Source organism: Diadema setosum, chromosome 8 (genome assembly GCF_964275005.1).
Source record: "Diadema setosum chromosome 8, eeDiaSeto1, whole genome shotgun sequence".
In the NCBI taxonomy this organism is placed as follows: domain Eukaryota; kingdom Metazoa; phylum Echinodermata; class Echinoidea; order Diadematoida; family Diadematidae; genus Diadema; species Diadema setosum.
The window spans coordinates 14,257,129-14,329,217 of NC_092692.1; the positions used below are offsets into that span (position 1 = coordinate 14,257,129).

Below are 72,089 nucleotides of genomic sequence, written 5' to 3' on the forward strand. Positions count from 1 at the left end.
ATGAAAAAATATGAATAAAATACAGAATAAAAATAAAATAAAATTTCGTGCGCGCGTTTTTATGCGCACGCAGCACTTACGGACGGTAGAAATTCTGTTTCTTTGAGTGATTTTGATTCCTGATACATCAAGGATCAATATCCATTGATTTTTAGTCAATTTTGACAAATAACAAGGTCGTGCCGCCGCGTGAAAGTTAGAAATCCGTGCGCGCGTCTATGGGCAAATACACGCAAAAATAATGATATTGTTTATTAAGCCCAAGTTCCTTAGAATGCCTTTCTAGCTAGATCAGTAAGGTGTTTATCTCGCAAACTGAAGCTCCCTGGTTCGACACAACGTCAGGGCATTTTCTTTTTTTTTTTCTTCCTTTTTCTTGCTTTTGCCTTTATAAATTGTTCAAAAGACAAACTACTTGTTTTTCTAAATGAAATAAAATAACATAGATTGAAATTACATTACCTTCAAGTGTTTTTAAGCTCATTTGCTTTTCCTCCATTTGGTCTTCTCTCATTTAGTCTACTGGATTTGGTGTAGATATGATGTGTTCGAGCCCCGGTTACGTCATATTTGGGTGTGTGTTTTTTCCCCTTTTTCTCGCCCTTGTCTTCACACTCTATGTTCTCATCAGGCTTGGTGGTGTCTACCTCTCTCCAAAGAATATCAGAGCTCGTAATCAATTATTCTACGTCTGTGCCGAACCGCTGATGGCGTATCATCTACCTTGTCCCAGTGACAAGTTCAGTTCTAGTTTCTTCTTATTATTTCTTTTCTTTTCAGAAATAAATGAGGAATGACGGATGGCGGAATTGCGTCAAAAGCCGCCAGAACCCACTATCAAACAGTTTGTATTTTGTTAATCAGAGTTTCTGCAATTTACAAGCATTGCTTCTCAGCAGGTCTCCTTTATTTTCACTTAATGTATAAATATGTTAAGTCTCTTATCAGCTATCTGTCATAATTGTCAAATCATTGATTTTTGTCTTTTTGCCCAATATTACAATTCTGTAATATGTTATTCTTGATGGAATTGAACAAATAAATTGAAATTGAATTTAAAAAAATATTCCATCTCGGAATGGAATGATTCCCAGCATCCCAATTGCATATCAGTGAGAAGATATATACGAGGCGGTGAAGGACGGTCAATTTCGAAGACACCGGCAACCCCTTTTGTAAATTTTGAGAAATATTCTGTCCCCTTTTACCCAATTATAAAAACGGTCAGGCATGCAAACCCTAATCAAGTGGGGGTACTTTGATTCCTACAACCCAAACAAATCTTTCAAAATAAATAAATAAATACATAAATAAATAAATAAATAACCGATCAATCAATATAAATAAATTTGTAAATTGTATGAGTTTAGCTGTCATACTTTAAAGAGCATGCTAGGAGTTTCAAAAAGGAGAAGGCAATTATATGTTTAACATGATGGATGACAATGAAGTTAAAACCCGCCCCTATCTTGCAATATAGGTTTTCTGTCATGTATACACGATTTGAAATTTCACAGCATCTATACAATTCAACTTCAAAAGCACATCATTTAGCAACCAAGGAAAGTAAATTTTGTCTTTTCGTAAAGTTACATAGAATAATGAGAAATTGTGATTTGTTGAACATCAAAATGATTGTTATGAAAGTAAAAGTCACTGTGATAATTCTGTCGAAAAAATTACTGGATATGAAAAAGGCTATTGATGGTAAAGATTCAGGTAATGTTTCTTGCTCAGTATGTAACGTAAGTTATTCAGTATTTCCCCTGCCACATGAGGCCCGAGAAAAAATAAAGTAACATACAGGATTGTTTGCAATGTTGTTATTTGTCTTAACAATCAATTCATAATTACATGAAAATATTAATTATTCTAGGATATTCTAGAATAATATTTTGAAATGTTGTGTTATTATAGCAGGATGCTGTTGAGACTCATGTGAGTGGCCGTAAAAAAGGAGATTGACCTTCTCTGATGGGCAAGATTCAGTGCGAGTAAGACTTTGGGGAGAGCAAGCTGAAACAGTACCAGAGAAGGACCAATATGTGGTTATGAAATCGGTTGAGAAGTGGTCAGCAGGACAATGGAGCTCAACACCTTCAACATCATTCGAGGTATGTGATTATGGAGTGAATTATGCATTTATGACTGTCATACATGTATTTGAAGTTTACACAAGAAATTACTGTGAATCTTTACAAAAGTTTTAAAATGTGACCGTCCAGGTGAACATCCACAAAAACTTGGCACAAATCATTTTTCAGTTTTTAGTGCATTTGAACAATTGAGATTCTAAGATTTAAAATGATATCTTACTAATTCACAACACTAAATCCTAAGCTATTCAAATCACTATTCAAAGTCAGCAGAAGTAAGGAGAGCAATACACAGTGAAAAAATAAAATTAGAAGATAAAGAGTCTTCATAGGCTACAATGCAAAGAGGCTATTGTTTTGAGTGATTAGAATCTAAACAAAACATCAATGGCAACTTAAAATTTCAAAAAAAAATATAGACAAAACACTTTTCTTTCAGATGGGGTAAACTTTGAGAAATGTAAAATATTTTGCCAAGGTGATTATTTTTTTCCTCAAATAAGCATACCTTTAGGTATGCTTATATATTTATTTTATTCTTAGCTTGAATTTTAAAATGCATTAGAGTAAATCTCAAAACAATTTGAGTCTTAAAATGGAAGTGTTATGCAAACGTGTATTAAATGTATAATTTTCAATTGTGTATTAACTATAAATTGATATACAACTAACTTCCAAAACACTTTCTTCAGCTTATAAAAAACAAATCATATTCATAAACCAAATAGCTACATGTACAAATTGCTAAAGATAATCTAATACTATGATATTTACTTGTGTTTGCCTCTCTAGAATTGTAGTGATATATCATTAATAGTAAGAAGAGTGATATTTCTGTTTTGACTGTTATGTTTGTTTTGCATCTTGCTACTGTTAAACAAAACTTGTTTTCATAATGTCTTCCCATTGTTGATACATTGTTGTTTTACCTATTATTTAAAAGTTCAGCTTGGTTGTCTGAAAAATAGTGATGTATTTTTTTCTTTTTACTTACAGCAAAATATCAACTGTTTTGCATGTTAAAGAGCAATATATCAATTGTTTTGAATGTTACCAAATTGTTTATGGAAAAATACACGTCCAAATTATTTGATGAATAAAATTATTAAGAACACAGTTTAAAAATGGGAGCAACCGATTTAAGAAAAAAAAAAATCTCAATGCCAGCAACCTGACCTGTATGATTATGCTGATATGACTAGCATCATATATAACATGGATGATTCATTTTAAAGGTTGACAAACTACTTGTTTTTCTAAATAAAATAAAATAACATAGATTGAAATTACATTACCTTCAAGTATTTTTAAGCTCATTTGCTTTTCCTCCATTTGGTCTTCTCTCATTTAGTCTACTGGATTTGGTGTAGAGATGATGTGTTCCAGCCCCGGTTACGTCATATTTGGGTGTGTGTTTTTTTCCCTTTTTCTCGCCCTTGTCTTCACACTCTATGTTCTTATCAGAGCTCGTAATCAATTATTCTACGTCTGTGCCGAACCACTGATGGCGTATCACCTAACTTGTCCCAGTGACAAGTTCAGTTCTAGTTCTGACCTAGATTTGTAATAGTTTATCTTCTCTACATGAATGTCTTGCACATGAATGGGAGTCTCTGAAGAGGGCATCTATCATAGTGACAGTCTATTCTACTTTACGGATGAAAGCCAGAGTTACTTCAGCATTAGTAGCTTACATTCCACAATAAGATCAGACTACATGTATATACAGGTGAATACAGATGCACTTAAATGTCTATGAATGACAACATGTCTAGAATCTTAGCTACCTCCACAATCCATATGAAACCAATTGCTTCCAAACGGAACCAAAACCAATATCCCCTCTTTAAAAAAAAATGAATAAATCTGCACAAATGGATGAAAAGCTGAATATATGATTTCTTCAGTATCAGTAACTTACATTCCACTGCAGTCTGATCAGACTATACATACATGTGTGAAAACAGATGCACCTAGCTGTGTTTATGAATTACATGTACAACCTGTCCAGGTTCTTGGTCATCCACATATTCTGTATGAAACCATTTGCTTCCAAACGGAATCAAAACCAGCATCCCTTTATTCAGAAATAAATACATCTGCACAAATGGACGAAAAGCTGGATACATGATTTCTTCTGCATCGGTGACGTACAATCTACTGCAAGAAGATTGATGCAGTTACACGACACATTACCCTGATACTGAAGTTATAGGAACTGTAGCCACATTCAATGAATCTGTATGTACTGTTAATCAAGTGCAACATCAGCTCATAAAATCTAATCAACACGGTTGATTATCGATTTTAGAAATCACATCATGTTCTTTACACAGCAGATAAGATGGGGCTTCCCGAGTTTGATAGGGGCCATAAGAATCACTTCCTACAACCTCATCACTTATCCTTGTGCTTTTTGGCCTTCTCCCCTTTCTCGTCAGTGCCCTTCCTCTTTGGGGCTGCTCCATTGGGTTGACCAAGAATGGATGGGTCCAGCTTGTTGGCCATGTAGTGTGTCCACAGGGCCAGCTCCACCTGGTGTGGTGTCCACTTAGCAGAGGAATCTGAAAACAACAGACTTTAGCATCATTCAATTGTCCAGAACACCTTCACACTTATCCTACTCAACATACCCTGCATGTAGGGATGATGCATATAGCATACAGCCATGAGCACAATGGACATGACTTCAAGCTGGCATTTAGCATGCACATGGTCAGCTTCATATGTTGCATGTCCTTCCTTCTTTCTTAACAAAAGAATTTCAATAGGGTAATACAATACAATCTGGTCTTGCCATGTTCATGCAACAACAAAAGCAAACGTTGTCAGGGAATATTCATTGCAAGGTTACCCTGAATAAGTTCTTGGTTCATTCATGAAGACAGAAAATGCTGAACAATTTGAAATTTTGATATTACTCTCTGGATGAATGAATAATAGAAAGAAACAATGAGAGAGCAATGCCTGAATATATGTATCTATAAACGAGCAAAGGATAAATCAAGAAGATGGGGATAGCAGACAGGCAGCGTACCTTTATTCAGTCTGGCAACACACTTCTGTACTGCCTCGCAGTATCTCTTGTAAGCCGAGTCGGTGTAGGCTAGAGGAGTGCAGCCTGGTACAGCCAGCATGCTCTCATCTGCCATGAATGGGGCACACTCTGGGGCACCAGCAGCCAAGACAGCTGTGTGAGTAAGAGGATTTTAATACCATAGCAGGTTCAAAGGAGATGAATATTGTACATGCAATGTTTTGCACTTTCTTGAGCAAAATATCAGTGACCGCAGCATACAATCTACATGAACATGTTTGCAAGTTTTCATAAGGAAAATAGAACTGAAAAACTTCTATTTTGTGTCTCATGATTACTTGTACTTGTATATTTTCACTGAATTCCTGTGGTCATCACTGAATAAATGTTCTTTCCATTCAAGATGTCCTCATCCACAAAAAGAGAAGATTATAGTCTATTACATCAATGGACCAAATTTACCATTCATGACAAGAGGAGAAGCCTGTGACATTATGTAAATTAATGAAGACTACTGGGGCTTTTTCTTCCCAACAACTTAATTGACCTAGTTCAAAAGCTTTGTGCTTGCACAAATACATTGTACATGTATGTAAATAAAAAAATGTGAATAAGCAACATGTTGCCCTTTTTCCTTATAGGGTCAGAGTGCTTACATCACACCTGTCAAATCACAGAGCAACCTATGGATCCTAGACCAAAAGTCAAGTCTAGTTTATAGACATCTTTACCACAATCATGGAAATTGAGAATCACAGATCCATGTACCGGTACTTAAACAGTTATATATTTGTGAACCTGCCTCAGACAATTCAATCAATGCAGGAAAAAAAAAAAAAAAAAAAAGAGTTGGAAATGTGTATCGGTACCTGAAGCAGTGGCCGGTCCCACTGCTTTGAGGACAGTGAGCTCCTTGATGGCACTGCCTACGTTGGGCAACTTCTTGAAGGCTTTCTTACTGGCACCCTCCACCAACTCTGGGCTGTTGGTCTTCACCATCTCCTTCAGTCTGGGGCGAAACTTGCCCCTCTGTTTGACAATCAATTTGATTATTCACTAATTTGCAGTAAATACTGACACCACTTGTTCAAACGGAGAAAACCTTGCATAATGAATATAGTAATTGTGTGTTAAACTGATACTAAAAAGTCATTTATTCATCAACAGAAGAGAGGGTTATAAAATGGTAAGTAAAAGTAAAATTATATCAATACTGAAAGTGGGAATACAATTTTTGCTTTGCTCTTCTGATAAGGGGGCAATCATCTGCTTAGTAACATGTGTAGTGTACATTAAGATTCATTTCATTTCTGACTGTATCATCATCTTTAAGTTTTGGTACTGATTACATGGAGCTGAAATCAGGGGCAACATTCAGTTAGTAGAAGTATCTGTATCAGCTCTCACAGAATATTTGTAAAATGATGAAGGTTTTCCAAATCTTTCCTTTCACTTTCTGCCGTGTTCTTGAGAAATCACTTTTCTCATGTCTACAACAGGACGACACAACTTACAGTTAGCTTCCATTCCATGAGTTTAGCCAGCTCTTCATGGGTGATGTACTTTTCATCTCTTTGCTGAATTGCTTTGGGAAGCTCTTTTTGGAACCTTGACAGAGAATGAAACAATGTAGCCTTAAGAATCAATGTATGTCAAATGAATCTACTTTCACTTATTTCCTGATAAAAAATCTGCATGTTATGCAGCACAGAGATCATTTACTATACTCACAGATGAAGTATGGGAGGAATCATTTTATAATTTGTGATTATAACGTTGCTCAACTTTAAGTGTAACTGGGGAATATGCATGATAATGTTCACTAAGCTTAGAGTTATCTAGACATACAGTACTAAGGCTGCCTTAAGTCTTAACCTGTTGAGGACGGGCTGATTTTGCTACAACACTTTTAAAGCATTACATAACAACCTTGTCAAAAAACTGAATCGCTGCTGCTACACTGTATAAATGGTGTCTCATCTACTTAAACATCTCATGCATGATAACATTTAAAGTAAGAAATGTGGTCCACACCTTTTTTTTTTCCTTCTTTTTTTACACACTCCAAAATTAATGAAAGATGCCTCACGCATCCATGTAATCATCTAACAATAATTTCAGGAATAATCCCTTTTTTTGCTCTCTCTCTCTCTTTCTCTTATACTTGTGCCTGTAAAAAGCATAGTGAATGTTACTGTCCTGAAAAAAAGATGTCAATTTGGAGGGCTTGACAGAGAAAACTTGTATCGTCAGAGACTCCTTCTGCACAGTGCCTGAATGTCCAAACTCGCATGTCTCCATAGCAACTTACTATATCTATCGACTGAACTACTGTACGATCACTTGCACATTACCATGCATCCAATGTGAGCAGAGATTTGCCACTGGCTTGCTTCATCTTGGATGCCTTGAGTCGCAGGACTTGCTCATAGAGGTCCAGGACCCTACTCCACTCTTCCCCATTCGAGGATGACACAAAGCTGTTAGTCGATGTCATAGCGATCTGAAAGAAAGCACAGGGCCACTGGAAATAAAACTTTTTCATTATGATACCTATGTTACAAACTGCAACATAGCAGAAAACATAGCCTTTAGGAAATTTGAAAAGGCTTACAAGTCCTTCTGAGTTGGTGTCGAGTGTTGTTACAGTATGTGCAAGGATCCTTTAGGATTACCTCACAAATATGAAGTCCAAATATAGTCCATTAAGTGTATGAATGCAGAAGTCAAATATAAAATCCAGACACAATGCCAATGCTATAATTTTTTTTTTTTTAATTTGACTGATAAAGATCGAAAAGATACTGATAGATCACTAATCCCAGTAATGAGCTCTAGTGTCAACAAACAAATTTGATTGTACACGTTGTTAAAGAACCACGCCATACCCTGGGGTACCCCGGGTTAAAGCATTTTGTAGCACAATCATTTGGTAGCACCATCATCGTCAGAGACTCCAACCCCAAGCACCTTCTGATCTGGAGATTCTCCCGCCTGAAACCCCTAGCAAACGGGAGACTCCAATTTTATGTGCGCAAAGCGCACATCATGAGCATGAAATGTGAAGTTCCTTTGCGGCCAGGGTCCAGGGCCCGCTTAAGGGCCCTGGAAGCTTTAGGGTTCCAGATGCTCTCTCGGGCTATCTCACGCTTATTTTTCGACATACCTGGTACGATGACACTAAGTAAGAGATCATTTCAAGCGGGAGAACGGGAGTTTTTGCAAAAATGGGCTTTTGGCGGGAGATCTCCCGTTGAAAGCGCGAGAGTTGGAGTCTCTGCATCGTGTTTGAAAGATGTAGGCCTACAGATCCCGGGCACAGATACACACCGTAACCGTGGCAACTAACTAAACACAGCCCCGTTGCTGTACCCAACGCGACAGTGTGTTTACCAGTCAAATGTAGACCCTATATTTTTGACAAAAATTTCTTTTTGTTTTTCATGTATGGGTAATATTGTAGCTGTTCGTGCATGCAACAGAAGTTCTAGTTGGGTCATATGATGAAGATGCATTGATTACGTACCACTCTACCAGTGGCAGCATTGAATTGGTGATGTATGAAGTGACTAGTAATTTAATACACCAGCTATATAGGGTCTATACAGGTAAACAGTTAACAGTTGCTGTAGTTGCATTTTTATATTGCCATGTTGCATTTAGACCTAGGCCTACTCCAAGCTCCAATCATGACCAGCATACAAGTCATATTCTATCAATAATCATGCCTGTGGAGCAAGTTATGACAGGTGTTTCATCAGTCACATAGTGCCTTGGTCTGTCTGCATAACTACACACGCTTTCAATTTCTCACCACAACAAGCCCTCCAGAAACTTAGGTTTGTGTGTAGCACTGGGTCATTCTTTGCTAGGTGTATATTTTTGGCCTTACAAATTATTGAAAGAAAAGTGTCTCAAAAATGGAAAATTTTTCATAAAGTGGGAAAATCATGATGAATGTTGACTTCATTTAATACGGGCGCAATCTTTATGGGGCGTTTCCTCATTTAAAATAACTTTCAATTTTCAGTGCTGCAGTAATAAATATATGCAAAATGCGACGTGACGTAGATGACGTGACAGAGATTACATTTTATAATCTAGATGGTATAAACAAAGTTAAGAATAGTCTATATTTAATGCAACCACCTGAACAAAAAACAAAAAAATAGCAGTAGTTACTTAAAGGACTTCGAATATGATTAAACACTAGATGCATTTTTAATATAACTTTATTGTTATAATTTGTACTAAAGAAAGAGATCCATCAACATCATCTCCGTCACTTTTTATGATGGAGATGACGTGATGAAGAGATGCCGGTATGGAGCTTTTTCAATTTTTAGCTCTTAATGGTGCGATCTGGTGCATACTTAAGTGACCAGTTTTTACTTATTTTGAAAGACAAAAGGGAAATATACCATCAATTGCAACTATCACTTTAATCCTTTGAGCTATGCTCCTTATCATAGGCCAAAGTTGCAGACTTCGCCCGATGCGTGAGAAAAATGGGTGCCATGCACGAGATCGTGAGACGAACCCTAAATGTGTGTGTCTCACGTAGAATGCGTGAGACTTGGTAGCTCTGGTGATGGAGATGACAGGTCGAACAATTAATGGCCTCCTATCATCTTCCTAATCCATTCACCTGCGGTAGAAGAACCGTGTGTACTAGTAGAGGGTATGATCTTCTCTCCTGTGATGCTACCAAAATTATAAATCAATTTGATTTGATATGTAAAGCGTTCGGAGATGACGCTGTACCCCCAAGTATTAATAGTCATTCTCTTTTGTTTATCCTTACTTTTGGTCTTTAATTGTACCCGTGCTCCTCATCCTGTTCCCCACACTAGGCTTTCGTTGGGACCTACACTCAACAAGCTTTGCTTTTTAGTAGGTTCCATCGTATTTCTCTTTGCATCCTTTACTTTGATTGAAAATGACACATCGACCGCTATGTATTATGTTTGTAATTTAGTATTCCTATTTCTTTATGTATGTATCCAAGCTGGACATTCTGTATTATTATATTGATATTAAATTGATATTAAAGGGTATATTTCTACCCAACATTTTTCTTTAATGGCGCCCTAAATGTTTGTGACGGAGATGACGCAAAATGGTAGGACACACAATTTTGAATTATTGAACTTCATTCTTTTTTTTAATTGGGATATCAATATGCTATAATTTAATAGTATGCTCTGAAGAAAGTGAAATGAAATAAAAAAGCATTTAAAAAAGTTTCAACGTGCTTCCACCTTGAAATGCGACATGAGGATATTTATTTGTAGTATGGCACTGGGACATGGGGTTTTCAGTGGTACGGACATGGTAAACCGGGTCTATAGGCCTAGGTCAAGATAAACAATTCATTCCTTCAGATGCAAGCATCTTCACTTTGCCTCCCTCTACAAATTAAATTTAAGATCGCAACTGCTGATCTGTAAATTAACAAACATGTCGGAAAAAAGGAACCAGTGGGACTCGAACCTGTCATCTACTGCTTTCCGGGCAGTGACACTACCACCAGGCTGTCCCTGGTTGCTTTCATTTAATATGCCTTGTCCGCCTGGGACTACTTAACATAACAATGTCGGAATTTCGAAGCTTGGGTATTTGTTCCATGTTCATCGTGTCACTGCCGGCAACCAAGGACAGCCTGGTGGTAGTGTCGCTGCCCGGAAAGCAGCAGATGACAGGTTCGAGTCCCACTGATGGTTCCTTTTTTCCGACATGTTTGTTAATTTACAGATCAGCAATTGCGACCCTAACAAATTTAATTTGTAGAGGGAGACAAAGTGAAGAAGCTTGCATCTGAACCTTCACCCCTCTGAATAATATCTTTCTTTCAATTCATTCCTTCTTTTTTTTTTTTTTTTTTGGTATAGAGTCTATGTTATCTTGTTAATTGATACATGAATTTTAAGCCATTTTAAACATAGGTAGGTACGCCGACACTTTTTCAAAACACAATCTTTTTACAGAAATGATACCTTACCTGTGTACACAACAGCGTTCCAACTGCCGAAATTCGTCTTTTTCACGGTAAAATTTCCCCAAAAGCGTTAATTTCCGAGTTAAACTGACACCAGTTTGGCACCAAATGATTGGAATATTAATTAGATTTCGCGCGTGCTACGTGCTCGAGATCGGTGTTCAGATTTGGCCAATTCACGTGACTTATGGGCGGAGCTATGTCAGGTATTGATCTTGATCGAAGTCGTTTGTTTACTTTTCTGCAATACTAATGAAGATTAGTTGACATAGTTCGGTACCTACAGTTCACTCCTCATTGTAACCAAGTATTCCAGATCGGCAATTTTCTTCTTTTATACCGACCTTTCTCGTAAACTCATAGCCCATACCGGTGGATGTGAAAATTAATCTTCATTTCGTAGTAGTAACCCAACTGCGAGTCGAACGTGAAGGCATAGGTGAGAAAGTATTAAATTAGGGGCCTAAATGACCTTTGCTTTATTTTTGTACATAATACCTTTAAACTAGAGGGACACAGAAATATACACTTAGCGAAGAATAACCCCTTTAATGTTACACACTTGAGCTCACAGTCCTATATAGTAGCTCCATACATGGTTTGACCATGGAGATACCGAGTAGTGGAGCCAGTCAGTAGCTCCATCCATACATCGCATGGTGTGACTACATACACGTGGTTTACTCACTCGTCAATTCCCATTTACGATTCACAGTTCGCGCCATTCATCTCCCAGGCCCTCTCTATCTCGGCAATAGGGCGCCTAAACCAATCGTGCAAATAATGTGGGACCCCAAAATATGACTAGGCCAAAGTATACTTACAGGTTGTAAAACAGGCGTAATAGTTCAAGAACAATCCTCGCGAAATAGGATACCGTTGCGTTGCTAGTCAGTGCTTGGATGTTCAGTGCGGAGGGGTCTCTAGCTACTCATTTGCTCAGGCCTAGGCGCAGACATCACAAGGGCAATTTAGTCTGATCACCTGATATGGTCACCTGATACAACTGCATCTCTGCACAGGAACGCAATGTCATGACAAGGAGCAAAATGAAGGAACAGGCGCGTCTCAACACCCCCACCCACTACAAAATAAAAACTGGGAATGTAGTCATGAATACTAGGCCTATGGTATGGCTTCCCGATCCCGCTCGGTCGCCCCACCCCTGTCTTGCACGTATTAGCCTTGGCCTTCTCCTGGGCTACTTTTGAGATACAAGTTTTCTTTTTAACTCCTTTCCAGGTCCCAGCATGCAGATCCGGAAAGAAATAGGCCCTATAGATAAAATAAGAATAGACACACATATAGAGAGACATGGTTCTCTATTATGCCTATACAATTAATGGATCGGGTTAGATTTTGTTGTTTGTTGTAGGCCTGTATTTATCATTATATCAAGAGAATGACAGGAAACACATGCGATGTAAGGAAAAAAAAAAGAAGATAAAAAGTCGAAATCTGGTGCTGGAGTCGTATTTTGATTCAAATGCATCTCAGTCTCTTGGCATGACTGCCATATATAGTACCTATATGTGTGTGCGTGTGTGTGTGTGTATTTTTATCTATAATATACCTTATTTGTGTACATTTGTCTTTCAGAATAAAACTCCAGAACAAAGTAACGGGCTTTAAATAATGATATAAGGTCTCTACTCAGTAGAGCCTATACAGTTGTGTTTTAGTATCAAAAAGCTGTGTTTTGCTGTTGTTGTTTCTGTGCGCATGATTCGTTTCGTTTTCCAAATCATACCGCCTCGCATGGTCATCCGGCGGCTCCACACTGGCAGATGAGCTTCCACATGTTGTGATCACGATTGTCATGCAACGTATTGCTATCAAGTTGTAGTTTACTGGCCAAGCACAATTAAGTGAAGGAGGGTCAAGGAGCACAAGTCTAGCAGTAACCGTGTCATTTTGATGTGTGTAAATAACAGCAAGTTTAAAGGGATGTACCGGGTACAGTTGTGGAGATGAGAATTGGACTTTTAACTTTTTGCGAGATACCAAGAAAGCACTTATGATAATATAGTACAGAGGAATTCAAAGTTTATTTGATGAAAATCAGGTTTGCAATGACTGAAACATCCAAAAACAAAGTAAAACAAAGAGAACATAATAAATTGTGGGTCCCACACTTTATTAGAATCGCTCTTTTTTGATATCTCAGCCATTTCAAAACCAATTTTCGTCAAAAAAAAAAAAACACCGTTGAATTCCTCATACATTTACATGCTCTTTCATATTTCATAGGAGGTTTTACATTATCTCACCAAAAAATGTTAGAAACCTGAAACTAGGTCTCAACTAAAACTGTACGATCCCTTTAACTCTTTCTGGTTATGCGCAAAGTTCGGTCAATCACCCATTTACACTTGATGGTACAGATCGAATGATCTGCATGTAGGCCTACTATTGATAGTAGTATTTGAATATCACAGCAATATAACTTAATCTGAATGCCATCAGCTGAACCCTGTTTTATCGTCCGCCTATTGTGTGTGTGTGTATGTGTTTTTGTTTTTTGTTTTGTTTTTGTTTTTGTTTTTGTTTGTTTGTTTGTTTGTTGTTGTTGTTTTGTGTTTTTGTGGTTTTTTTTTTTTTTTTGGGGGGGGGGGGGTACCCTAAAGGTGCCAGATCCAAATCTGGATGATGCAACTCTTGCATCCAAGAGGGTTTGAGATATTCAATCAAGATGGTCGCTAAAATGGTCTCCACAATCTAAAATGCCTTTTAAAGGTTTGGAAAAAAATGAAGGTTTTGCCCTTTTTTTCCAAGTGGTGAATCCGAATCTGGATGATGCAACTTTTGCGACCTTGAGGAGTTTGAGATATTTAAGAAAGCCACCAAAAATGAATCTGTATAATAGCGTAATCATTTCCCTTCGAATGGTAAAAAAAAAAGGTGAAAACAATCTCGGAAAACAAGGTTAGGCCCAATATCTGAATTTAGCACCCAGACTAAGATGAAAAACACCCGAGTAGCCTGGGTCTAATTAGCTAATACATGCACGGAGTGAGTGCGTCGTGCATTCTTTCTGCTTCCGCTACATTCACACCTTCCCTCCTCCCCTCCTCTCTCTCCCCCTCTCTCTCCCCTATCTCTCTCCCCTTTTCTCTGGTAGAAATGAAGGAGTTATTATTATTATTTTTTTTTTTTTTACATAATCATCAGTTGGTTTGACTTCTATCCATGTAATTAAAAGACTCATGAACATAATAATTATGTAATGTATATCATAGTGGACAGGTTGCCTACATTACGCCTATCATCAAACATGACGATCCTCAATCGGTGATATACCTCATTCAACCTCAAGAAATTATCATTTTTATTTTGTACGTTGGTGCTGTTGATATTAATTACATGTACTAAAATATACGGCCGGAGGTATTTGAAAGGATATAGGTCAATATCATCCGACATAATAGTATCTTAATTCTTTATTGGACGTCGTACAGATGATAGAATGTCCCTTTGTCTTAAAGAAAGAAACATGTATCGATTAATTCCTTTCCTAAATCATTAATTTGAGTTTGGTGCCTAATTTGTTACAATGCACGGTAGCATGCCACTAAGACCCCGTTTACAGTGCGAGGCTCGGCCGCGGCTCGGCCGCGGCCGAGCCCAGCCCCGCTTCAGTGTAAACGTGCAAAAGGCCAAATGCGAGGCCAAAATTGGCCTCGCATTTGGCCTCGCTCTGGAGGTGGTCTCGGCCGCGGCCGAGCCGCGGCCGAGCCCTGCCTCTTCTTGGTGTAAACGCAAACTGGGCCAAATGCGCGGCCAATTAGTCTGGCTTCCAAACCCTCTGCCTGTATCTTTCGCTATTCAGGATATTAACCCCCTCAACGTCGAAAACTAGTATAGTTTAAGGTGGTTTTGTCCTGCAAAGGATTCTTTCCTTCGGCAAAGGCCTTTGCCCGAACGGCGACTTCGTCGCCACGGAATTCATTTGGCAAAGGGTCTGAAAACCAGACAATACCAAATTGCATTTGTTTACAAGCAGAGCGCCACTACGACAAAATATTGAAAGGTTCGAATCAAAAGCGCGGCCGAGCCCAGCAGTGTAAACGGACAAAATTGCGAGGCTCGGCCGCGCAATTGAGGCCGGTCTCGGCCACGGCCGAGCCGCGGCCGAGCCCGGCCTCGCACTGTAAACGGGGTCTAAGTACATGTAAAGAATACCAAATCCACGCTTAATGCAAAACAACTGTCTCCATGAGACTCGAACCATAATGGACGTGATCGATGGCTCATAGCTCTCTAGTTTGTCATCTTTATCTGATATAAACCATACAAATAAAAGTTCCTCCAATTTTAGCGCACCCCTCAGCCTATGACCAAACGTTTAATGTTCACAAACTCGGACACGACGTGGAGCTTGCATTGCGGGCTAGGTCCATCGTAATCGGCGATCTCCAGAATCCCTTGCTCGCTGCTCTTCTTCGTCCAGTACATCGTCCCTTCAGACACCGCCACGTCTTCCAGCCGGGCCACTTCGGGGTGTCGATGGCTGCTGGCCACCTCTTTGCTCTCGGCGGTCGACAAGTCGCTAACATCCTTGTAAAACACGGTGTTGTTGGCGAAAGGACTGTACAGTATGCGAGGACTGGTGACTATGTACAAAAACACAGAACATAATCAAATTATTATTATCTATTTCAATATACAGATTTAAGTGTGATAGTGAAGCAGTGCATCTGTATTTATACTACCGTAATGTCGAGCTTATATTTCGCAGTGTCCATTTGTGGTGTTTTGAAGAGTAGGGTAGGCCAACTAGTAACCAAAACACCTCTTCCCAATTTTTTATTGTCGACTGCAAGACCTCGATCATTGGGGGTTACTCATAATAGCAACCGGCATTATATCGCTAACATTTTAATCATGCCTAAGCTAAAGATATTATTTACCATGTGGGCGAAAACTCTTCCTTTATCTGTGTTTATGCACATTGTCTCGCTGATTTGTCAAGGAATGTACCATCAATGGTTTTGCAGATAGATAGTCCAAATTAGTGTTGAAACCAATTTACCAACTCGGATTAATTGAACTGATCAGCAAGGCTCTAAGCACTGTAAAAATGTAAGCAACACTGTAAACATCTATAAAAATGAGGCAACTTTACAACATGAGCGAGAGCTGAAAAAAGAAAAAAAAAATAAGCACGCCAGGCGAACCTACATAAAGTCTACTATAATAACACCCAATCAACAAGCCTTACACGTACGAGTTATCTCATAAATGCACGCCGAAACAGATTTCAAAATTCCCTCTAACTTTTAGAGAAATGTTTATTGTGCCACAGCGGCCTCTTTATGTACAGTGTATATTAGAGACGAACCCCCCCCCCCCATCAACTACCCTTAATATTAGTTCTTCAAGGGCAAGACTGCATTCTTTGTTCTATTAACTTGCTCCCGATGAAATATCTTTGGTACGATAAAGTGACCAGGCTCGAGCTGATACATTTCGTTCACAGATGTGAGACTATCATAACCGTCATCTATAACGTACCTCTCCTGTCGACGAATATTCCGCGAAAGTGGAACACGCTGCTCTGGTGGACTGTTTCTACAGTTGCTGACCCGTCCAGGGGTTTCCGGTCAATGCCATAATCCCTTGTCCAGTAAAGGTACCTATACACATAAGCCAAACAATAGACGACACTCGCATTCATCGAAACTGTGCTATCCTAATTTAGGTACATTCAAACAATCGATATAAGCAGGAGATGATTAGTATTTATGAAATTTGTTTAGCAGGGCAAAAACATTGCTTTGAGAGCAAACTTTAGCTCTCTGGTATGATACAAGATATTTTGGATGAAAATTATTGTAATAGATTTTACGAGGGTTGTCATTAAGGACCACGTACAGAGGACTTATATGTTATTTTCTATCTACATCCTCCGGCAATGTTTCGCAAATGATGCAAAAAGAAGTCACTGAGCAACGAACCCGCCGTCCTCGTCTACAGTGATGCCGGCTGGTGAGGCGAGCCCCGACTCGAGCACGACTGCATCATCGACACCGTCGATATCAAAAGCAAGAATGTCACCTTCCGCCTTTCGTACGCAGTATAGAACTCTTGCCTTCTGGGCCACAACTATCTCTTTCCGATCTGGAAAGGAGAAAGATGGAGATAGATAGATTAGATAGATGAATAGATAGATAGATAGATAGATAGAGATAAATAGATAGATACATAGATAAAAAGATAGATAGATAGATAGATAGATAGATAGATAGATAGATAGATTGATGGATAGATAGATAGATATAGATAGATAGACAGATAGAAAGATAGATAGGTAGATAGATATAGATAGAAAGATAGATAGATAGATAGAGATACAGAAAGAGAAAGACTGGAAGGGAAGAGATTAAGCTCTGCTCAGACTCTGAGCAGAAACCTTTTGCTGTTATTCATCTATACATACATGCATATATATCACTTAAACAAATGTCACCTGTCAGATGTGAGTTTATATGCTTATGAAGACAATAAAGATACATGATAGATAATTATTATGAATAGCTTTCGAAGGACTGACAATACCTACAAAACGAGAGTATTGTTGATAGAATCACTGTCATTACCATCGTCGTAATTACATGCGAACAATGAAACACCCACCAATGATCATAACGATGACTATGGAGAATATAAATCAAAATTAGTGTGGGTGATGATGATAAAGGAAGAGAGGAGATAAGAAAAGTTACCCGTCCCCAAGTTCTGGAAGACCTCCACCTGTCTATCGACTTTCTGAGCCCTGTAAATCCCAGTCTTGTCCGTCCAATAGACCCTCTGCTCGACGGCATCCAGGGCGATCCCCCAGAGGTTACCAGCTGCCAACGGCAGCACGAGAAACTGAGAAAACTGTAGACTGTCCAAATCTGCCATCCATATGGTGCTCGATCCTCGGTCGATCACGTAAATAGTTGGTTGTTCTGCACAGAGAGTCGAGACAAGAGCAGAAAGAGAGAGAGAGAGGGGGGGGGGGGAGGAGGAGGGCAAAGTTGGAAATGGAAACAGATGAAAGAAACAAGGCCGATATAGACATTTTCTTTTTAAAATCCCACAATCGTCACATCAGTCAAGCCTCATCGATCGATGGATCATCTGACATCAGACAATTACAGTGTTGCGCAATGTGAAATAATCTGGTCGTCATTGATTGACTACAACAGTCATAATATCTGAAAATACCAACGTTTCGTAATAACTGGTCTCGACAGAAAAAAAAAAAGAGAGCACTAAGTATGAGATTGCAGTTGCGCTCAAATTTTGGGTCTGGGTTTTCACTGACGACTTCCATAAAGAGTTGCCTCCATCTCATCATTAGAGTGAACATCTCATCATTAGAGTGAACATCATGAATTACAGCTTTCATAAACATGAACCATCAGCGTCAAATGCACTCTTGTTTTCAGGACAAAATTCAAGCTATTACCCTTCTGTCAGTTGCAAGCCAATTGTGCAAACCTGATGAAAGAGGAGGACTTGATGTCGTTGCCATGTCTGTAGTTGCCATGGCTGCGGTTGCCATGGCTTCGCTTGATCCCACTTCCACAGACGATGTCGATGCGACAGGGGTTGTGTCGGTTACTTGAGAAGACGTTGACATCATCACGAACTGTTGAAGAGTCCTGTTCGTTGCAGTTACCATTTTCGTTAATCGTGGTGATGAGGAGGGAATTGAAGCAAAAACAACAGTCGGATTCTCTGTGCATATATGACGAAGAAAAAAGCACGCAACAGGAATGATAATGATGAGATCTGTATGGAAAAATATTGTAATGGTGATGATAATGATGATAATAAAGGTGATGATGATGGTGACGATAATACTGATGAGCTTGATGATAACAATGGAAATGAATGATACACATGAAGTAAGATATGAAACAGAGGAAAATCATAATCAACATTCATGATGATGACATTTTGATTTGACGTTTAAGCCACTTAGTCATCTATCATTTCTATATGTACCGTAACTGGACACCTATCCTAACTTGCTTTTGATTCTAGGTCATGAATGCTTACCTTCATGGCAGTTAGTACCAGAAAATTGGGGAGGACAGTGGCACGCGTAACCAACCGTTGTTTCTTCACACCAGCCGTTCGTGCATGGATTACTGTCGCAATCTGAAGAAAAATGGAAAAAATTTGGTAAAGTGAATTATTGGATTCATGAGAATTTTCACGTTTGAATCCAGGAGCTATACCATCTCTATGACCTTTTGAACAGGGTACAGTCGGTAGAATCCTATATTTGATTCAAACACATTACTTGAAAGAGCTCACATCTTAGTTATAAAAAGGGGTTCAATTTGAACTGAAATTTGGGTACTTGACGCGTCACAGTTAAACTCATCAGGCAATTTCGTTCTTCACGCAATTTTCGTTCAAGGACGCACCCCTTTGAGGAATAATATCATTATTCATATCTGTCTGAATTTTGAAATAAGCTTAAATGCATCTTCTGAAGAGAACTCCTCACTGAACTTATGACATTTTGTATATCAGTAACTGCCAGCATAAGACACGTTTTCGCGAAGATGAAGAAGAAGTGTTCAGTGCGTGTAAATGCTCCAATTCCCATAAATTACATCCTCCAGATCTTTTCTCTCTTTATTGCTTCTTATGCGCATGAAGTTGAAGCCCACCCGGTACTCTGCATATTCGCCATCCGGTCAGTGCACTAATTCCAGTTCGGCCACAGCTCAAGAGTTTTGGTAGGACCGCAATCGGGATCAGCTTGGGAATCAATTCGACCCTGTTCCCGTCCTTGTCGAGTCGGACTTCACACTCGTCGAACATCGGTAAGGTGTAGTTTAGGAAGATGCCGTTGATACTACAAGAAGTCTCACGAACTTGACTGGAGCGCTTCATCAGAGCTTTTGCGAAAGTAAGTGGTGAAAAGTTGTTACTAGAAGGGTAGCTTATATGAGAGCTATTTTAGATTTTTTTTAAAATCGATATGGGATTTTATAGTAGATTCAAATCACATTTCCTCTTTCACAGTAGAACTTGGAAGCTCTAAACAGGCAAACAAACAAACCAAAGCACGACATAAACAGTCGTGATTAGTGAATTTGGAACAATTTTATCATATAATAAAGCTTTTTGCTCATTGAACGTGATGAATATCGGTACATAAACTATTTTAGTAGTATTCTATGCTAGAAATGGGAATTAGAAAATATCAGAAAAGTGCTATTGTTATGATAACATCACATCAACTAAGCATACACACATACACACACGAACCTTCACATATTCATTTGAGTGATATATCCTGATCAGATATAGATATCGTCAAAAGAAGAAGAAGAGAAAAATATGTAGTCTCAGAAACCGAAATCCCAAATCTTCATCAGTCATCAAACATCTTGGTAAGCACTTACCCAGCATGATCAGAAGCAAGACCATACTGCGAGGTGACGAGATCGGTTTCCTCTGCGCCGCCATCCTTTACAAAATAAACATCAGAACATGTAGTCGGGTTAACAAAAGTGAAGGGTTCTCACTCAATTTCATAGTCACATTGATCACAAGTGTTACCTTCAAACTTTAGTAAACAAAATGATTCGGCATTGTATGCATCATTGTTGTGTAAAACTGTTTTCACCATGACACGTTCTAGAAAAAAAGCAAAAGAAAAGAAAACAAAAACAAACGTAACGAGGGCAAAATGTTCCTCGGTGATTGTGAACATCAACTTTACGAGAAAGAAATATAATTCAGATGTTACCACAGTAGGCCCTATAGTTACAATAAATCTGATAAATCTCCAGATGCATAATATCAATCATCGAAATGAATTAGAAATAATTGCAGCACATGTAGGGTAATGGGTCATAAGAATTGATAACAGCGAGACAATCAAATTAGACATATTTACATTTGTAACAAAAGAAAAAATGTTACTAATGGGCGGTACATCTTTTTATAAGAGCCGTGAACATAGTCAAAAAATGTTATTAATGTTACTAAAATTAAATGAACGAAGGTATACATGTTTCCACTGAATAGAAAACTTACATTAAACATCAAGATGCCTGGTGTACACTTTCGCAAAAAATGAAAAATGTGGTCGCTTGCACAGGTCCTAATCATCTACGGTAGATGTTGACACATGGGCGTGTCAATGAGAGAGTAATGCCTTTTGGCCTATATTATGTGTCTATTAGCCACAGAAGAGAAAGCAAAGCCAAAACACATGCCTCCAGATTTTTTTTTCTCACTGGCTATACACTTGATGTTTCTCCTGTATCATAACACCGTTTTCAAGCAAAAAAAAAAAACAAAAAAAAAAACAAAAAAAAAAAAAAAAAACAAACAATGCAGCGAAATCATAAGAATCTGTCAAGCTCTATATATTTCTATCTCTCTCTCTCCCTCTCTCTCTCTCCAAGTCTCTTTCTCACTTTCGCACACACATGCAATCTTTTTCTCCCTCTCATTTTTACTTTTACATGTTCATGTTTCTTTTTCTCTCTCACATGCATAGCAATTCTTATAATGAACAAAAGCATGAAAAGGACAATTGCGAGTTCATAATCGAAATTCCCTACTCATAACTGCTTTAGGGCCTAGCGCGAGAAAACATTGCCTCAGTAATACCATATTCAATATTCAATATTACATCCGTTATGATGGGATACAGCCATAATTTCGAGGAATTTAACGCAGTTGATAACTTAGACACATTAACTTTTTGGAACAATATTAAATCTAGTTTCACTGTTACTAGTATCGCTCAATTAGCACCAGTGCTGTAATTCTCAATTCGAGTGAAGTCAATTTTATTTCTACGAAAGAAGAAGAAAAAAAAAAAATAACATGCATTCCTCAAGAGTCCCTGCCTTCTCTAGCTATGAAGCAACATTTACTATATAAATGACCTTAATCATCCACTAATCACAGAAAACAGTATTCATTAAATAGAAAATATCAATAAAAGTTATATTTCGGGCAGCGCAAAACAAGAAGTATAACATTCCAACTTACATTGCCTGTAAATCTTGGTGAGACTTCAATGGCTGCAGTCCTCTGTATATAACCATGCTTTTCTCAAAGTTCCTCCTTCAATTCTGGCCTGATCACAGAACTGCATTGCTTGAAAAACAATCAACTCTGCTGATTTATGAATCAGCAGTTTCGTATCTCCCACTGACACATGGCAAGAAATCAGCAACCAGTCGCATATCAAGGCTACGCAGCAACGCCCGATCATGTAAGCAATAATAATAACTCCCATACACCTCACTTATTTTTTTTTTCGATCGCACCCAAAAATAACATTATTACAATTATATATATATATATATATATATATATATATATATATATATATATTTATCTATTTATTTATAAGTCAACAAAAACTGTGCTGGTGTGGGAAAACAGCATCAGAAGCAGCCACACTTCTTTTAATACCAAGTGAGCCTAAAGACTAATTGTGTCACTGGCAAGTTATGAATTGCGTGGTTACAAAATCAAATGCAGTGACAGTCTGTCACAGACGTCAACAGAGCAGGAGTATTCGAGTATTCTGAGCGTGTTAATAAAGTTTGAAGCGAGTGAATAATGCATGCAAATCAGAATCCTGTCATTTTCATATTTTCATTTAACAGCATCGAGCATGTGGTATCTAAAATATTATGCAAGCACGAAAAAACACAGACAGTCAGACCCGTGTCGTCTAGGATATCGGATCTGTCGTGTCACATTGACGTGGTAGTGTTGCCATGGAAATGGCTTCATTGTTACTGTCTGGTGGCTATCACAACACGAGAAATCGGTGGTGTGGTATACGAGAGTTGGAGATAAAGATTTCTTTTCTAAACACCCACATTCTTCCTTTCATACACATTACGTCAGCACACACACACACACACAAACGCACGTATACACGCACACACACATATACACACACAAAAAACCATCACACACACACACAACGACTTACTCTCTTGGGCAGTGCTCTTGGGAGGAAAATAAAAATTATGGAAATGCTAAGAAATCCTTACACAAGCATAAAGCATGCCACTGGTACACAGATCTACATAGACCTATTATTTATGTTCTATAGCCATCAATCGCGATTCTGTACGAGTCTTTTAGCTCAAGTAGCAGTCCTGACGAAAACAATATCTCCCCTTCTTTCAATCCAGAAATAGATAGGGTTACTGTAGGCAAGTTGTAGTTTTGGGAGCACAAAATTTTAAACCTAAATGTAGAACTAGACAACTTGGTTGACTTGCCATTAACAGGGGTGGATCCAGGAATTCCGTAAAGGGAGGCGCATTTACAAAATTAAAGGGGGCGCAAGAGCTAGTCCCTCCCCCATTTTTTATTTCTTTTGTTTTAACAAAAAAGAAAGATGGGGTGCGCGCCCGGTGCGTCCCCCATCCCTCTCTGGATCCGCCCCTGATTAATACTTTAAGTTTTATATCCCGGGTTTGACACTTTATATAAGCAGCGCCATTATTGATATCATACGGAGACAGTACTATAGATCCTGAAGTTCGCGGATATAACCAATCAGATGGAGATAATAATATTATCTGCCTTCTTTTTTTTTCGCTGGTTTGGTCACTTATGAGGATTTTATAGTTCGTTGGGATGATTGAGTAACGAAAAGGAGAGATATTTCTTTTCCAGTCAAAAAGAATAGTAACAAGAGCTCTTCTCTGTAAACTCCACCTTTGCTTTAATCGGGTTTAGTTTATGTGAACTGTTTCATCAATATACCTGTGCACAGTCCGCAGTAAATGACATTTCGTCACGCGACAGCCTGCTGGTCATTTCGAGCACTAAAGGCCAATTTTACCTTCATATACACGTGGATCAAGTGAATGTAGCAAAATTAGTGGAACACATTATTGGACGTTTGGGGAAAATTGGACAAGCTGTTCAAAAGTTATGAATTTTTGAAGGTTCTGCACCATTTGATCACTGCTGGATGAGAAGACTACTACAGTGTATGATGCCTAATTAATGTGTAGAGCGATTATAAGGAAAATAAGAGATTTTCACAAAATTTCAAATTTTGAAAAAAGTACACATTCCCTCGACTCGCTACTGACATTTGTTTAGGGTAATATCATTCTCCCGCCTTCTGAAAGAGGCGAATCGAATGTTCTTTTATCATGCGAGAAAAGTGAAAATATGTTGAATTCTGAAATGAAATCACGCGACGCATTGAGAGTTAGTTGCCCCGAGAGAAATAGCATCATCATGCTCGTGACAGTATGTATAAAAAGCGCTCTCTCCACTATTTGCCTATTATACTTTTTCAAAGTCTTACACCCTGCAAATGTCACTCAGTGGTTTGGCAAACGATGCAATATTGCAGACATCAAAGCAACATTAATTTAAACGCTTTGAATATAGGGGAATGTCTTCAAATACCGGATATTACGAATCGATAACCTTTCCTCGAATGTAAGGTCGATGAATAGGCAGACAGGCATGGCGATATTTAAATCAAATAGAGCGAAAAGAAGTAAAGATAATGGAGAAAAAAGGAGAGAGATCATCAGCCAAATAAAATAGCGAACAATAATCGCGGAGAACATGGAGATAATAAGAACGAGAGTGGGGCGGGGGTTGAGATGATTTGACGTGGGTGTATGTGTATATTTGAAGAGAGTGTGTGTGTGTGTGTGTGTGTGTGTGTGTGTGTGTGTGTGTGTGTATGTGTGTGTTAAAGGTAGAGAGTAATATGAAAACAGAAAGAGTCGATATAGACATGGTAGAAGGGAATTTAGGATGACAGAGACAACAATAAGGGAGCGGAAAGTCGCAGTGTATACAAATATTACCGGAAGAAGTGGATATGAAGCAGTATTCGGTATTCGGTATAGTCTAGGAGCCCTTGACACGAGCAACTGTCATTACTACGTCAAGGGCGAACTCCTTCTTGATGCCAACAATTAAATATCAATAAGAACGACATGAACAAAACAAAACAAAACCACGCAAATCAAGGCAGGCTTGGAAGGAACTACTAGAGCTCTTTGTTGGAAGGACAAGGTCTTTTGAACGTTCTCCCCCCCCCCCCCCCCTCCAACTCGTCGGGGGTAAATAGGAACGTCGAAAAGACATTGTCCTTTCGACAATGGGCTCTGGCAAATTTTTGTATTCCCTCCCATCGTACCATTATTTTCATCTGAAAAGAGAAAATTCGATCGGCATGAGATGATTTTTCTTTATTTTTCAGACTACCTTCAGAAATAGAAACGCAAAGATAGAGATGATTGATATGAAAGACATTTATCACTCTTGTCTATGCTCCCTCTGTGCAAACGTACAAGTACGTTTGTACAGAGGGAGACAATGTGTGGGAAAAAAAATCGTTCATATAATCATATCTGACTTCACCCCTCTGATTTAATAATCTCTTGATTAAAAAAAAAAATTCTCTCATAAAAATATAGCTCAGAAAAGATTTGTACATGATATTAATTATTTTTAACACACCGGGTCGCATGAAGCTTGAAGGGGGAGGGTGGATTCTGTCTGAGTGCTCCCGAGGAAAGGGCACCCATCCATACTGGAGAAGAACGTACTGATACAGCAAATTAATTTTCAACTGCAATAACGCAACGCACATATGCCCGAATTTACTTTTAATAGGGCCGACTTAATCAAAATTTTGGGTTTTGTTGTGTGAAGTGTGAATTTGTGAACCATGTACGGTTTTCCTTAACAAACATTGGATTAAATAATCCTTGGACTAAATCTTATTAATCTCTCTGAAATATCCAAATTAGAGTGACCCAAAGTTGAGGATTTAAACCACGGTTTAACCCTAACTTAGGCCGGGCTATTTAGGTAGATGATAGAGCCGGGGGGGGGGGGGGGGGGGGGGGGGCCTCCCAGGCCCCCCCCCCCCCAGTGGCCCGTTGCATAAAACTTACCGTTGAATTTCAATGGTAACTACTGTCAAAATTAGGCGTCACAGCCAATCAGCACCAAGGATTATAAAATTTACCACTAATTTGAAGACTTACCGCTAGAAAGGAGCGGTAAGTCCAGCGGTAAGGGTTTTATGCAACAGGGCACAGATCTCGGCCATCGACCGCGCGATCGCGACAAAAATCGGCACACACATTGCATATGATGTAATCTAAAGTACCGTGAAGTTAATTTAAAAAAAAAAAAAATTATCATTTACGCTAATTTATGCTAATTTATGCATAATGATGTATGAAATCAGACAATTTGATATAAATCACTAAATAAAGCTCAAAACAGGCACATTTTTGTGTAAATATTCTTTTCAGTGTCCTTATCAAATGTAAGAAAAAAAAAATGTGCCGTCAGAAGAAATTTCTTAAGTACTGTATTTTATTTTTTTGAATTTCTTATGTATTTCTTTGTTTTTTCGACTTTGTTTTTCTTTTTTTTTCATGAAATTTGTCTGCGACATTGTTCCGAACAAGAAAATATGTTATTGATTGATTTTAATCAATAAAACCCCAAAATAAGCATGCTTTTATGAAATTTGCCTGTAAGCACAGTTTGCATTGAAATTGCACACGAATTCACGTTTTATAGCAATTTTTGGTCTGACATGCACATACATATTTATGCGCAACTTCGGAACCGCGCGCCCGGGCATCGCAAATTTGGTGTCAAAAGATGTGGGAGACTGGAAAGAAAAAAGTCATGAAACGTCGCGGCGATAGCTTTTCGCGATAGTGATACATCGCACGGAACGTCGGGGGGGGGGGGGGGGGGGGGGGGCTCGGAGGCCCCCCCCCCCCCCCCGGCCTAGTTAGGGTTAAGGAGAAAGAAACCTAGATATACACGTGAATACATTAATATTAGTCTACAACACATGCACATAAACTAAGTTTGAGGAAAGTCAGACAATCCGTTCAACAGTTATGTTTTTAAAGGGTGTGTACAGTTCTGGTCGAGGTGAAGATTTAGCTTTTAACGTTTTGTGAGATATTCAGAAAACACTCTATGAGATGTCAAAGAGCATGCGGTTCTAAGGGGTATCAAAAGTTTATTCGATGAAAATCGGCTTTGAAATGGCTGAGATATCCAAAAACAAGGTGAAACAAAGAGATACTAATAAAGTTGGGGCATGTCGCCTTTTATTATTAGCACTTTTTTGGATATCTCAGCCATTTGAAAACCAATTTTCATCAAATAAACGTTGAATCCTTTTTAAAATTACATGCTCTTTCATATTTCACAAGAGGCTTTTCATTATCTCACTTAGGAATGTTCAAAACATGAATCCCCATCTCAACCAGTACTGTACAGTCCCTTTAAAGTTTTGGTGCCGCCATTGCTGTATGAGATTTCGTGACGACAAACATTGATGATATAAAGAAAATGTAGAGAAATTCAACATACTTGACATACGTGTACATGTATTTTAAATTTTATAGCATAATGAAAAAACAATTAACTACCCTCTTTCAGAAACAATGGGAAATTATATTACCACTTTAACATATGTCAATATTGAGCAGGAGATGTGTACTTTCCATGAAAAAAAAAGGGAAAATTTGTGGAATTCTTTATATTTTCTTTACATCGTCAATGTTTGTCATCATGAAATTCTATCGTAACAAACGCAAACAGAAGGAAACTGGCCAGAAATTAATATACAATTTATTGGTGGAAAAATGAGCAAAGAAAATGGGATTCCATCAGGATTCGAACCCGAGACCTCTGGATTGCTAGCCTGGTGCTCTACCGACTGATCCCATTTTCTTTGCTCATTTTTCCACCAATAAATTACATTCATTTCTGGTCAGTTTCCTTCTGTATGCGTTTGTTACATACTCAAAAAGCTGTATCACTTTGGTGATCCCTCTCATTTATCCCCAAGTTGAATTATCCTTCGGTTTATGCCAGGTTTAAGTGTGCACGTGTGTGTCACACACAAACACACTGCTATAGCTTCTGACCATCCGAGCATTGAGAATTTAGGGTTTCTGGGATGAACACTAAACTAGGGCTTTCTATAGCTCAGTCGGTAGAGCACCGGACTAGCAATCCGGAGGTCTCGGGTTCGAATCCCGATGGAATCCCAGTTTCTTTGCTCATTTTTCCAACAAGAAATTCTATCGTCAAGGAATTATATTCGTTGTCTATGCCAGACCTCACGAACTGCTGTAGTCTTCTCACCCAACAATGGCGGCACTGAAACTTCATAACCATTGACCAGATTGTCCTATTTTCCTTAAAAGTCATTACCTTACCACTCCCTCTCATTCACACATACAGGGATAGTACAGTATTGGTGGAAATGAGGATTGGGCTTTTAACTTTTTGCAAGATACCAAGAAACCACTTATGAAATAATACAGAGCATACCATTCTAAGAGGAATTCAAAGTATATTTGATGAAAATTGGTTTTGGAATGGCTGAGCAATCTAAAAACAAAGTGAAACAAAGCAATCATATCAAAAGGTGGGTCCCACCTTTTATTAGGATCACTCTTTTTGGATATCTCAGCCATTTCAAAACCAATTTTCATCAAATAAACATTGAATTCCTCTTGGAATTACATGCTCTTTCACATTTCATAAGAGTTTTCTCATCATCTCACCAAGAAATTTTGAAACCTGAAGTTAGGTCTAAACCAAAACTATATGATCAAAACCTTTGATCACTGATCATATTCTTGAATATGATTTTACAATATACAGTCTGCATCTGCACAAACACTGTCATTTTACAGCACTTTCTGAAGGAGATTTTTTTTTTCTTCTTCCACAAAAACTGTTTCCAGTAAAAATCTGAATTCTGTATTCAAAGGCTGCAGATTGGTAAGTATTTGACAAGTATCAGGCAAAGGAGAGGCTCTCATTTTTTTTTTCACATATTTGGATCTTCTTGATGTATTGTCTCATATAGCCTTTGTACGACAAAATGATAGATATAATGACAATGTCCTTGATATTCACCTAGCTGAGAGTCCAAAGAAACTGTTTCTTCCAAACCAGAAAAATAGTAGCAAGTTATGCAGCCCAGAGAGGGAAAACAACATGAACAAGAAGTCACAGGACCAAGATCATCATTTTCAGGTGCCTGTAGAATGCCACTATTCACTCCATTCTTTTTACTAACACTGGCTTTATGTAGTAATTTCAAGAACATTAGGAAACTGTCTTTTAACATCACTTCCACGTCATCATCCTTTTTTTTTTTTTTTCATACCAGAACACAAAAGTACCAGTTGTACACCTGGTTAGTACAATCTATATTGTTCAGTTTATTTACACATGGTTACATTTAATCAATAAATGTGTCAGTTCATGTAAAATGCAGAAATTACAGCAGTTGAGAATGTAAATAAGATTAGTTATGTTGAATAAGTTAAAAAAAACAACAACCCCAAATTTCATTATTCTGTGCTATGGAAACAGCCTGCATTCTCAGATTTAGGTGGGTGGGGTCCCAAAGTAAGAACAGATTCATTACAGACAAATAATCTTGAAGTACATTGTATATACAGTATCATGAATGTATGCTTCAATTCAAGTTGAAGGCAACTCTACATCCAGCTAAATCCATTCTGACTCCAGAATAAGTTTTCACTTGGGCAGTATCTTGACTCGCAAGCAAAGAAAAGAAAAAAGAATGTACCACTCACAGATATCTTTCACAATTTGGGTCTGAGAGCTTACCTCAGATCGGGCAGAAATTCTGACCTATGTGACCACGACTACACTGTCCTTGAGGTGACATACTCAAGGAATAACTGCTCTTGACAAAAACTGTCCACAAGGAATGGACATGATTGGGGAAGTTTTTGCTCTACACGGGGATGAGGTTGGTAACTAAGACGATGAGCTATGAGCCAATACGTAATTAGCTCATATGCACATTTGTACAAATGATCTTTCTATTTTCTCTGTTGGTTGGGCACTTGCTTCACTTGTTTTCAAAGCAACATAATGCATAAGCTTAGTACCATAATCTATGAAGTTCATGTTCAAATGAAGAATGAACTTGCATAACCCAGGTGATAACAATGGTTACAATTAACACGTAGGGAAGCTTCAATTTCATTGTTTTGCATTGAATGCATGAACAAAATTCTTCAGTTGATATTGTCAAATACCAGGTTTTGTTGCTGTGAGGTGGATGTGCTGCCATTTGTAAGGACTACATGAATAATCATTATAAAACAGAAGCTCATTTCAGTGAACTTAAAAAGTAACATATCAAATAACCTTTTTGTGCTCACACACAAAGTCAGTGGAACTGTGAACTAGCTGCTTAAGAGCTGTTACCTAACTCCCCTAATGATATCAGAAGGGGTAAATGTTAGCCACAACATCTAATCACAATCACTTCTCAGAAATTGTGGAGCTAATACGTTCTTAATTAAAAGAAACTGTTGCCACTGATTGGGTCAATGGTAAATACTCTTGGTAAAGACAAACACATAGTACTCGTTATGCTACTGCAGAAATAAAATGTTACTCATACACTGGTCAAACTATTCTCAATCAGTTTTTATACATTCACAGGCAGGTTATTCTGCAAGGTAAGCTTCTGTCTCTCTAGTGTCCTCTTTGATCTATGTATCATCATGATATCCTCCATTGACTTGGTGACCGCTCAATGCCTTTTTGCCACTAAATAAGATTCACAGAATTTAAGATTTGCAAGCAGTTCATGGCTACACTATAACTGATGTCTATAGTATGCAATTACAAAAAAAAAAAAGAAAAAAAGATTGACATTGGTGCAATCAATGACATTTGAAGCCGAGAATACCAACTGGAGTGTACTTACACAAAAATGGTGATGACTAGATTAGTAAAACCTGGATTTTTAAACCTGTTCTGCTATGAGGATGACAACCATTTTTGCTTTTCTATTAAAAGCAGCATGAAGCTCCCTTGAAAATTTTTACAAATATTCTTTCACTGCAATGTACAGTAACTGTTCAGGCGCTATCCATGACATTGGTCATTACAACTCAGTGTGTCTGCTTACGTCGTTTCTCTCAGATGATGTTCATCTGCTCATGCACAGAATGTGACTCTGAACTGGCTTACAGCTGAGTTCATTACTGTGAAACATGATATTTTAGCGGCATGAAATTTTTGCAAATTAGAGCAGACGACCTTTTTCACGGCATGAAATTTTCGTGAAGTGCCTCTGGCATTCAATGCATATAGTGTAGACAAGAGCCTTCGCATGCATTTAAATTTCGCGAATTCGTGAAATTAAAATGGGTGCGAACATTCCTCATTTTACAGTACCCGATAGTATGACATCTTTGTCTCTCAGTCGAATAAAAACAACAACAAAAATGTATGGAAGGCATTGGTCAGCAGTACAACTCTTAGTATTATGTCCTTTTGCATAAAAAGCACAACATAAGCATTGAGTAACTGCCCTCTATACACATATCACTTGACTTATAGTTCCATCTTGCATAAGTGTCTTTCACATGCAGAACTGCAGCATGTGCACACTGTTCCCTCAGTGCTGATTGTTTCCTTTTTCTGAATTCAGAGAATAAAGAGGCTTATCACATGGAAGCTCAACAAAGAATCCTACTTTGGCCTCTTCTGATCTCTTACAATGGCTGGGTGAACCAATGCGGTGTGAAGTGGGCATCTTGCTCCAGGACCCACCTCCAATCACACAGCTCCTGCCTTCATGAATACGCAAGGTCTGAAATGGGCATCAGAGTCCAGGATCTGCTTTAAAATCATATCATGGCAGATTGGAGAAGTGTGAAAAGGGCAGCTTACTCCAGGATATTATCCAAGGCCCACATAATGCCGAAACTTGTCATTTTGTTACTGGCATTCGGATGCCCTTACCAACAGATGATCTCTGCTCCACTTAAGGTGTAATTTCACCTGGGGAAACAGCTAGATGAAGTCCATCTGGATCTCCTGTGGCTTCAATTACCTCATGACTGTCTGGCGATTGAATAGGTCAAGGGTCACCGAGCTAAGGAATGCCGGAATGCTGTCACCACGGAGCAGGAATTCCTCCACCATATCAGTGAGTGTGGATGAGAAGTCATTCTCCAGGAGATTCATCTCACCAGTTGGAGTCATCTATGCAAATGAGATGAATGGGAATACGATACTCAAGTACAGATCAAATGCTAAGTTATAGTCTGAAAAGTTTACAATTCAAGCTCTTACAAAATTTAACAGGTTTTGTCCATATCATATTTAGGAGAATCGGCCTTGATAGGTCTAATATGACCTTTGCTGATTCTTCACATGGTATATGTTTTTCAGGACCTTTTACAGACCACACTTACATACAAGAAGATACATTGTTTGGGGAAACCACCTACCACAAAGGTTTTGTGGCATTATCAAGTGTTGCGTTTGTTTAAAATGTCCGAGCTACTGTACGCCAAGGTGCCTGCTGTACTTGCAGACTTACGAAGCATTCAACTGACCTGAAAGTGTAGGATGTCGTTTGGCGTCTCTGCATACATGGACAGCAGCTTGTACTGGTTGTTGGTGGGGTTGTCAATGCGGTATCCAGTGAGGCGGTAGCAGGCCTGACGGAACTCCTGGATCTTCTGCGAGAAGACCTCCTTGAGACGCTGGTTGCGGAGCTCCGACAGATCAAGCTCCTTCTTCACATCTGATTGAGAGAGATTGATGAAGAGATGGTATATGAATAATGCACATTACAGAGGGTGTTAGTGAGAATTATCCACCTGATAATAGCTTTGGAATAATCAGAAACACTAGAGGCATGGTGTTGAGTATGTTCATCTGACTGTTGAACACCTGACCAAGTTACGTGCATTATTTGTTTGAGAAAATAATGATATGATTTCAATTCCAATGCTAATATTTTTGCCAGATTCCAAGGCCAGTACATACCAGCTCCAAGCTGACTGAACTGCCCAATTACAACACATTTGTAATACACAGAAAATGCAGCTGAGCACAGACATGCAGTCATTAGTACACTAATGATCAATGAAAAGTGGAGTTGGGCCTTTAGGCAAAATAAAAAAATGGTCATGTGATTACTCTCGGCTAATCACTGGACTATGATCAATTTCACCAGTTTGTAACACATGTTAAATAAAGATACCTATTAAATCCTCCAAGACCCACATAGAAAGAAGAGGTGTCATCATCTTGTGGATTGCACATATTGTTGTCAAAAAGGTGGTTTAGGGGTGAGCCCCACCATGGCACTTGTGTGATACAGTTGATGGTAGCATTACTGCTGCTGACTATATGGTGATGATAATCATTATGATGATAATACTGGTGATGGCAGCATTGACAAGGCTGATGATATTGATGATACTGTCACGGACAAAGATAATGAATAATAGGATAATGGTTGTTTTGTGTTAATGAGGGCAACAATAATGAAAACGACTATGAATATCAGGATGACGATGTTGATGGTGAAGATGATGACAATTACAACATAAAGATGATAAATTCTGGCTATGATGATGAGGTGGAGGAAAAAACCAACCCTGTACTGCTCTGGTTTGCTCCTCCTTGATCTTATTAGCGATGACCTCTGTATCTCCTCCATCTCCAGACTCTTCCAGCACCCTCACCCGCTGCCTCAGGGTCTCGCACTCCGCCCGCAGCTTCTCTAGCTCCTCCCCCTTCTGTTTCTTAGCAACGGCAGCGGGGTTCATGCTGAAGGACAGGATCTTGGTCTTGGTGGGGTCATAGTCTCCCTGTCCAGATTGAGATTAAAATGATTTCGGATTACCACGAGGTGTGAGCTGAACATTTTGTAAGATAGTCTTCACGCATGATCATTGTGTTTAACTTAAAATGTGATCAAACATACATTTATCTCTCCTCAGGCCTAGTTTGCTATGTGGTTTACCAGAATTATGGCTTTAACCCTTGCTTTAACAAAATGACATTTCACAACTTCAAGCGGTGTGTGAATTAAGATTTTACCATCTAGTAGGATTATTTCATAAGAAGCCATTTATTTCTAATGAAAAAAGAAAAAAAAAAGGTCAACATGAATCAATTATGCACAACTTGACAAAGTGATGAAGGAGACAGAGGGGAAAAGGAACAAAAAAATATAAGGAATTAGGACATGTGACTGCCCTGAATAATATTCAGAATTATCAGACATATGTCATTCAAACTATTGTTGTAATTGCAATGGAATGTTTGCACATGCAAAACCAGATCTCATAGAAACTCTGGCAGATAGCCAGAAGAATGAGCCTGGGTGAAAATGTGCATTCTCTCCCCCTTTTCCCCCCTCCACCTTCCATCACCCTCTTCCGAAGGGAAGGGGACAATGTCGGGTCGGAGATGGTTGAGGTACTGGGAAGGGAGGGTTTAATCTCTGGTGACATAAAATCACAAAGCAACCATGGCTGTGGTGCTGCAAGGAACGGTCACCAGTGTGATGATGATGAATATTATTATTATTATTATCATTATTATCATCATTATCATCATCATCATCACCACCACCACCACCACATCCACCAACCACCACCACCACCACCACCACCATCATCATCATCATCATTATCATCATCATTATTATCATTATTATTATCAATGTTTATCAATGCTTGTATTACTTTCTCCTTGTCATCCAGCACTGCTACTGGCTAAATGGTACATGTACAGTGAAACCCCGTTATAACGAGGTCCGTGGGACCGGCGATATTACCTCGTTATAACCGGTACCTCGTTATAACCGTACGCATCAAAAACAAAGAAAAACATAAGCACGACGTCATGATATACCCAACAATGAAAGTTAAGAACATCCTTTGCGTTGTTATTACACAATATGGATCATTATTATCGAGAGAATAAAGGGAAATTATTTGTGAATTAGGCGAAAAAGTCGGGGTTGAAATAGGTTAATTCTTTTTCTTCCGAAAATCTCTTCGCATAATAGTGCACGTTATGTTCTTGAGAAATATAGGCCTATATTATATTAAAATCACATTGTATAAAATGCGTTGTTTACCGTAACTTGCGAGGTATTTTTACGCTGTTGGTGTCAAGCGGGAATGCGATAATTTCATGAATCATTTCGGCTGTATTCTTATACAATGTATGATCGTTGCGCCCGAAAGGATTAAAATGCGTTGTTTATTTTCTTCCGAAAATCTCTTAGCGTTTTGTACATCCGTTCTTGAAAAAAGCGACAGGATTGAATTTAGAAGGTTGTGATCCTTTTTACGCAGATCTGTTCCTCATAGACCATTCTGAAAGAAAGAAAATCTTCATTGTGAAATGCGTTGTTAAAATTGTGATAATGAACAAACCCAGATCTATTTAAATTGTTAAATGCGTTTGTTTCTTTTTCTGAACAACGACTAAGTAGCTTAACATGCGTTATTCAACTATATTTACGCTACTGTCAACCGGCGAGATCGCGATGATTTCAGAGTAACATTCGTGCGTCGTTTAGCGTAACTTGCGGGGTATTTTTACGCTGTTGGTGCCCAGCGGGAATGCGATGATTTCATGAATCATTTCGGCTGTAATCTTATATAATGTATGTTCGTTGCACCCGAAGGGATTAAAGATGCGTTGTTCATTTTCTTCCGAAAATCTCTTCGCGTTTTGTACATCTGTGCTTGAAAAATAAGCGACAGGATTGAATTTAGAAGGTTGTGATCCTTTTTACGCAAATCTGTTACTCGTAGACCATTTTGAAAGAAAGATTGTTTAATCTTAATTGGGAAATGCGTTGTTAAAATTGTGATAATGAACAAACCCAGATCTATTCAAATTGTTAAATACGTTTGTTTCTTCTTCTGAACACCGACTAAGTAGCTAAACATGCTTTATTCAACTATGTTTTTTATACGCTATACTGTCATCCGGCGAGATCGCGATGATTTCAGAGTAACATTCGTGCGTCGTTAACCGTAACTTGCGAGGTTATTTTACGCTGTTGGTGCCCAGCGGGAATGCGATGATTTCATGAATCATTTCGGCTGTAATCTCATACAATGTATTATCGTTGCGCCCGAAAGGATTAAAGATGCGTTCTTTATCATCTGCCGAAAATCCCTTCGCATTGTATCCATCCGTTCTTTAAAAAATTGCGACAGGATTGCGTTATTCAACTATTTTTACGCTACTGTCACCAGGCGAGATCGCGATTTCATTAATTATTTCGGCTATAATCATACACTCGTATTTGCTAACCAGCAAAAGAACTGAAGTCGGGACTACAAATGGAAAGGATCTAATGTTGAGTTGAACACGCATTCCAATTTCCATATTTGCCACGAGTGTCGCTACATGAAAAGTTTTTGAGTGCGTTATCTTTTTTCCCTTGTTGCGCTGTGGTCTGACCTATAACATTACGCACGCGTGTGATCTCGCGAAAAAGAAAATCGAGTGATTATGTTTAATAATTTGGTAGGAACATCGAATGGCATTAATGTGTTGTTTTTTGCGTGGTTTAGAAGAAAACATGGAAGGAACCGTTCTCTGCAAAACGTGAAAAAGACATGGATAGCGTGAATTCGATTTTCAATGTTTCATTTGTTTCATTTGAAAAGCGGCAAGTCAAGAAATGGTACCTCGTTATATCCGATCAAATTTCTTATGTTTGTCTTTATCATGTTGCGCCGAAAAAGTCCTCGTTATAACCGGAATCTCGTTATAACCGAACTCGTTATAACCGGTTCGTTCTGCCATAGGTTTACACGCAAAGGAAAACGGGACCGACGCGATCACCTCGTTATAAGCGGTTCCTCGTTATAACCGAACTCGTTATAACGGGGTTTCACTGTAGCTGCATGATAGCTGATTGCACTTTAATAGAATACAATTAATGATATGACTCATGCATTCCAGTTTAAAAAATCATAGCGTTATTTTTTATGAGATGCATAACAATAATCCCTACTTATTTGATAACATGTAGGCTACTTTAGTGTGCATTAAACATGAATATAAAATAGGTTAGTCAAATACTGGTTAGTGATTGGCTAAACACAGTCACGTGATGAAGGCACATTGGTTATTTTCGCCCATGGGCAGAACATTTTTGCAATGTTCTCCCATGGGAAAACACTTTCACGTAACAAATGACAAATGATACCAAATGATTGAACGATCATATTTTTCACACAATCGATAGGATAAATCTGCCTATTCCATACAATGTGAAAAAGCAGATGACCGATTATTGTAATGCATACGAAAGTGTGATTTGAAGGACCCGCGCACAGTGAATTTGGCTCTGTGCGAGTGATCGAGTGCATTGTGCTGGTGGTTGTATTTGACTATATAAACCCATATAATATAACAGAAGATGACTTTTGTTGTCGGGAACATGTACCGAACATTCCATCCTTAGGGTTTGAAATGCTATTTTGGGAGGCTTAAGTCCCTTGGAATCCGCCCCCTCCGGTCTTAGCATAGCCAAAAAAGCCCGGCCTGATTAGGGTTAAAGGAAACTACAATGCCAGGTGAGTCTCATTATATGGTCCAAATTCACCAAAATCAACAGTAAAAATACTCAAACTCAGACAAATAAGACAATTCAAATCTTTCTTCTGTCATTATGGAAAAGGTCTCAATCTTTGGTTACCTCTGCAGCTTTGCACTTGTTACTGTAATTTTTTTAGCTTTTATCAAAAAGTTTATGTGTGTGCACATGCATGCATGTTCCTTTTGTGTGTGTGTGATAGTGACACAGTGTTTGGTTCAACGTAGATACAAAGGACTGTAATTTGTACGATGGGCTCCCACAGTCAGACCTGGCATCTGTATTCCCAATAGACACACAGATACACCTTCATACACACACACACACACACACACATATACACTTACAAATGACACCACAATGTCATTTTTAACAAAGCACCCCATCTTACATGATTTTGCTATCACAGTTTGCAATATGCTGTTTTGCCTTGTGAACACAGGCGTTGATCGAGACATGCACTGATTTGCCGTGTAAACACAGCCGTTGATCGAGACTACAATCAAGGGTACAAGTTCAAGAGTACTGGTGCATTGCTGGGGTAACTGACAAAACCTTGTGTCTCATATTTTGGTGAAAAACACTTTTTGGGATTAATTGTCGTATAATTAATTAAAAGATGTCTTGTCTAAATCCTAGCTATCTTACCCCAGAAATGAAGCTACCACGGCACGTCAAAGGAAAGGTGATCCTATTCGTTTTAGTGTTTTGGCTGCCATGTTCTTAGCTCTCCTGAACATTTGATTTTTGGAGATGCTAGGTTTTTTCGCCCTAGCTATTGTTCTGAGATAGAGAGAGAGAGAGAGAAGGTTACCTTCAGTGCACTCCTTTCCATGTGCAGCTCAAGACTCTCGTTCCTCTCAGCCAGAGTCTTGCATCTCTCCTCCAGCGCTGCCACCTTCCCCCTCAGCTCCTCCACCTCGTCTGACGGGATGACGCCAGAGAGGGCGTCCTTCTTACTGACGGCTGCTTGGGCGCTGGTCAGCTCTTCTCGCACGTGCCTCAGCTCTAGCTGCAGCTGCAAGCATGCGGAAAGGAGATGTGAAGTTTGAGAGGACAGAGAAAAGGGATGCTATCAGTTATTGTTACCAAGGGAACCAAGCATCTTATACCATAACTGGGTGGGACATCTAGTGAAATATGATGTGATATTTTATATGAGTATGGAAGATATGCTACCCATCTTAGCACCTTCATATCACCACCTCCCCCTCTCCTGCTGTTTGTGCACAAAAACATCAAAATCATGATTAATGTTTTTGGTAAATAATTCAGGAACTAATGACCCTTTGCCTCCTAAATACAACAGACACCATTACTGGGTTATTCACAACAAAAACATGCTATATTATGAAGGATAAAATGATGTTGCTTGGAAGACATGTCAAGCCAGAAAATATTGTGAAGACTTGTGGGTAGGTAAGTCAAGAGTTGAGAGGTATCATTACCTAATTAAATTTGTATGTGTGGATGCTGCTAATATGAATGATTTGGAAAAAAAACCATAAAATTTCACAATGCTGCAACTCTCTTATTACATGTGCAGTTCTGATCAGCCTTCTACTGTTCCATTCACCTGGTTGAACTCCCATCTATCAAAGCTTATTCAAATGTGGCATCTTGTTGCACTCTGGGGAATCCCTCACACAGCTACTGTAAAAGTGGAAATTTTTGCAGTGTTGAAATTTTCACACATTTTGCACATCCAGAAACTAGGTGTGAAAATAAAAGCACTCAAATATTTTTGCTTGCCATATGTTCTAGTAGTTGATGTCATGATTCTGTGGAATTAAAAAAATGTAAAACTGTTCTTACTCCAAATTAGTCGCACGAAAATATCCACTTTTACAAGTACTGGATAATAATGATACCATTTGCAATTCAAAAGTTTGAATAAAAAATTGAAGTCTACAACAAGACCTCTCTCATATGTTCAAGCAACTCATGAAGATCGCCCTCTATGCCTATCCATTCTTGTTTTTTGGTGTTTTTTTTTTTCCTGGTACTCCTGGGCAAACTCACTGACCTGCTGGACCTGCAGCCGGTACTGACCGGCCTCTGCGTTGGCCTGCTTGACCGTCTCGTCCAGCTGCTCAAGCTGGCGGTGACAGGCCTGGGCATTCTCTTCAGCCTGCTTCAGCCGGGCATTGGCCTGAAGCTCAAAGCCGGAGTGGGTCACCTCGGTGTCATAAGAGTTGAGGATCTGGCGCATACCGTCTCGCTCCTGGCGGTTGGAATCAGAGAAGGAATTTGCTTTTGGTAGAAGTGAATTCTTGGGATTAATTATTCTTGCATTAAGTTGCTTTTATTGCAACTGAGTGACAAATTGCCCTTCATCTAATACTATGCAAATCAAAGCAAGAATCATTGATTTGAATAGATATGCTGTACTCACTGCTATAAGGGATCAGAACCAACACTGACTGTCGGGCAAAAGCTAGGTAGCCTAGTGGATATGTCTGGCTAGCAATCAGGAGGTCATTGCTTCAAGTCCAACCCAAGTATGTATGCCCATTAATTTTCAGTAACACTCAGTATTAGGTGTTAATTTACATTGAAGGGCAATTTGTCAATCAGTTTGTAATAAAAACATGATTCTTGTAAGTAAAATAATGTAATTTCTCCTCTTCTCTCAAAATGTGACTACAAAAGCCTGCAGTTATTTTCCTTTCCACTTTTTCCTCTCTCTTCTTGTTAGTATATTATTTGTCCCCCTTCATTAGAGGTCATCAGTCAACAAAGAGGTAAGTGCATGATGTGATGTACAGTTTATGTTATGTTATATTCCTACATCCTAACATAGGACAGCATCATGCCATCCTATACCAGGATTGACATGATTTAGATCACCACTTAATTACTTCATGTGTAAATTGGGAACCCATGAAAGTGAGGTGACAAAAACGATGACTGTCTATGTGTAAACCAATGTGAGTTTTCAGTAAATTATTTGCCTATCCTAATACAACCACCACAAGCACCACCACAACAACACCACCACCACCACCACCACCACCACCACCAACACCACCACCAACAACACCAACAACAACAACAACACCAACACCAACAACAACAACAACAACAACAACAACAACAACAACAACAACAACAACAACAACAACAACAACAACAACAACAACAACAACAACAACAACAACAACAACAACAACAACAACAACATCATCATCATCATCATCATCATCATCATCATCATATTCAGGCTCCATTTGATGACATAAATGGTATCCCGGGGTACCAAACAAAAATCAGCCATTTTGTTGAATTATTTATTTTTTAAAAAGGTTGTACCCCGGGTGCCAAAAAGAGGAAATTATTTTGGTGCTGGAGCTAGTGCACACTAGCCACTGCACTGCACTGCACTAAAGCACACGCTAGTGGTATCGCAGCTTCCATGCACGCATAGTATAACATGCAGTGTCATGGGAATGACTATGTACACGCACGCACAGTGTATGCATTTTTCTCTGGCTGTCCTCGAGTGGACGTGAGGTGGCGCTACACAACGCGGTTACTCGAGGTACTACGGTACCCCAGGGTAACGCGTGATGCATCATTTCACCATTTGCTTCTTTGAACGCAGAAGATATGGCTATTCCTTGCTAAAGCTCTACAAAGCAGTACAGCGCTCATTAATACACAATATATCATACCTTAGTCAGCATGAGTAGTCTCCTTTGCAGTCTTTTGACCAAATCATCTTGCTGCTTGTTATGCTCCTTCTCCTTCAGAAGCTCCTGGTTGATGGAGACTAGCTTCTCACTTGTAGCCTTGTATGCCTCTTCATTAGCATGGGCACTAGGGGCAAGAGGAGTGAAAGGCAAAATATTTTTTAAAAAGGCATTTTGCAAATATGCATGAATGTCATGGTATGTAGTATATATATATGGGCAAGTCCAAGATAATGTCCCCTCAGATGCTCAAAATTCATCTTGATTTTATCAAAAAGTTATTGATATCATGTTGTAGCCAAAGAGTTAAATCATATATTTCCAGCAAAGAAAATATTGAATTATGCAAATTTATGCAAGAAATATGGCCTTGATTTGCATAAATCAAAAACAAACCTTACGTATGGGACAAATTATAAATATTCATCTAAAATCAGTTGAATTTGTCCTTGACCTAGTTCCTTTATGGACATGACCCCTGTATGAGTTAGTATAATCTGCAATTGGTAAGACAAGGTCAGCACATTAATTATGCAAATTATGCACTTTCCCAGAACATAGTGTCCCATACGTAAGGATTTGAGTATGTTTTTTTAAGTTTTTTCTGAAGATTTGTAACATTGACCAATCATACTTTAGGAAGTTCTAATTTATTCATGTCAACTCCAGATTAGCAAAACTAAATGAGGAAATTTAATTAGTCCTTCATCTTATAACTAATTAAAGTTTGCTTACGTATGGGACAAATGCCTTACGTATGGGACATTACATGCAAAGTGAATGGGAAAACCGCCTTTTGACATGAATGCTATATGTCCTTACATTTGTTTGGTTAATGGTTATCTTTGCACCTACTCTGAAGGAAATGTCTATATATCTGCCTCTCCTACTCAGTTGACCTCAGGGAGAGTGTAAGAACAGCATTATTGAGTCATTCTATGATTAAGAAAGGAAAATAAAGAATATTCATTTATACTTGTATTTTCTTATTTTCATTACAGGCTGTGCAGCTGGTCTTAAATTAACATTCCCCGTTAACATTTTGATATTGGACATTTTCTTAATTCAGTTATCATTTTCAACTTTACCTCTCTACAAAATGACTTTGTCCAAGAATGGGATTCTCTGAGTGTCATTTTAGGTGCAGTACACTGTTCAGCATGTACCACAGGTTGTACAGCCTCAAAAGCGAAATCAAAACAATTGTGCTTATGGCGCTCATCAATGACAACATTATAGGTCTTACTGAAAAGAAAAATCACTTAAGGTGTGAGCAGGTAACTTTGTCATTACTAGAGTTGATAGCAAAGGAAAAACCCTATGAAAATACTTTTTATTTTGATATGATTGTTAATATTTCAACTGCTCACCCTCAGAATATGTCATGACTTTAACATCAAGGTCATGAACATGATTTCTGAAAATCCTGTAAAATGAAGACTATAGTTTACATTTGCTATAAACCACAATATCAATACTGGTTCTGTGGTTGGAGTGCTAAAAACACAAATTACACAAACAAATAGGGAATTCAATATTCTTTTCTATTTTGTGTTTGAAGAGACAGATGTGCTCTGAGACACCTTCATCAACTCATACTTACTTTGTACCCCACATCTACACAATTATCAACATACATTGCAATCTGGTAGTGTATGATCAAATGAGGTTATTAGAATTTATTCAAAATTGTAATTTGCAGATCAGTGAGTAACTTAAGTGTTTCAAATCTAGATTTGAATGTGCAAATGATAATCTTTCCTGTATCGCTACACAAGCATGTATGTATGTACAAAGTAACACAAATTTTGTCGTCTTTGGTTTCATAGACACGAAGCCAAGCAATTTGAAAAAAAAAAAAAACAGCATTGGTACATACATTCTTCTATCTCCTTGAAATCTAAAACTTTCATTAAAATTTGATTGATTTTGCAGTTCAGCTAAAATTCACATGGCAAAACATGATGATTACAGAGCAAAATGAAGTACTCTTGTTGTTGTTGTGTTTTGTGCTGCATTTCAAACAATTATAAAAGCTTTATAAAAACTCAGACAACTTGCAAGGTAAGCCTAGAGCTACTGAAAGTACCCACTTCAAACTGTATTTGCAAATTACACTGTACATGACATTTGATTCTAAAGTTGAAATTATCAAGACTACAAATTAGTTATTGTACATGTACATGTATGCTATATCAAGGTCACAAGCTAGAATTCGCTCATTTTTTTTTTTTCATTTGATGAAAAAATATTGACTAGAGTAATTACAAATGGGCTAGAAATAGAGTGTCAGTACACTATATCTGTATGTGCAGACATCATGAGGACAGTGTTAATGCATGACGGAATCCAAACTAAGACATTTAATTGTAAATTGGTAATTACTTTTATTTGTTTTATTTTAGCTTTTGCTAGGTACCTGAACCAGGAAAGTACCCACTTAGAAGTCTATTTCCTTTGTTACATGTTGTAGCATGATTTGTGGAACTGAATATGACACTATGGGGAAATTTAAAGTCATTCCCATGAATGCATTTGTGCACTAAAGACAAATGTCCCATACGTAAGTTGAGCCATGTCCCATACGTAAGGTGTACTTTCGTTAATTAAACCAACTTCATGAAAATATGCTTTATTCTTTTGCAGTGAAACTTTGCTGGAAGATACTTCAGTATTGTACCTTTCTTCACTTCCAAACAGAACTTGATCAGTAAGGTACTTTCAGAGAATTTTCAGTTCAAACTTTATTTTGAAAAATCCAGTTTTTCTCTGGTCCCATACGTAAGTTGGCATATTTTTCTTAATAAAACCATTAACCCAAGGTCAAATGACATCAAACTTAAACACAATATTCTTCTCAGGGATACCAGTCCTCCTGATGATAAACAATAAAATCCAAGTGCTCCTTCATTACTTTTCAGAGGTTTGAAATCTCTGAATGTCCCATACGTAAGGTGCGCGATATCTTGGACTTGCCCATATATATATATGAATATATACACCTATTTGAGACATTCTGCAAAGAAGTACCAACTCCTGTGTCTATATTACTCAAGTTGGCAACATCAACAATACTGCTAATGCCATACCTAAGCTCTGGTTTTCAATACTGCGAGTGAATTGATCACGAATACAATTAAATTCCACATGTTCAAGGTAGCTTAGTGTGAATCTAGAACTTTGTATGGTTTGATACACAATGACAGCAGAGTAAAAACAAATGCAGCTCTGAATTCATGGACTGTGTAGGCCTTGTGATTCCATATAAAAAACGAAAGAAACAAAGAGAAAAGGAAACACATAAAGACAATTGAATAATAAGAAATGATGTACAAGTGGCAGGCACCAAACACAAAAAAACCATATATTGTATTGATTGATAACATCGGTTACCACAAAGTAACTAATGTCTGCACATGCACAAATCAGATTGCACACAAAGTTGGGCACCAGCCCATAGGGTGAATCTGAGTGAAGATGTACATCTTCTCCATCCTATCCCCCTTCCCCACCCTCCTGCCTCTCGTCAGCCCCAAGGGGGGAGGACAGTCAGCAGGTTGAGGAGGGGGTTGGGGTACTGGGAGGGAAGGGTTTAATCTCTGGTGACATAAAATCACAAGGCACCCATGGCTGTGGGGATGTGAGGAACGGTCACCAGCATCTTGGACAATACTAATTTTCTTTTATGAATAGCAAAAAATATAATGATAATAAATAGATGAAGCACCAAACCACAGAAATCGGGTTTCTTGGACTTGATGGGTAAAACATGTAAAATAATCATGATGATAATCATACAACCAACTTTATACAGTGCATATCACTAGGGTATCCATGCACTCACGAATAGCATGAGAGTGTGTGGGTACAGATTTACAATGAGTTCTCATCTAATGTGGCAAAAGTCTTCTTATAAAGAAAAACTTCTTAGTAACGAATCCACATTCTTCATATTGTTTGACAATTTGTTCTATATTTCTACACAGGCAGCTTGAAATGAATGTGACCCATAACATTTTGTATTAATCTTTCAGTAAATGAGAAGTGACTGGTGAAAATGGCGCATTCAAAGCATGCTGACAAAATTTAAGAAATGTACTTTTCATATCAACAGAATATTTTCTTATATTTGGATGAAGAAAAGCGTACTAAATATGATAAACATCTATCAGTTGAAAGCTCAGCACAGGGAGAAGGGAAGAGTGCCAACACACCTTGCCATATACTGTCCTTGCTGCTCCAACAGACTCACTTGCCCCCTCTGGAGATCCGTTATTTGCTGCACCATTTCTGAAGGCGACCTGCAACGAAAACATGATAAACACATATTGCATACACAGTATATTTCGCAGTGTTTCTGTTTTTAGTAGCAAATGCTGCAACTAAACTGATATTTGCAAAATAAACAACACACACACAATAAAAAGAAAAGAAAAGAAATGCTCCCCAATAAACAAATGCCCTGTGTTTCATCTCCAAGGTACATGGGAAATCACTCAAACTTTTCTCTTGAAAAAGGTGATAAGTGATCTGATGATCAAACATTTCCACAAAATCCTTGTGTGTGTTAACTGTTTGCACACAAAATGTAGGTAGGTATGCTGGCTGCATGCACATAATGACAGACGCTATCATATATTGAAGAGGAATGCATTTGCTACCAATCATTTATGCTGCATTTTCACAATAGCTGCACACAAACTCTTCATAGCTATTGGCAAAGTTACGATGAAACAAAAGCACTGAAAGAACAAGCTATGATACATGTATATGAGTTGATGTCGCTGAATGCTAATTGCCCAATGAAATTTTGAATCAGTACATTTTCCATTTCTTAACCTGTTGCGATTTTGCTACAACACGCATTTCCCATAAACACCTGCCCGAGTATACTCGGGACTCGTCCTCAACGGGTTAACATAATCACACATGTACACACAATCCTAGCACTGAACAGACTTCCTAGGAAGGAGCTTACATACATCAAGCTTGACAAGCACTGACAAGATTTTCTTGTATCTGCTTATTTGAGGTGAATCCCCAATTTTTCCATGATAGTATGAATTATGTCAGAATGTGATGCCAAATTTCTGATGCCACAGTGATGATACCCTGTTGCCATGGAAATAGGTGAATGGGGAGATGCCTACTTGGGTCTGCTGGGTTGGTCCCCGCTGATGGTCTCCCATCGGTGGAGCCGCCCCTTCAGGTCCTCATTCTCCACCTGTAGACGGGCAAACTCTGTGCACCTCTCTGAGGCTCTGGCCAGCTTGGCCTCCAGCCCCGTCACCTTCTCCTTCAGAAGGGCATTGTTCTCCACAGTCTCCCTGCAAGAAGGCAGCATGCCACTCTTGTTAACAATACTTGCAGAAAATAGCAACGACAGCACAGAATACATGAGAGCGCTACAAAGGTAAAATGGTGTAAAATGTCTTGGTGAACCTTAAGAACTAAAACTCAACAGGATGACACTCAGTTGATATATGAATCATTTACTATTTTTGTGGTGGATATGTGAAGTTCAGACTGAAGCAAAGAAACTATCTGTCCCCACAATTATTATTATTTTTTTTTTTTTTTAATTTCAGATTAAACAGGGAACAAAGGAAATAGCCCAACCAATATATTTTCCATACATTTGAAACTCCTCCTACATCGCAGTCTAGATAGGAATGGCAGCACAATGCTAATGAACACTAAATAAAAACATGTTATAGCCGTTATTCTTATACTTTCAATTTCAATTAACCAGTCGTCAAGTTGATCTTTCTATTAATTTTTGAAACCATTTCTCACAAAACAAAAGCATATTGATTTCACTTATTCAGATAATTTATTGAGTCACAAATTAGTCACAGTATTGATAGGTGTTAATTTCAAACTCGCACTATCAATGCGGCATTTCAATATAGTTGTTTTCTCAGTCTCAATTAGCACTTTTCATAGAAACACAGTCAATGGTGGAGGGTGCTCTTTATCATGCAAGAGCGACCCAAGATTCGCAAGAATATGAGGTACCATTAGACACTGTTGACACAACTGTACCTATAGAAAGCGTTCTCGTGATTGAGACGGGAGATCTCCTGCTCCAACTTGGTGACTTTCTGAGCGTTGGCCTGGACAGCCCTAGCAACCACTGCACCGTCCTCCTGATCCTGTATCTGCTGCTCCAACATCTTCCAAGAATAAGAGATTTGAAAATAAACAACAGCAACAACAACAACAACGACAACAACAACGTTCAGCCAACAGTGACAGGTGCCATGAAGTGAAGCCGTTTGTATGCAGTCTACATTGAGCAAGAATAGGATGTACTAGTTCATGAATAAGAGTTTGACTGCTGGGAACAATATGGTACACTTTATGATGTTTATATTTCTGTGACCTTAGCAAATCGGCTGGTAATTGTGGAATTAACAACATGTAAGAATATTGCCTCCCATAACACAAATGCCTTGTGAATAATTTCTAAGCTGGATAATCACCATCTTTTCTACCGACAAGGGATTCTTCAAATTCATGAAAGTCTTCCATCAAGGTGTTTTCATTGCAACTCATTCATTGATCGACATATTTATTGTCAATTAATTGCAATGAAAACATCTCAATGGAAGAATTTCATGAATTTGAATAATTACGCAGTACCCCCTGTATGCTACAAGGATTAAAACCAACACTTGCTGTCGGGCAGGAGCTTGGTGGTCTAGAGGAGATGACGCCTGTCTGGGGATCAGGAGGTCGTAGGTTCGAATCCTGCTCGAGTATGTATGTTCATGAAATCTTTTATCATGGCTACTACTGAAAAACACTGATAAATTCAGTGCTTATTTATGTCGATGTAATAGGGTAATTCGTCAATCATTCCCAAGGGATTCTCATTTCTAATTTTCTAATATCCATCCTCATAATATGGTAAGAATACCTCTTACAGCAGTCAATATTTCTGTGCGGTGAGGTGATAGTAATGTCTATCCTACCTTTATTTTATACTGCGCTGACACTAACTCTGACTTGTATTCCTCCACTGCCCTGCGCTGACTGGTAGCATCAATGCCTCTCCTTGAAGGAAAGACCATATCAAAATCATCAATGGCATTAATTAATTGGTAAGGATAGAGTAGAACAGATGAAATCTCTATGATCCCTTACGTCATTTTCATGATTGTGGTGATAGAAGACTATGTTGAGAATGTCTTGGAAACCCAACCCATAACTTGTACTGATGAAGACTGCTATATGACCTGCTCAGACAAGTTATAGAAGTCATTTCAAAGCAAATGATGACTATGTGCAAGTAACACACAGCCACATTTTAAACCTTGACAGCTATTTTAAGGTTCCCATGTTATGGAAGTAGGTAGCTTTATAAGTCATTGCCTTTGTGTGTGCCTTATCTTGCTAAAACAATGATTGCTTAATTTGATTTCACCAGTTGCAAGTACATTTGTACAGCAATTTCTTTTGGGGATGAATATTCCTTCTTAGGCTGTTGCTTTAAGAAACTCGTAGCAAAGTCCTTGGGACCAGCAGTTTTTTGTTATGTATTATCCAAATTTAGTTATAATTGTAACCAAATAACTAAAATATATAAAGATATACAGATGATAATATTGGGACCTGAAGTTTTAACATCATTGCAACATAAATTGAAAATGGTAGTGCATTGTATATAATTCAAGTACAAAGAGAAACAAGACACAACAACATTATGACCAAGTTATACAATACTAGTGACTAGCTTTAGAACATTTATTTAGCAATTTCTTTTGAGAGTAAGTATATTTTTTTTTATTCAACCTGAAGAACGTCAGGTGTGCTCTTTCTCAGAGACAGATCTGAAATGCAGCCCTAAAATAATTACAGCTTTAAAAAACAAAATGAGTCCACAAACATGTTTTCCCTAGTGTTTTACACTTTACATTACATCTTTCCTAAGGAGGAGGAGAACAAATAATGCAGGAAGAAATTAACAAAAAAAGAAGAAAGGGTGTTCGGTATAAAACTCACTTCATGTGATATCTGAGCTGGGCATCTGCATTCTCTAAGTCCACTCGCAACAGCTTCATCTCTGAATCTTTCCTACATGACAGGGAGGAAAAAGCTAAATTGAGACTTGGCAGATCTTTCATTTTTATCTTTATTTTTGTTTTTGTTTCAAGTACTGATGAGGGGTATCTAAATACAACATAGCCTATCACATCTAGTTCAACATTGATCTGCAAGCCAAGATTTTTTTCCCACCATAGTTTGCTGGGATAAAGTACAAGCAGCTTGCATGACTGAACTTTGCAAGCAACTCCTGAAAATGTCTTCACATACATTTCACAACACTATGCCAGGTTTCATTTGACAACGGAATATCTCGAGGGGAAAAAAAGGGGGAAAGCATCAAGCTCAGAACAATCTGGAAATGTTTCACAAGTCTCGTTAAAATGAAGATTTGAAGCTACATGAACTGATAATCAAGTTTTGAAGCTTTTAACAGAGGAAAATGAACCAAAAGATTTACTAAACCTTCAGCATTGAAACATGATTTTGTTTTAACCCTGATTTCGAAGTGTATCTTGTTCACTTACCTATTGATGTCATTGGTGAGCTTGGAGATGCTGTTTCGACTGCTGATTTGAAACTATATATACATGAATTGGAAAGAGACAGATGTGTGTACCGTTAAAATAACTAGAAACGTTGCAGCAGAATCAAACTGTCCAAATCAGAGTATGATAGAGAGAGATAGAAAGCGATAATTTCAAACTACACTGTAACTTTTTTTTTTGTGTGTGTATAAGCTTTTAGACCTATTTCATTCTAAATTATGATATCAAGGAAATAGATATCACAATAGAATTAGTCTATCTGACTCAATACATTGAAAGCTATGAAATTAAATCTGCTTACAGGGAAATAAAGTCATTAGCACAAATATTTAGATTTATTTCATATTCTATTGTTTTAGCAACTCTATTAAAATGATGAAATTTCTGAATAGCAAAGTAATTCTAATGGCCACAGGAAGTTGATCACATTCAAGTCCCTGAAGGTTACATGCAGAAAGCGTAAATCCTTGGAAGATAAAAACACTTAAGTACCACACTTACACAATGCATTTATTATTTGTCACATGAAACGAACCTTAACTACTCTTTCCTTGAAAGACTTTTGCATCAACTTAGTGTTATTTCGATTTGAATTCTTGAGACCAAGGACTTTCACTGTGAAACAGAAATAATCCTAATTGACCAATAAAACAATAATATGCAATTCTTGACATAACTTGAAGCTATAACTTGAAGAAGAGGATTTTTGTCTTTTTTAGGGGAAGTGGGAAACACTTTTGCTCCCTTTGCAAGACTCTCTAGTTACGTATCTGGAGATGAAAAGTCTACTCACATCCTGCATTAATGTCTCCAACTTGAGTTTCTGCTCCCGGAGCTCCTGTATCTGCTCGTCATACTGCCTCCGCATCACTGCCTTGGTACTCCGCTCCTCTTCCAGCTCTCGCTTCATCCTCTTCTCCTGGTTCACGATGAACTCAAGCTGGCGCTGAAGCTCCTCAATGGCGTCCATCTTTTCCTGTTTGCACAGGCATCAAGTGAGAGTAAGATTCCAATTGAAGGGGGATCTGTGTCTCTGACAGTTTGCATCAAGTCTATTTTATGGTGACATATCATTACTTTCACAAGACAAAAAATGTAAAGTAATGTCACAAAACAAGATAGTAATGTTTCTTCATGCTAGCAGGACACAGTTGTTAATACAGGCAAAGCTGCATTAAGTCTGAATGGGATATAAGAACACAAAATATTCTGCATCAAAAGCATATTTTATAAACTTCTGAACATAGTTGCCAATTCACCAAAATATCAAACAATAACAGCAGTGATTTTTACTGGTCAGGGACCGTCGGACAAGTGCCAGTGTGCAGCGTTGCATATTTCTATGACCAGGGTTCATACGCTTCCACATTTTCAAAATTCCCTGACTTTCCATGACTTTCCAGAGCAGAAAATGTAAATTTCCATGACTATTTTACGCGATGTACACATCTTATTCTAAAGTGTGTCAAAATACATCATTATAATACTAGGAAGCAAAACACAAAACAAGTGTGTATATTCGGTTATACACACTTATGCTTTGTTCTGAAGGAAGCACCTTAAAGGGGAATTTTCCCCAAACAACAACGTGGATTAGGTGAGTAGAAAACAATTTTAGAAACCCAACAGTAAAATGTTGAGCAAATTTTGATAACCTGTTAACAAGAATTATGCAAAATTGTGTATGTTGCCCTCTTTGGACGGAACTATGCCAGAATACGTGATATCACAAGAGGACAACACTCCTTTGAATTTGTACATAGAATTTCACAATTTTAGTTTTTTTCTTGGATATCGATAATGCAGTTGATCAAGTTCAATAATCAATGTACGCACAATTATCTAAGCCCTAACATCCTCAAGTATATAAAGGAGAGGGAAGATGATTATTATTTACATTGAAATGATTGTGTTGTCAATATTCTGTGGTAAAATGCTTTAATTCAAATTCTATATCAAAATCAAAGCACTATCTCAATCCAAAAGTAATCATACATTCGTGTTATTAGACAGGGCGCCACACTAACTTCTATTTTTGGTGGCCTGATCCGGCCACCGAAATCATTGATTTCTATTTTTTGGTGGCCCGAAAGTAAAATCTGGTGGCCCCCCAAAAAAATCAAGAAAAACATAAGAAAAACTAAATCGGTCTTACTAAACATAGAAAAATAAATATTAAGTATTACTGACGTGATACAGGTACCCATGTCTAAAATAAATGAATAGAGTTATCATAAAAGTTGATGCCTATTTACATGTAGGTGGTCAAAACTTACGTTTAAAATGATAAAGTGGGAGCATTTACAGACATTTGTAAACATCCGACATTTGTTTTGGCATTGTAAAGAGCCGAAAGTTACCGTTATTCATTTCTGATTGTGAAAGCAATCATTTAACATTTACTAGTATTTTAACACGTTACGGAGCCGAATGTTACCGTTAATCATTTTCAAAAGTAAAAGCAAACAACTGACATTCATTTTAGCATCTTACGGAGCTGAATGTTATCCTTATTCATTTCCGAACGTGAAAGCAAGCATCCACTATATATTCTAGCATCTAACTGAGCCGATTGATACCGTTAATCATTTCCAAATGTAAAAGCAACAATCTGTTATTTATTTTAGCATCGTACGGAGCAGGATATTACCGTTATTCATTTCCAAATTTAAAAGCAAACATCCGACATTTATTTTATTATCGTATGGAGCCGAATGTTATTGCTGCCCACTTCCGAAAGTGAAATGAATCATCTGACAATTATTTTAGCATCGTACGGAGCCGAATGTTACTGTTTTTCATTTTTGAACGTCAAGGCAGACATCAGACATTTACTTTACCATCAAACGCAGATGAAAGTTACTGTTATTAATTTCGAAATATAACAGCAAATATCCGACATTTATTATAGCATCGTATGAAGCAGAATATTACTGCTATTCACTTCCGAACGTAAAAGCAATCATCTGACAGTTATTTTAGCATCATCCGGAGCCAAATGTTATTGCTATTTACTTTTGAAAGTAAATGCAAACATCCGACATTTATTTAATCATCGTAGGGAGTTGAATATTATTGTTATTCATTTCCGAACGTCAAAGGGATCATTCGACATTTATTTTAGCATCTTCCGGAACTGAATGTTATTGCTATTTACTTTCGAACATGAAAGCGAACATCCGGCATTTATTTTATCATCGTACGGAGTTGAATATTATTTTAATTCATTTCCGAACGTCAAAGCAAATATCCGACATTTATTTTTGCATCTTCCGGAGCTGAATGTTATTGCTATTTACATTCGAACATTATAAAAGCAAACATCAGACATAATCATCGTACGGAGTTGAATATTATTGTTATTCGTTTCCGAAAGTCAAAGGGATCATTCGACATTTACTTTAGCATCTTCCGGAGCTGAATTTTAGTGCTATTTACTTTCGAACGCAAAAGCAAACATTCGGCATTTATTTTATCATCGTACGGAGTTGAATATTATTAGTATTCATTTCCGAACGTCAAAGCAAACATTCGACATTTATTTCAGCATCTTCCGGAGCCGAATGTTATCCTTGTCCATTTCCGAACGCAAAATCAAATATCTGACATTAATTTTAGCTCCCCATACGGAGCTGAATATTACCGTTATTCATTTCCAAAAGTATAAGCAGACATCCGACGTTTATTTAAGTATCATACGAAGTCGAATATTACCGTTATTAATTTCCAAAATTAAAAGCAAACAACTGACATTCATTTTAGCATCTTACGGAGCTGAATGTTATCCTTATTCATTTCCGAACGTGAAAGCAAGCATCCGCTATTTATTCTAGCATCTAACTGAGCCGATTGATACCGTTAATCATTTCCAAATGTAAAAGCAACAATCTGTTATTTATTTTAGCGTCGTACGGAGCAGAATATTACCGTTATTCATTTCCAAATTTGAAAGCAAATATCTGACATTTATTCTATTATCGAACGGAGCCGAATGTTATTGCTGTCCACTTCCGAAAGTGAAATGAATCATCTGACAATTATTTCAGCATCGTACGGATCCGAATGTTACTGTTTTTCATTTTTGAACGTCAAGGCAGACATCAGACATTTACTTTACCATCAAACGCAGCTGAATATTACTGTTATTGATTTCGAAATATAATACCAAATATCCGACATTTATTAAATCATCGTATGAAGCAGAATATTACTGCTATTCACTTCCGAACGTAAAAGCAATCATCTGACAGTTATTTTAGCATCTTCCGGAGCCGAATGTTATTGCTATTTACTTCTGAAAGTAAAAGCAAACATCCAACATTTATTTAATCATCGTACGGAGTTGAATATTATTGTTATTCATTTCCGGACGTCAAAGGGATCATTCGACATTTACTTTAGCATCTTCCGGAGCTGAATTTTAGTGCTATTTACTTTCGAACGCAAAAGCAAACATTCGGCATTTATTTTATCATCGTACGGAGTTGAATATTATTAGTATTCATTTCCGAACGTCAAAGCAAACATTCGACATTTATTTCAGCATCTTCCGGAGCCGAATGTTATCCTTATCCATTTCCGAACGCAAAATCAAATATCTGACATTAATTTTAGCTCCCCATACGGAGCTGAATATTACCGTTATTCATTTCCAAAAGTATAAGCAGACATTTGACGTTTATTTAAGTATCATACCGAGTCGAATATTACCGTTATTAATTTCCAAAATTAAAAGCAAACATCTGACATTTATTTTAGCATCTTACGGAGCCGATTGTTACCGCTGTCCATTTCCAAAAGTAAAGGCAATCATCCAACTTCTTTTTTTTTTTTTGGTGGCCCGACGTGCGTTTTTTATGGCCACGGGCTACCGGGCCACCGTTAGGGTGGGATTTCACGGAGCACGCGAACGATTTGGAACGACGCGAATGACAAAATCCAACATTCGGAAAAGTTTTTCTCCGAATGCGTTCCGACAATGAAGCCGAAAACTATTCTTGCGCAATTTGTGCGAAGTTTCCACAACGTTTGTGCGAATGTCGTGTGTATCATTGCTTAAGTACAGCATGTTACGTTCACGAAGAACAGGAGACGGAAATGCGAACGAAAAATTTTCAATAATCATGGGATAAAATGTAACCCAAGGAGAGGTGGAAGCTGTCTTGAGTTGATTTTTTTTCTTTCCTCTATTTCTCCTTTCTTTTTCTCTCATTTTTCTATCCTGTGCTTGCCTACATTTTTTTTTTCCCTAGGACCTATCTCCACTACAAGTAGTAAAGCATTTGATTTTTTTTTTTGCATTTCCTCCAACACATAATCTGTATAGTTTAAAGAAAATTTTGCATACTTTAGATTAATATTAAGTGTATTCTGCGATTTTTTTGTATATCAAACATTTCTTTCTCTTTGCTAGTCTTTAATTTCTTTTGTTACTGTAGTTGTTAATAGTTGTTTGATGTTTAGATGTATGCTACGACTTTTATTTGTAGAAAACGTATAGGTAATACATCCCCCAAACGTGCGCTAAACGTTCGCGAGAATAATCTCAAAAGGTATGCGAACAGATTGCGATTACGTCGTAAAATGATCGGAAAAACTTCGCAGATTTCGCGTAACATACGCGAGACATTCTCCAAAGTTTCGGAGTCTGTTTGGGGTTTCACGAACATTTTGCGAACATCGCGCGTGTCTTGCGAAGATCTTGCGCATATGACGAGGCTTTAAAGACACTTTCGAGAACAATTCACGAGCAAATCACGACCAAGAGTGTGGAAAAGGTTCGCAAAAAATTTCAAACTTTTTTGAAATTCTCGCCGAAGTAAAAACGACATTCGCGAACAATTGACGACGCTTCCGAACCCTCACGTTCGTTTGGCGATCTTTTGCAGACTAAAATACGAATGCTGGATTTTGCCATTCGCGTCCTTCGCAAATCGTTCGCGTGCTCCGTGAAATCCCACCCTTAGTGTCGAGCCCTGTATTAGATGACTGACGCTTCGATCATGCACGCAATTTAAAATAATGCCGATCACATCATCAGCAGCGCTCATGTCACGTATGTACATATGTGTACACAAAGGCACCACAGCACCTTACATCACTGCCAGTCGATTGTCATACACACAAGTACACGTGCACATGCCCATGAGAGACGCAATTAGACACCAATCTGCGTGGAGTTTGTTACGAAAACGGTCTTAATACGAGAAACCACAAATTTGACAAACTATTCTTCCTTTGTTGATAAGAGAAATCAAATATCATTTTAACAAATATCTTGAAAAAATGATTTTCCCTGACTTTCCAGAAGAAATAGATGGATTCCCTGACTTTCCCTGACTTTTTGCTTCTGGAAAAAGTATTTTGAAATTCCCTGACTTTCCAGAAATTCCATGACGCGTACGAGCCCTGTATGACACGCGACACAAACTTTATAAGAAAAAATTACTTTCATAATACAGTGTACAAAGAAATGACGGAAAAGCTCTAAGGAACTTGCTGTCCCCATACAAGCTCTTGTATGCAGATTACAACGTACTAGCCTCAGTGAAATAGCAGTCCAAACACCAAACACTTGAAACTAGTATAAAATCCATTGTTATTAAAAAGACCCAGTAGCATGGATATTGACCGATTCGGGTTCGTTGAGGGTAGCAGACATTTTATGGCACTGGGCGCAGCAATGAGCTCAAATTGCGGTGTCTCAGCCGACCCCCCCCCCCTGCTCTCCCCCACCCCACGGGCAACATGTTTATCGCGCACTTGCAACAAAGGTTCGCGCACTAAGCAAGCATTCGCGCACTCAGTTCGAGACGCCCATTGGCTAAAGCAACCATGCATCAGTTTTTCATTCTGCGCGCGTGCTAATTTAGGGAGAGGGGTGGGGAGTGGGAAGGGGGGGTCGGCTGAGACACCGCGTAATGGCGCTGCCCATGCCAAAAATACACATAGCGCGTCACAGAATCGGTCAATACCATGGACTGGGAAGGCTGGCCTGGCTTGGAAATATTTGAGAGTCCCCATATTGAACTGTGTACAGCTTTATCACTGATCCCTTTGTAAGTACACACATACACACAGCCGAAGAATCTCGACAGGAGTCGACCATTACCAATGAGCTTTCACTTCCATACACATATTCGCTGACAGGGGCTATCAGTAGTTTTCTAATGCACCCCATGTGGTCAGTAAAGGAAGATCGATTCAATCCACCCGTATATACCCCCCCCCCCCCCCAATGCTACTAGGCTTTACAGGGCATACCTGTAGCTGCTTTTTCAGTTTCTCCTCTCCCTTGTCCGCCTCCAGCCTCGCCCGCTTGCTGCTGGTCTTCATCATCTCCATCTCCATCTCCAGGTTGGCGATGCGGCTCCGAGCCGACAGGAGGTCACCTTGTCTCTCGCGGGTATGCTGGTCCCGCTTCCTCTTCTCTGCGCATGAAGGAAAGGAGCCAGTGAGTCCCATCATTAGTTTTCAGATTATGTTGTGTGTAAATAAAATCATACAGATACTTTATACAATGATGTTGTTATGATGGTTCTTCTGGTTTTGCCAATGTCCTTCACTTCAAAAGATTATTGCATTAAACAGTACTTCTGACTGTGAATGATAAAACACTGGTATAAATTCACTTGCAATGTACTACATGTACACACACAATTGCAGCAGTTGTTCTTAACTGGATAAAGGTCTAATCATTGAATTCTATCAAATAGCCATTCAACTGACCATGCGTTTGTGGTAATTCTCAAGCTTGCAATTCATACCCCATTTCTGTGAAGATATGCATTTTTTTCCCTTTCTATTTTTCAACAGGTTGTATGCAAACCTAAAACATTACACTCACAGGGTTACTCCTCGACCTTATCACAAACTTGGCTCTTAGTCTTACCGATATCTTTGGCGATGAAGCTCTCAAACTCTCCCATCATCCGAACCACCATGGTGTTGTCTCCTGGACTCTCCATTCTTGACGAGGTCTTCTGCCAGCAGTCTCAGTCAAGCAAAGTCTTCTGAACACTAAAAGAGGAACACATACAAAACCTGTGTACTATACATGCGTCATATATTTAGCGAGTCAAATCTTTCGCAAATCGGGATTCACCGACAATTTTGCGAGTGGTTAAATTTTTTAATGAAATACAATACTGGCCACATGGGTGTGTGAGTGTGTGCGTTTGGTCATCTGTGTGGCTGAGTAGGCTATTAAATGAAAGGGAAGGATAGTGAAGAAAGGTACTATGACAAAATTAGTGGGGGGGGGGGGGAGGGGGACATACAGGAAGTTTTTCCCAACTACAGTATATTGCACCATTGCACCAAGCCACTTGTTTTGTGCTTGGGCACATTAAATGATGGACTCATATCAACATCTGCTAGCTGGCCACACTGCATATGGCTGTTTAGTATTACTGTATAAGCTGTTATTTTCGCGAGGGTTTAATTTTCGCGAATTTCGCGAATCACACATTGGCCGCTAAGGTAATAGTGCACTTATGAAGATCTCCGCATCAATTCACAAAAACAACATCTTGGGAAAATGTCTGTGATCCCCTCATTTGCGAAAATATCTGTATGCGAAAATAACAGCGTATACAGTACTAGTCCTTGCCTACACAGCATTATCTGGTGCTCGTGTGCACATCAATAATTTTGTAAGCATGGTTTGCCAGATACTTGGCTCTGTATTCCACAGCAAGTTATGACAAGGGTGGATTGATATCCTTTTTTCCATAATGCAGTCACATCACTTCAAAAGCAGATTTTTACAGCTGTACTACTAATTGAGATACGGTATGTGGGCCGTGGCTGAATCAACGTTGACAGACTTGGCATAATTGTGCTTTCTGGCATACTTTTTACGCTTTGTTTTTTTTTGTGCATAATTCCAACAGAATTGTTCCAAAAGTATCTATTCTTCTGTATGGTAGGCCTACTTCCCTGCCTGTTTTTTTTTTTTTTTTTTTTAAATCTGGACACGTCTTGTGTACTGTGATCAGAAGACCTTTGTTTGTTTGTTTGTTTGTCAGCCAATATGTTAACAGAATTGCATAAATGTGAATCTCTGTTGTTGTGTTCTCTTGCTTGTCAGCTGATCTGGGGAGAAACTTGGCAGAAAAAAGAAATATGTGAAGACACTTTTTCTTTTTGAATGTTTGATAATAAAAAAATGTAGTTTGATTTATTTTCATGGTAATTGAGCATAACTTTGGGTGGCCCCTAGCACAATCCCATCTTTCACACTAGCCACATACCATCCGTGGCAGTGGTTCATTCCGTAAGCAGAGGAAAAAAACATGATTTCGTCGTCATACCAATTCATGCTACCAAGGTAAATGGTGTACCTTTTTCCATTATCTTTTGTGTCGAATCAGCAAGATAAGTGACCAAGTGTGGCAGCCCTGCTTTGACCAAACCCGCTCGTGCCCATGTTTCAGCAGGTCACTGCACATCGGTTGATTAAAACCTGATTTTTCTTAAAAAGCGCAGACAGAATTTTTTTTCTTGTTATTGACATTGCATTGTGAAGAGTAAACATGTGCGTGGAACAAAAAATCACTGTGCATGAAAACTTGCGACAATTTATAGACTTTATATATGTCACATGTGAGATGGACGAGAAGTGCACAGGGCATCAGGAGACCTCATGAGCAGCTCGCCCTGGCCCTGTGAGGGCAAAAGCCTAAAATTAATGAGCACCCTGGCCGCTGCCGCGCCATGCTCATGAGGCTATGAGGCAGAGGAATATCAATTTATACCAGGCTGTCTATACTTATGAGCCAGAGCCCCCCTCAAAGGACATAAGCAGGTTTCCCGGCAGAGCTGAGCTGCTTGCTCCTCTCCGAGATGGGGCGTCTGTGTCCAGCAGCACGAGTAGCTGTAGGGGCTAACTCAGCTAGCTCTGAGCTCTGCAGAGCACTTTCCACTGTACAGTCAGACTGAAACGCGGCTGTAGTGTTAGTGAGCTCAAATCAAAAATATATCGTACGCGCAGGTTTTTGCGCATGTCCTTTTCAGCACCCGAGATTTTGCGAGAATATTCAGAGACGAAGTGCATGGTCGACGAGATTCACTAATTGACGATATGAAGAGCTATTATCTGTGACTGATTGACATGGTTTGTGAATCTTTGAAATAAATCACACCTTTTAATGCTTACATTATAAAATATGAACTTATGATACCATAATTCTTATCTCTGTATTATATAGATATTTTCAAAACGACCCTGAGACAAATTATAACAAGGCTTTCTATTTATTGCCAACCCGACCCGTTCATAGGTTCAATCACCACACTAATGCATAATGACAGTCAACGTTCTCGAGATACTTGCTATAATAGCACACTAAGAACTGAATAGGTCCATCGCCTAGAAACCTATAAAAATTGAAAGTCTCGTCGAGTAAAAACCATAGCGTGGAAATTTAAGATTCATGAATGACCATGAGCTCCCAGGGTATCATTCAGATAAATTACTCAGCGATGTATACAGAGGATTAATATGGATTAATTGTTCTAATACAAAATAGAAAGCCCCGAAGAACTGATCATGTGTGAAAAGTAAATACTAGATCTTTTATTATTGATTTATATGCTATTCATTAATGCACATTACTCTATCTACGTATGTAATTGTGTAAACGAAATCCAAGCCAAAGTTGAGCTGCGCTGTCGATCAGAGTGGAGTGTTGTTCTTGTTGTTTACGGGGAGATCTTAGTTGCAGTTGCCTGAGCCCAAGCGCGTATACATACATTGTGCGCGCGCACACACACACACCATAGAGTCCTACACTGTCATCAACACACAATGTATCAGTAATGTATTATTGTTATGTAGAGTACACGTTTTCTGTCATTCCGCGAAGTTCATTCAACTCTCATCACTCTACTCAGAGGGAATTAACCAATCAGGTACGCGTATTCGCGACAATCTGAAAGTGAAATCTCGTCAAAAATTAACTGTAACGTTACAACACAATGATTTATCCTCCAACCTGACCCGTTTATAGAATCAGTCCACATGAAATTATCATATTTTCATGGAATGATATTCCCTTTCATTTCATGATCTCTTCCATTTTGGTCCACGCTATCATTGGTCTTAGTGTAAAATTACCACCCCAAAAAAAGTGAAAAATATGCAAATTTTATGTTTTATAAATCCCTTGTTAAGTAGGCCCTACAGTATATTTTATATGTCATCATATGGTCATAACCACATCAAACTTCAACTCTTCAGCTTTTTATCGATGTATAAATCATGCAGATTGCTAATGTCGTTTAGATTTACAGACACTCTAAAAATGTGGTCTCTCAGCTCATTACGTATTCATGTCCGCAAGTCCCATGCATATGCGTACGATAAATGCGAAGGCTTTTCAGGGCATTGCGGTCTAAACTGTGTACATTGTACATTGCATTACTGCAGCACGCACCGCACAGCAGGCCTAACGTTAGAACGGCGGCCACGGCGCGGTGGCTGTGTGCAGTGTGCCAGGGCAGTGGCCAGTGCGGTGTAATTTAGTATGTTAAATATCTAATTAGTTTATTGATATTATATGTATCATATTTACCTTGTGCAAGTGTTTCCTTCGGCAGATGCTGTATTCGCTACAATATATGAAGAAATCATAATTACACAAAAGGCGCGTTTCTCTAGCTCTGCCAACTGCCAGCCCAGGCCAAGCCAACTTCAAATACTGAGTCTTCAAATTCACAAGCCAAAGGGCGCTGACATATTAACCTCACTCAGCAATTCTTTGACACATTTTTTTTTTTTAGAAATCAGTCATTAAAATATGAATAATAAGCTAGTTCAAAATATTATCAAGTAGCTTTTTGTTTTTATAATAATTTTTTATTATATTCAAAATTAGGTTTAAACTTAGTTATACCAACTTACTGTGCTTTTATTGTAAATTTGCTAAATCGACCTAGATCGGTAGGCACTTTTGGGTAGGCACTTTTGAGGCGAGAATGCTCTGCGGGAAGTAGTTTCACCAAAGGTCACAGATATTAATTATTCATGAGCTGGCGCGCTGACTGCCGGAGCCTTATTGAATATGTATGAGGTGCGAGATTCCCTGTTCCCCTGCGTTATAAACGTACACCACCGAGTGTACGTCATGTAAACACATTTTGCTTGCACAGTTGCAACAGTATGTGTATGTGTGTGTGTGTGTGTGTGTGTGTGTGTGTGTGTGTTTGTCCGTCTGTCTGTCACTCACTCGAGGGATGTCCATCGACAACTCACCCTTGCTGACATCCCGAAGATTCTGTACAAACATGGTTTGACGATGAGTTTGATCGTCATTGTGGTAAGTGCGTTTGAAGGGGGGTGAGAAGATTCTTCAAATAAATACTTTTAGTAGGGCCTAGTTGTTATTTTTTTATTTTTTTGTTCGTGGGGGGGGGGGTAAAATGGGCTGGGTCAGGAAACACAAAAAAGTACACTTAATGAAATCAGTCATTCTCTTAAGTTCTAATTGAATCGAAGTTCATCTCAATCAACCGTTAAAAATGACAACGTCCATAGAGCTGTATTAGAGCTCTATGAGTACATGCTCTTCTAATGCCTATGCGTTTACACGACGAGGCGATAGAGTTGTGAGGCGACATTATAGAGTGCGGTTTGGTCATATTGGTGAATTTACCGATGAACTTGCATTTTTAACATTGATTATTTTTAGTAGAATGACAAATAAAGCCCCTGGAGCCAAATTTCATGTCTTTTGAAGCGAATCGACCGTTAAAAGTGACAACATCTTAGTATCAAATGCTCTTCTAATGCCTATGCGTTATACACATAAAACGAGGCGACAGTAGAGTGTGGTGAGGCGACAGTAGAGTGCGGTTTGGTCATATTGGTGAATTTACCGATGAACTTGAATTTTTAACATTGATTATTTTAGTAGAGTGACAAATAAAGCCCCTGGAGCCGAAACTCATGTCTTTTGATGCGATTCGACGCTTGAAAATGACAACATCTATAGTATTACGTGCTCTTCTAATGCCTATGCGTTATACACATAAAACGAGGCGACAGTAGAGTGTGGTGAGGCGACAGTAGAGTGCGGTTTGGTCATATTGGTGAATTTAGCGATGAACTTCAATATTTAACATTAATTATTTTTAGTAGAGTGACAAATAAAACCCCTGGAGCCGAAACTCATGTCTTTTGAAGCGATTCGACCGTTAAAAGTGACAACATCTTAGTATCAAATGCTCTTCTAATGCCTATGCGTTATACACATAAAACGAGGCGACAGTAGAGTGTGGTGAGGCGACAGTAGAGTGCGGTTTGGTCATATTGGTGAATTTACCGATGAACTTGCATTTTTAACATCGATTATTTTTAGTAGAGTGACAAATAAAGCCCCTGGAGCCGAATCTCATGTCTTTTGAAGCGAATCGACCGTTAAAAGTGACAACATCTTAGTATCAAATGCTCTTCTAATGCCTATGCGTTATACACATAAAACGAGGCGACAGTAGAGTGTGGTGAGGCGACAGTAGAGTGCGGTTTGGTCATATTGGTGAATTTACCGATGAACTTGAATTTTTAACATTGATTATTTTAGTAGAGTGACAAATAAAGCCCCTGGAGCCGAAACTCATGTCTTTTGATGCGATTCGACGCTTGAAAATGACAACATCTATAGTATTACGTGCTCTTCTAATGCCTATGCGTTATACACATAAAACGAGGCGACAGTAGAGTGTGGTGAGGCGACAGTAGAGTGCGGTTTGGTCATATTGGTGAATTTACCGATGGACTTGAATTTTTAACTTAAATTATTTTAAGTAGAGTAACAAAAAGAGCCCCTGGAGCCGAAACTCATGTCTTTTGATGCGATTCGACGCTTGAAAATGACAACATCTATAGTATTACGTGCTCTTCTAATGCCTATGCGTTATACACATAAAACGAGGCGACAGTAGAGTGTGGTGAGGCGACAGTAGAGTGCGGTTTGGTCATATTGGTGAATTTAGCGATGAACTTCAATATTTAACATTAATTATTTTTAGTAGAGTGACAAATAAAGCCCCTGGAGCCAAATCTCATGTCTTTTGAAGCGAATCGACCGTTAAAAGTGACAACATCTTAGTATCAAATGCTCTTCTAATGCCTATGCGTTATACACATAAAACGAGGCGACAGTAGAGTGTGGTGAGGCGACAGTAGAGTGCGGTTTGGTCATATTGGTGAATTTACCGATGAACTTGAATTTTTAACTTAAATTATTTTAGTAGAGTGACAAATAAAGCCCCTGGAGCCGAAACTCATGTCTTTTGATGCGATTCGACGCTTGAAAATGACAACATCTATAGTATTACGTGCTCTTCTAATGCCTATGCGTTATACACATAAAACGAGGCGACAGTAGAGTGTGGTGAGGCGACAGTAGAGTGCGGTTTGGTCATATTGGTGAATTTACCGATGAACTTGCATTTTTAACATTTATTATTTTAGTAGAGTGACAAATAAAGCCCCTGGAGCCAAATCTCATGTCTTTTGAAGCGAATCGACCGTTAAAAGTGACAACATCTTAGTATCAAATGCCCTTCTAATGCCTTTCAGTAGAGTGTGGTGAGGCGACAGTAGAGTGCGGTTTGGTCATTGGTGAATTTACCGATGAACTTGAATTTTTAACTTAAATTATTTTAAGTAGAGTAACAAAAAGAGCCCCTGGAGCCGAAACTCATGTCTTTTGATGCGATTCGACGCTTGAAAATGACAACATCTATAGTATTACGTGCTCTTCTAATGCCTATGCGTTATACACATAAAACGAGGCGACAGTAGAGTGTGGTGAGGCGACAGTAGAGTGCGGTTTGGTCATATTGGTGAATTTACCGATGAACTTGAATTTCTAACTTAAATTATTTTAAGTAGAGTAACAAAAAGAGCCCCTGGAGCCGAAACTCATGTCTTTTGATGCGATTCGACGCTTGAAAATGACAACATCTATAGTATTACGTGCTCTTCTATTGCCTATGCGTTATACACATAAAACGAGGCGACAGTAGAGTGTGGTGAGGCGACAGTAGAGTGCGGTTTGGTCATATTGGTGAATTTAGAGATGAACTTCAATATTTAACATTAATTATTTTTAGTAGAGTGACAAATAAAACCCCTGGAGCCGAAACTCATGTCTTTTGAAGCGAATCGACCGTTAAAAGTGACAACATCTTAGTATCAAATGCTCTTCTAATGCCTATGCGTTATACACATAAAACGAGGCGACAGTAGAGTGTGGTGAGGCGACAGTAGAGTGCGGTTTGGTCATATTGGTGAATTTACCGATGAACTTGCATTTTTAACATCGATTATTTTTAGTTGAGTGACAAATAAAGCCCCTGGAGCCGAATCTCATGTCGTTTGAAGCGAATCGACCGTTAAAAGTGACAACATCTTAGTATCAAATGCTCTTCATCTAATGCCTATGCGTTATACACATAAAACGAGGCGACAGTAGAGTGTGGTGAGGCGACAGTAGAGTGCGGTTTGGTCATATTGGTGAATTTAGCGATGAACTTCAATTGTTAACGTTTATTATTTTTAGTAGAGTGACAAATAAAGCCCCTGGAGCCAAATCTCATGTCTTTTGAAGCGAATCGACCGTTAAAAGTGACAACATCTTAGTATCAAATGCTCTTCTAATGCCTATGCGTTATACACATAAAACGAGGCGACAGTAGAGTGTGGTGAGGCGACAGTAGAGTGCGGTTTGGTCATATTGGTGAATTTACCGATGAACTTCAATTTTTAGCTTAAATTATTTTAAGTAGAGTAACAAACAGACCCCCTGGAGCCGAAACTCGTGTCTTTTGATGCGATTCGACGCTTGAAAATGACAACATCTATAGTATTACGTGCTCTTCTAATGCCTATGCGTTATACACATAAAACGAGGCGACAGTAGAGTGTGGTGAGGCGACAGTAGAGTGCGGTTTGGTCATATTGGTGAATTTACCGATGAACTTGCATTTTTAACATTTATTATTTTAGTAGAGTGACAAATAAAGCCCCTGGAGCAAAATCTCATGTCTTTTGAAGCGAATCGACCGTTAAAAGTGACAACATCTTAGTATCAAATGCTCTTCTAATGCCTATGCGTTATACACATAAAACGAGGCGACAGTAGAGTGTGGTGAGGCGACAGTAGAGTGCGGTTTGGTCATATTGGTGAATTTACCGATGAACTTGAATTTTTAACTTAAATTATTTTAAGTAGGGTAACAAACAGACCCCCTGGAGCCGAAACTCATGTCTTTTGATGCGATTCGACGCTTGAAAATGACAATATCTATAGTATTACGTGCTCTTCTAATGCCTATGCGTTATACACATAAAACGAGGCGACAGTAGAGTGTGGTGAGGCGACAGTACAGTGCGGTTTGGTCATATTGGTGAATTTAGCGATGAACTTCAATTTTTAACATTAATTATTTTTAGTAGTGTGACAAATAAAGCCCCTGGAGCCGAAACTCATGACTTTTGGAGCGATTCGACCGTTAAAAGTGACAACATCTTAGTATTAAATGTTCTTCTAATGCCTATGCGTTATACACATAAAACGAGGCGACAGTAGAGTGCGGTTTGGTCATATTGGTGAATTTACCGATGAACTTGAATTTTTAACTTAAATTATTTTAAGTAGAGTAACAAACAGACCCCCTGGAGCCGAAACTCGTGTCTTTTGATGCGATTCGACGCTTGAAAATGACAACATCTATAGTATTACGTGCTCTTCTAATGCCTATGCGTTATACACATAAAACGAGGGGACAGTAGAGTGTGGTGAGGCGACAGTAGAGTGCGGTTTGGTCATTGGTGAATTTACCGATGAACTTGCATTTTTAACTTAAATTATTTTAAGTAGAGTAACAAAAAGAGCCCCTGGAGCCGAAACTCATGTCTTTTGATGCGATTCGACGCTTGAAAATGACAACATCTATAGTATTACGTGCTCTTCTATTGCCTATGCGTTATACACATAAAACGAGGCGACAGTAGAGTGTGGTGAGGCGACAGTAGAGTGCGGTTTGGTCATATTGGTGAATTTAGCGATGAACTTCAATTTTTAACATTAATTATTTTTAGTAGAGTGACAAATAAAGCCCCTGGAGCCGAAACTCATGTCTTTTGGAGCGATTCGACCGTTAAAAGTGACAACATCTTAGTATTAAATGTTCTTCTAATGCCTATGAGTTATACACATATAACGAGGCGACAGTAGAGTGTGGTGAGGCGACAGTAGAGTGCGGTTTGGTCATATTGGTGAATTTACCGATGAACTTGAATTTTTAACTTAAATTATTTTCAGTAGAGTAACAAACAGAGCCCCTGGAGCCGAACTCATGTCTTTTGATGCGATTTGACCCTTGAAAATAACAATATCTTAGTATTAAGTGCTCTTCTAATGCCTATGTGTTATAAAAAGGCGACAGTAGACCGAGGTTTGGCGACCACTAAAATTGGATTTACAACAAAATATTTTGATAATAAAGTGACGAACTAAACTCTGGTGTTTTGATGTGATTTTAGCATAAAAAATGACTATCATGTTAGTATAATTGTTCTTCCAATGCTTGTGTTGTACTCTCAAAAACCAGGCGACAGTATAGGAGTGCTTTGAGGCGACTGTAGACTGAGGATTTTGGTAATATTTGTGACATTGCCAATGAAAATGATATTTCTGTATGAATTACTTTATGTATAAAATGACAGACAAAGAACCCAGAGAAAAATGACAACATCCTGTATTTTTTTTTATAGATTGTTCTTCCAATGTCAATGTTTTGTACATAATGCACACACACACACACAAACACACGCACACATATATATATATATATATATATGTTTACATAAGAATCATGTAACAAATATGATTCAGAGTTTCTTCAAAACTAAAAATAAATTGAGAAAAAATTGAAGATGCACTGCCTTAGAAGTGGATTCTGCTCTATGCACACTCATCGATGGTTTGCAGTCAACCCTTCACACTACTTCTGTTACTGATTTCTTTCCGTGCAAACAATGGCTGAAGGGAAAATCCAGTCGAAATATACATTAGTTTCAGAATAAAGAGTACAACATTATGTGTATAACAGTGAAATTCTGATCAAAACGGAAGAAAAACAATGAAGTTGTGACATTTTGAAATTTCGCTAATTTCTCACGAAAGAGTTCTTGAACAGTCTTTATGAATAAACAAATGGCAAAATGAGCATGCCTTCCCCTCACAACTTTCCATATTATTTGTAAATATGGACAAACTTCCCGTTTAAAACGCATTTATGCCCAAAGCTGAAATCCTGATATACCCATCTGATAACTATTCTGAAGTTATTCAACACGGAATAACATCATGTTTGAGATTTCACTGACGGAAGCATTGAATTTTCACTTTTTTTTTTACACAATCAGTAGAAACTGTGAGGTTGTAACATGGTTATATAACTCATTTACATAATGTCCACTGTACAAGAACTGTTTTGCAGAAATTAGCAAAACTTCAACATTTCATAACTTCTTAATTTTTCATCAGTTTTCAGTCAAATTTCTACTGTTGAACTTGTAAGACTTTACTTTTTTTTTTATTAAACTACTTACTTTTGGAATGGATCCTGAAATCCATAGGAACTCTCATACTAAAGAATGCAAACACAAGAGCAAGGTTTCAACTGTTTCTTATACCAGGCCTCAGACTTCTGTATTTGTAAAAAAATAAAAAAGAAAGTAGCTAAAATGTTACCAGGACACAAGTTTTTGCTTGTCATAGAGAAGTCTTACACATCTTAACTTCACAATAATAACATGAAACATATTTCCCCTGAATTGTCGACTAGCTGGAGAAAAACATGAAGTTGCAAGACCTTGTTGATTTGCACCATAATGTACTCGTACCATGGTAGCATACTGTCTGCTACTCATAATAATCTGACCTGCACAACTTTGCAGAATGGAAGCATGTTATATACAAACTTGTGATGCACTTGTGCCACTCTTAATGCTTTGTGGCCCACGTTGACACACCATTCTTGCTCTCATACTTTTGCATCAGAAAACAAAATAACTGAAATTATTTTACTCGGTACATGTCTTTGGCTTGTCTAAAAAAAGTCTTACATAACTTTACTTCACAATAATCACTTGAAACATACTTCCTCTTAATTGTCTTGTAAATACTTTGTGGGCCACATTGACAGAACAGGCTTATTTTAGATGTTGTGAGCAAAATGTCGTAATTACAAAAAGAATAGCATACATCGTAGTCATAATTGTACAAAAGAAGGTTGAAAAAGAAGAAAGAGATAGATAGAGATGTACACCCAATGACCAATTCGTTGAAAATTCAATCAAAACAAGATGCGAACATAATATGTGATTTCAGAAGTTTTTTAAATGTTTCAATGGTCTCTGCTGATCGGATCCTCAGTGGAAGAGCGTTCCAGAGAGATGGGGCTGCAGCAACAAAGGCTTTTTCTCCGAGAGTGGAGATTGTTCTTTTAACCGTTAATTGTTTATTATTACATGAACGGAGATTTCTGCCAGGGACGTATTCTGAAACAAGGTTTTGCAAATATTTTGGAGCTGAAGAATGTAATACTTTCCATGTATGAAGAAAAATTCTAAACTCTATCCTCTTGGATACTTATAGCCAGTGAAGATTTTTTAGAACTGGGGTAATGCTGGAGAAGCAAGATGTTCCACTGAGGACCCGAGCAGCAGAGTTCTGAGCACGCTGTAGTTTGGCCAGTTGGTAAGATGAAGCCTTGAACAATAATGCATTTCCATAATCAATACGAGATAAAACATACGAATGAATAACAGAGGCTGCAACTTTGTTTTATAAGGATTTCCTGATACTTATGTGAATATTAGTTGCAAATATACAGATCGACATGTGTTTGTAATGTGCGTCGCCATTGATATTTCATGGTCAAAATAAACTCCCAGATTCCTACAATTTGATACAGATTGTACATTGACACGTCCAATTCGTAATGATTGACTACGGACCTTTGCTGGCAGATGTTCTGATGCAATTATCATGAATTCACTTTTGCCATCATTCAGTTTGAGTTTGGTCCGTATCATCCAAGCTGTCATATCATTAATACATGCTTCAAGTCTATGTCTGGTAGAGGCCTCACTTAAAGGATCAGATGGATCGAATAATCACATGAAACATACTTCGTATGAATTTTCTGGTAACTGGAGACAACTACCAAGCTGGAAGACCTTGTTGATTTTGCAGCATAATATACTCTTACCATGGGAGCATACTGTCTGCTACTCATTAGAATCTGACCTATAGGGCCTACTGCACAACTTTGCAGAATATAAGCATGTTATAAACAAAACTAATGGTGATGCACTTGTGCCACTCTTAATGCTTTGTGGCCTATGTTGACACACCATTCCTGCTCTCAAACTTTTGCAGTGGAAGAAAAAAAAAACAATAACTGAAATCATGTTCTGGGTACCTGTCCTTGGCTTGTCATAAAGAGGTCTTGCACAACCTAATTTCAAAATAATCACATGAAACATATTTCCTCTGAATTGTCTACTACCTAGATACAAATATCAAGTTGCAAGACCTTGTTGAATTTGCACCATAATAAACTCTTACCATAGTAGCATACTGTCTGTTACTCATAAGAATCTGACCGGAATGCAAGCATGTTGAATACAAACATTAACTGGTGATGCACTTGTGCCACTCTTAATGCTTTGTGGTCAAAGCTTGCAAACCATTCTTGCTTTTATCCTTTTGCACTGGAGAAAACAATAACTGAAATCATGTTACTGTTAACATGCTTTTGGCTTGTCATAAATAAGTCTTACACATCTTATTTTCAAAATAATCACATGAAACATATTTCGTCGGAATTGTCTATACTAGCTGGAGACAAATATCAAGTTGCAAGACCTTGTTGATTTTGCACCATTATATACTCTTACCATGGTAGCATACTGTCTGCTAATCACAAGAATCTGACCTATACTGCACAACTTTGCATACAGAATGTACGGTAAGCATGTTATAAACAAACTGGTGATGCACTTGTGCCACTCTCAATGCTTTGTGGCCCATGGTGACGCATCATTCCTACTCTCATACTTTTGCATTGGAAAAAAAAAAAAACCTGACATAAAATTTACATAACAGCAAAGCTAGCACTCTTCTATGACTTTGAGCTGCAACAGTTTTAGGATAAATCAATTGGTGCTATAGTTGAAGAGTGTATAGTTGTATTTCTTTCAAGTGGGATTTCTGAAAAATGTGATAGCGTGCAAGCACATGTGGCAGTAAAAACTAGGGGAATCAGACTTTTAAACATAATTCAAGCACATTGACACAGACATTTTGTGGTGCCAGTTTTGGGGGTCATATGGCTCAAATCTGCGGAAAGATAATACGAGTACACCACAGTACTTTGCGTCTGTGCTTCTTAGGGAAAGCTGATTTACATTTACAAGCCATATGGAAATTTTGACAGAGTACGCGAAAGACACAGATCAGGACAATGGCAGCTATGATGGAAAATGATTTCTATGTATCGTTTGTGCTACATGGGCAAGAGAAATACCCAGTTCTTAAAAAGAATCTCAGTAGTGCCCAGAAAGCCATTTCTTACACTTATAAACAATATGGCCACCAAATAATACTTCTTTTTAATCTTCATGAATCGTTACCAACAATTCCTTGAAAGAACTGAAAATTGCAAGGCAAAAGAGATTTTATCCCATGCATGATGAGAAGGCCTGTACATCCAGTGTAGACAAACTGTTCATTGAGTGTTGATGAAAGTTTAAAGAATATAAGGTACAAGGTCAATGAATGAATAAGTGAATAAAATATATGAAATAATTTGTTTGTAAATAAGGGTAATTGAGAGGGTAAACTACTGATTTGATTGAAGATTTTATAAGGTCTTAACTACGTGCATTAACGGGACGAATGAATCTACAACTTCTAAAAGATCTCACGAAAACAGGTAACAGCATGATTAATACTTATCTTATCTCATTTGTATACTGGATCTCCATCCTTTTTTACTTATTTTGTTTTCATTATTTTGTCTAATACTATATACTTGACTTAAATACTGTTCAGGTGCTCCTTACTAACCATGAAGGGTTACAAGAAAAAATCTGATTACATGTTTCTCACAAGCAT

The 72,089-nt window shown here is 38.3% G+C and overlaps 2 protein-coding genes, 1 long non-coding RNA gene and 1 other non-coding gene across 4 annotated transcripts; 1 reads left to right on the forward strand and 3 right to left on the reverse strand.

Annotated features, from left to right (window-relative positions):
- Positions 1 to 4,236: 4,236 nt before the first annotated feature.
- On the reverse strand, positions 4,237 to 7,630 carry LOC140232046 (uncharacterized). Its single transcript, XM_072312198.1, has 5 exons — positions 7,488 to 7,630; positions 6,648 to 6,741; positions 6,003 to 6,162; positions 5,134 to 5,286; positions 4,237 to 4,660 (listed from the first exon to the last, which is right to left on the reverse strand). Exons 1-5 carry the CDS (start codon positions 7,628 to 7,630, stop codon positions 4,494 to 4,496), a joined length of 717 nt encoding a protein of 238 aa, XP_072168299.1. The 3' UTR covers positions 4,237 to 4,493.
- A 9,061-nt stretch (positions 7,631 to 16,691) lies between these two features.
- Positions 16,692 to 17,995, reverse strand: LOC140231914 (uncharacterized). The gene is made up of 3 exons (XR_011901462.1): positions 17,857 to 17,995; positions 17,089 to 17,251; positions 16,692 to 16,767 (listed from the first exon to the last, which is right to left on the reverse strand). It is a non-coding gene; the product is annotated as an uncharacterized lncRNA (long non-coding RNA).
- A 10,138-nt stretch (positions 17,996 to 28,133) lies between these two features.
- Positions 28,134 to 28,210, forward strand: Trnaa-agc (transfer RNA alanine (anticodon AGC)). The gene has a single exon. It is a non-coding gene; the product is annotated as a tRNA-Ala (tRNA).
- A 1,183-nt stretch (positions 28,211 to 29,393) lies between these two features.
- On the reverse strand, positions 29,394 to 57,911 carry LOC140231407 (mitotic spindle assembly checkpoint protein MAD1-like). The gene is made up of 15 exons (XM_072311533.1): positions 57,782 to 57,911; positions 57,154 to 57,320; positions 50,684 to 50,866; positions 49,870 to 49,922; positions 49,301 to 49,372; positions 48,271 to 48,352; positions 47,339 to 47,469; positions 46,444 to 46,620; positions 45,508 to 45,594; positions 41,276 to 41,420; positions 39,628 to 39,825; positions 38,416 to 38,619; positions 33,621 to 33,834; positions 32,569 to 32,759; positions 29,394 to 32,212 (listed from the first exon to the last, which is right to left on the reverse strand). Exons 1-15 carry the CDS (start codon positions 57,855 to 57,857, stop codon positions 32,057 to 32,059), a joined length of 2,136 nt encoding a protein of 711 aa, XP_072167634.1. The 5' UTR covers positions 57,858 to 57,911; the 3' UTR covers positions 29,394 to 32,056.
- Positions 57,912 to 72,089: the final 14,178 nt, after the last annotated feature.

Bases quoted from the DNA above. Each gene is read 5' to 3' on its own strand.
- LOC140232046 (XM_072312198.1), bottom strand. From the start codon at position 7,630: ATGACATCGACTAACAGCTTTGTGTCATCCTCGAATGGGGAAGAGTGG. The intron at 6,742-7,487 runs GTAATGTGCAAG...TTCTCTGTCAAG, and splicing joins CTGCTCACATTGGATGCATG to GTTCCAAAAAGAGCTTCCCA. The intron at 4,661-5,133 runs GTACGCTGCCTG...TGTTGTTTTCAG, and splicing joins TGTTGCCAGACTGAATAAAG to ATTCCTCTGCTAAGTGGACA.
- LOC140231407 (XM_072311533.1), bottom strand. From the start codon at position 57,857: ATGGAGAGTCCAGGAGACAACACCATGGTGGTTCGGATGATGGGAGAG. The intron at 46,621-47,338 runs GTACAGTTGTGT...GCCTTCTTGCAG, and splicing joins CACGAGAACGCTTTCTATAG to GGAGACTGTGGAGAACAATG. The intron at 32,760-33,620 runs GTTGGTTTTTTC...TCTCTCAATCAG, and splicing joins GCAAACCAGAGCAGTACAGG to ATGTGAAGAAGGAGCTTGAT.